The sequence below is a fragment of the Astatotilapia calliptera genome, chromosome 5 (assembly GCF_964374335.1).
Source record: "Astatotilapia calliptera chromosome 5, fAstCal68.1, whole genome shotgun sequence".
Taxonomy (NCBI): domain Eukaryota; kingdom Metazoa; phylum Chordata; class Actinopteri; order Cichliformes; family Cichlidae; genus Astatotilapia; species Astatotilapia calliptera.
Window position 1 is genome coordinate 34,275,315 of NC_137426.1, and position 72,089 is coordinate 34,347,403.

Here is a 72,089-nt window from a genome sequence, read left to right on the forward strand (position 1 = left end):
AGAGCCGAGCCCTGAACTGAATCCTAATGGATGGGAGGGAGGATGGGGGGGGATGGGGGGGTGCATATCAGGCAAGCAGGTGTCCCCTCCACATCTATTGTTTCCAGTAAATGCTCTTCTCAGTGTGTGTGTGTCTATGTACGTACAACTACAAGCACTTTTTCTTGTCGAGAAGTAGCCGAAACAACATGTGCATCTGTTTCAGCTAAGAGCTCCACGTCTATTTCGGGTTTCAAACTGCCGTCAGCCAAAACTTTTCAAGTTGAGATGAAGCAAAAAGTGTGACCAGAACTCTCTGTTTCCACCAAGAATTTCCCCTTACAGGATGTTAAGCGTCTCTGTGTTTGACAGCTCGCATCAGTTTTTCTCATATATCTAACAGGGTAGTTTTGTGAGGCTGAAATGACACAATTCAACGTGGAGTACATTATCTTGTCATACTGGATTCTTGCACTTTGGGAAGCAGTGACAAAACAATTTTGGGGAAATGTTGAACATGCTACATGTATTGTGATGCTAAATTTATAAATTGCCTAAATGTTCCAAACCAATAATTTCCACACAAGAGCGAGAGGTGACTAAAAAAGCAAAAGTGCAAAAACTGCCGTTCCTCTAATAGACATCCAACTTTATAGCATTAGCACGCAATCTTAATCAAACCATCACCAGTACTTGTTTATGATCTGCTAAAACAACTACTTATGATAATTAGTTATTTGCTCATTATCATCACTAAACTTCACCTCTCCACCAAGTTTGGTGCAATTTGAAGCATGCTAATAAAAACTGTCTCACCAAGAACATGGCTCGATGTGTGATACAAATTACACAGTGGAACTCTATAATTTTATGAGTCTGTTAGTTAGCACTATTTAGCTTACATGTATTTTATGACTTCAGCTCGCTAATCAAACTACATAATAACATAATTTAATTAAAAAACAAAAAAACATCACAGCTGCCAAAGCTTGCTGCATCCATGTGGTATATGTTATCCATTGCTTTAACATGCCCGAATTGCAGCATTTAACCACTTAAGTTGAAAGTAAATACTTACATACCATAAACCAGTAGCATGTACAGAAAATTAGCGGATGTAACCCCCTTCATGTCTCTGCACTCTATAGAACTGTAAGCAATGCTTTAGCAAAACAAACAACAGAATAGTATAAAAATACTTGACTACACATGCCATACTCTACATATACATACTTCTATACATACTTCAGAACTGTATTACTGGCAAACATTATGTAAGATAATGAAATGAAAGTACTTCTCCTGCAGAAAAACGTTCCACATTGGTGTTATATGGTTTACTGTGTTACTGTATTCCTACAGTATTACTAGCATTACTATTGCTGAGCATTGAGCTTCTTTTAAATAATTCATATTCTGTTCAGTGCACAGTAATGCATCGCATTGTGCTCATCGCTTGAGCACTGTGTGACATAGCTGTCGATATCTATAGTGGGGAAAAAACTGAATGAAAAGCGAAGGTGGTGTATTAGCAAACCAGCTGAACTTTGTAAATTTGGTAAACCAAGTGACAAGTTAATCTGAAATTCTACATAAAGTAATGAAATGCTGGGGGAACCTGCACCTATTCACCTGGTGGTTTTATTAAGCCAAACAGAGCATTAGTTCCCCTCGCCATCATCATCGTTTTCATTATAATGTTCTGAATGATTGATTCAAACTTTCTTACATGTTGGATATGTTGACCAAAGTGGTTAGTAAGAGAAAGCTCATCTTTTATCATGATAATAGAGTTTCCATCTACTTGCCAATTCCAGCTCTGTTTTGTCACTAAACACAGCTCAGATCAGTAGATGCAAAGCCAGCAGCAGTTGGCCCTGCATGCTAATCATCAGACCAGAGGTTTATCCCCAGTGCACAAGCACAAACAAAGAACTGTAAGCTGCTGGCTCTAAGCTTGAGAAATTCCAGCCATCGTCAACCAGCCATGGACACTTTCATGAGAACGCCTACTCCATACTCCTACCATGCAGAAATAATTCTGTTTCTAGTAACAATAACCATCTGTGGTCACAAGATGGCAGTAATGCATGAATGCAAACAGCCATGAGAGAAATTTAATGACAGAATGCTATGTGTAGTGAAACAAGATTGTTTAATTTGGTATGCTTTAATTAATGTCTGCTTTTGATTTCACTAGACAAGCACTGCTTGCCTTGCATGCCCTGAAAGAACGCCACTGCCATAAACTAGTGGAGTGCGGATCAATACTAAATATAGATATAATACAAAATATCAATTACTCCGATACCAGATATTTCTGTTTTAGAATCGATTCTCATAAAAATATACATTTTGGTACTTTGTGGTAAATTTGTACTTTATGAGTAACAGGAACACAGTAGCTGTATTACAGGGATTGTCTAAATGATTGGTAAGAACTACTTCTTCTTCCGCCTGTCATAGTGATCTGCGAAATACAGCTGTGTAAATGCGTCACAGGTCACTTGTGCTCGCTCACTCAGTTGATGAGTGGAGTCATGTGTGGAGCTATTTCAGCTCCACTAACAGCCGAGACGCGGTTTGTGACAAATGTAGCAAGACTGCAAACCTTGTCAAACAGAAACAAAAGTAAATTATAACACAGAATATGATGATGAGTTTATGATGAGGCAAACTGAAGAGGAGGAGAGGGACAGGTGCTGCTGGGGCGAGACAAACATAGCTCGCGGAGTCCTTTGGTGCTGCAGGCAGGCACTATCTATCCAGGTACAAATGAAATGTGGAGCTGTTGGCTGCGTGTAGCACTGGTGCTGAATTTTGGAAAGTGACTTATGTCTAGGTTTTTGTGTCTGTGTTTAAATGACGGGAATTCTTCGCATCTTTAAAAAGACAAAGTCTCATTTGTTGAAATTGTAGTGCATACTGATACAAAGTATCACTATCAGATCAGTATTGCCAATACCTGCCTGAATGTTACTTGGTATTATACATCACTACTGTTCCATAAACCATACTGAACTGAAGTAATCTGGGAAAGTACAGGAAATGATAGAATTTCATCATAATATCATGTCTAATCTCTCTCTTTAAAATGCTAAAATGTTTAGTCTGTAAAAAAAACAAACTTGTTGTTCAGTTGTCTAAACCGAATCCCTAGAAATCGAGCTGTCCTGTAACAGATCTCACCTGATTATAAAACTACTTGATGCAACAACTGCAATAATTAATGCAATAATTTTGTCGAACCTCTTCACTCTAAGCTTTACAATCCATACCTTGGCTGTTTGATTTTAAATCTGCTGTGTTTGTGTGCAGAGGCCAGATTAAGAAACGAAGAAGAAAGCAGATTATAAACAGAGCCAGCGGGAACAAAGAGAAACATGGACAAACCAGCAAGTTTAATTATGACTGAGGGTTTCTGTGTAACTGCACCGTGACATTACTAAAGGTCAGAATAAGCTAAAAATGGTGTTCAGTTGTTGAACACAGGGAAAGAGGACTAATGCTGTTTTCACACCACCAAACTGTGGTTGGTACAACTCTTCACTTATTTATGTTTGAAGCTCATGTTACATCGCTGTGAACAGTCAATTTACTGCATGGCTCTACTTTAATGACATTACATAGCTAGCAGGCAAGCACTAAATGAGTGGAATTAATTAATGTAGGTGTTAAATGTACACTAAAAGCATTTGTTAAGTGCCTATTAAATGTTGTAAGAATGATTAAGCTGCCATTAGTGACCACTTTGTGCCCAACAGCTCCAATGTCAGCCGACAAAAGCCGTGCTTTAGTTAACAGAAGAGCACGTCGGCCCAGTGCTGAAGATGTAGTCTACAGGTTTATAGGGAGTTGAAGTTTAGGGCAAGTCGTATTACGTGGGCTGTAGCAAAAGCCTATATGCCTAACCTTGAATTTACTGTTTATCAAGTAAGCTTGCTGTGTTTTTCATGTGGAGCCACACCAAATCCTGTGTGTTTGTGGTTTAATAGTCTCAGAGGGAGGCAGCTGCTGGGAACAACAAAGAAAAATGGAGTTCCTATTGAAGGTAGGCATTTTAACTTTGGTGATAAAAATTCTTTACTCTGCAGTAATCAGTAGGGGGAAAATTTGAATACTGGAGGGAATTCATCCCCAGTGCTGTCAATGGACAGCTCTACTGAAACGTTCAGTAGAAAGAACCTGAACTGCATTTTGTTCTAGCCGGCACGTTCTCATACCACATCAAGATATGACGCTGTTTTATCATATGGTGCCTTCACCTCTTCGTTTATTGACCAGCTGCAGCTATACTGGCCATCCAGAAATAATGGTCCTATTTTAGAGACAAAAAAAAAGTCTGCCTTAGGAGGCTGGATGGGATGTAATGGCAATCTGGTCTTTAAGTGATGACGTATGAACCCTGCTTCTGGGTCCAAACTACTCTGCGTTTATTAAGGCTGTTGTGTTTTTAACATGTGTTAATGCTTTTAATGTATTTTGTTCTATTTAATCTCAACAAGCCCCTAAAAAAATCAGTGATCACAGTCAGCCTCTCTCGGTTTTTATTACCACTATTCATTTCATAGCTCAGTTTTTAAAACCTTACTATGTAACTACAGCCCAGCCCATGCAGCAGTATATTAATGACTAACCTTATCTCAGTTGTTCTCCTTTCATCAAGTGGAAAAAAGTTAGCGTTCATCCTCCAGCTTCACTGTGCTAATGTGTTTATGTTATGCTAACATAGCTGTGTCACTAGCTAACACGTGGCACATCATTATATACCAGCTAGCCAAACTTCAGTAACCCTACAAACGTCACTGCTGTTTAGTTTTCTGTCTTCATTTATTTATGAAGTGATAGCAGAGCTGAATGTTTTAATTTTTTCAGAAATCCCTCAGTCAGAACATGATATATTATGTTTAGGTGGAAACTAGTGAGTTAACTTCCTGCTAACTTCTAACTCTGTTAAATTTAATAAATTCTGTTTTCATGGATGCCTGGATGTTAAACTTAATTGTTACACCTGGTGAAGCAGCAACACTGATGATTTTATTAAAGATGAAACAGTTTAGATAGTTTGTAACTCTCAGTGATGCCGCAGTGTTCGTTTGACTTTGGGACCTGAAGCGGAGTTTGGACCCGGAAATGACTAATGACGTCAGACTTAGACCGGATAGGCACAGGTTTGTCGTGGTCTGTCTTCTTGACATCTTTGTGTTTTGCACCTACTTTTGTTTGGTTAGGTTAAGTGACTGAAAACTATTTGGTACTGACAGTGGCGGTCCTAGCCTGTTCGGCGCCCCGGGCGAACACTCCCTCTGTGTGTGAGACTTTAAATCATCAAACTGTAAATTATAAATTTCAAATTGTTATTTTCTTACTCTTCTTATATTTATTGTTTGTTTACTTGCACTGCTGTAACTGGAGCCTCGTCGTCTCGTCTCTCTATATACTGGACTGTATGTAGCGGAGATGACAATAAAGTTTACTTTGACTTCAGCAGCGAGCAGGTGCACCGAGGGCTCTCGCGCTCACTGTTCGCGTATAGAATTTCAAAAAAACATCGGTGCAAATTATAAGTCTGTATCATAATGTCTGGTGTTTTCGTGTTTGTTGTTTTGTTTTTATTTTGTTTTATTTTGCGAGTTGGTTATTAGATGCTGCTCCAGCCAGCCAGAGACTCCCCCGCCGCCCCGCCCTCTCCTCCCTGTGCCGCAAGCAGCAGGCGCACCTCGCAAACGGAGGGCGCCCTTACTCCCAGCAAATGGGCGATAGAAAACCGATCGGTGCCTGTACCATTCCCAATATGCGCTGGCTGATGTCGGGGCAGCATGAGTACGAGCAATTTTTTATTTTTATTTTTTTTTTGCCGATGCCCGTGATGCCGCCCGCCACCACGATGCCGCCCCGGGCAACCACTCGTGTCGCCCGTATCAAAAACCGCTACTGGGTACTGAGCAGTAAAGGGTTGGTACTGACAAATCCATCTCACTGATGCCTTAATGTAGTGGGTTAGGATGCAGGCAACAAGCAAAAATGAACCAGACCAGAGGCTTTGACAAAACCCCACCGACTGGCACATGGCGACTGAGACTGGATTGGTTCCAGCATGCAGCACAGTGAAAACACAGAAACACAATCTTAAATCATCTTGACAGATTTGTGTCTCTCTTCTTTGTCCACGTCTGGCAAATGAAAATGAAGTAGAAGAGTAACTGTTTCTACATGCATCATTTCAAGAAGATGCATGCTATGCAGACGCACAAGTGTAGGTGCCAGAACAGGATGATCTAGAAATGGCAGCAGTGCTGAATCACACATGCTCTAAAACATGACCTTGGAAAAACCAAAGTTAAGTCACAGGAAAATTTGGTTTTGTGTTTCCGAGAATACAAAACGGTGGTGTGGTGATTAGCACTGTTGCCTCACAGCACAAAGGTCCTGAGTTTGATTCCACCACCTGGCTTGTTTGCATGTTCTCCCCATAATTGCGTGGGTTCTCTCCGGGTACTCCGGCTCCCTCCCACAGTCCAAAGACATGCAGTTAGTGGGGTTAGGTTAAGTGGTAATTCTAAATTGCCCATAGACATTACATAGGTGCAAATGTGGGCGCCAATGGTCGTTTGTCTATGTGTTCACCCTGCAACAGACTGGCGGCCTGTCCAGGGTGTACCCTGCCTCTCGCCCTATGATGGCTGGGATAGACTCCAGCCCCCTGCGACCCTGACAAGGATAAGTGGAATAGAATGGGTGGATAGTAAATGGACCCAGTTTATAAAAGCTCTACCACTTTAAATTAATAACCAACAAATAAAGTTGCTTCTACTGAGTGTAATACCCAAAGCATAAATGTTGTGATTACAATAACAAACACTGTTCTGAACAAATTGCAAATGAAGCTACCACTTTAAAATAATGGCTTTGATTAATAATGATAATAAGTGATGATAATTCACTTGTTTTAATTTTGTTAGTGGGGTGATTAATCACATTCAGTTTTATCAGCGAGTCATTACTGGACCCATTGCCATGGAATCTATTCCTTTGTTGATCACACCAGGGATTAATGAGTCAGGAAAAGACTAGTTAAAGAGCCCAGATTCCTTTGTGAAGGCTTAATGGACTGGACACCTGCTTCATACAGGCTGACCCATGTTTTGAAATCTGTCCATTGGAAAAAATGTTAAAGGAAACAAAAATCCCTTTCTCCCTCAACATCTGTGCTAGAGCTACGATTTTCTTATTAAACTGTCAGAAAGTGTGCAATGTATACACAATATATGTATTTAGCTTTTTTTGTTTTTACCATTTATCAGAGAAAAAAGTAGAAGACAAAACATTGCACTGAAATATGTATATTTTTCACAGCTTTTAGTCCATTAATGAGTGATAAGCTTGAATATGTTAAGCCACAGCCGTAGGTGTAGTCTTACATTAAAAGCTAAAGCTGAAATATCTCAACTCAGGACTAGCACACAAAAGGCTTTATATGAGCCATCTGAAAAAACAGCAACAAAAAAACCTGTTTGCACTTGTGTTCGTGGTAAGAGGTGCAATTTCATAACAAATACAAAAGTAAAACCACAGCTGCGCCACTCCAAGCAACTCAGCGCAAGCAGGATTGTTTTGAAGCCTCGAAATTACCGAACAGGTGCAAGAGTAAATAATCAGACTCCAACCAACAAATATGGCAGTACTTCTAGTGCCACACTCTCTTTACCCAAGAGGAAAAAGCACCGTGGCATATAGGAAGGGATTTAATTTGTTTGTGGGAGCAGTGGCTGTGTTTAGAATGAATATGAGATGTGCTTGGTGAGTGACAGTATCCAGTATTAACAGAAACCCAAAGACCAAACATAAAAAAAACCAATCCTGACCCCATCATACGTACACCCAATCAAATACAAGACTAACTGAAAAATCACAGGGAAATGCATATGTGGACATATAAATGGTATATGGACTGGTTTTTAAATCGCGTGTACTGTGAATTACTGGTTCAAAGCTTCCTTTGTCTTGCGACCCCTCAGCCAATAAGAGCCTAGTTACAAAAATACTGACTGAAGTGATTTCTTTGCAATAGTTGAAATGCACTTTGCATTTGTACATCTGCACTCGGAAAGGAAAAGCTCAACATTGGAACCTCTCATCCATTCCTTTCACCCGACTTATTTACTTGATTACTTTTGCCTAAATATTTCTGCCAGTTTGAAACACATCCACTGAAACTGACCAAGGCAGAGCAGCAGACAGGTGATTAGATATTTACTGAAGATTAGTGTCAAGTCCATTTCTAATCCCATTCAGCTGTTTGTTTTCAGAACCCATTTAAACCCATTTAAAATTGCTCTTAGTTACTTAAAGCAGAATATGGAGTCTTTGTAAGTCTTTTAGATGCAGTCCATAGTAGAGTCAGGTAACTGTTCTGAGGCATGTCTATCTAAGGTCTGTAATACAGCTTTTGTTTTTCAATATTTACAATAATTATTTACAATAAGGTAGAAACCATACAATAATTTACTATAATTATAAGAAGTAAAGTAAGTAGTACAGTTTTATTTGCAGCTCTTGCTGCAAATAAAACTGAATGCAATTACTTATACAGAAATGTACATTAGCAGAAATATATAGAAACAAAGTAACCAGTGCAAATCTGTAACTCTCAATTTTTAAAGGAATAATCAGAAAAGTTTTAATAGAATAAAATACATCCATCTTTCTTTTCAGCGTGAGAGCTACAATAACTGCCTTTAAACATAATAGAATCGTGTCCAACAAGCTAACCTTCTGAATGGCACATTCTCTTCTAACATTTATTGTTACAGGTGTTAGAGTGTGAAAGTGTTAACATTTAATCATTATAAAAGTATTCCCAGTATGCCTTCAACCATTTTACATGAAAATGCTAATTACTACTACCATTGTTGGAGCAGTGCACTGTGCTCTGTTCCCACTGAACAGAATACAGACCATAATTTAGCAGCTCTAAAGAGTGAAGCTAAAACCCTGCACTGTGTGAAGAGAGGCATGGGTGACAGTAGAGACAGACATCGAGTTCATCCTCTTTGGAGCATGAATCTGGTTTTACGCCATTATATTATGTAATTATTTTCACCCTCTGTCTGTTATAGGAATCGTCCACTGATGCTCTCACTGTTGGGATGGGAGAAAAGTGTGGTATGAATACCTGCCTCATTTAATATCCTAAAGCGTTGCTGTAGAAAATCATCTCATATTTGTCTCCACGGAGGCTGATCAACACTGCATCACATTCTGTGATCAAAGAACAATATGTGCCCAGTGTTTTTAAACTTGGACTCACTCTCTGTGAAATGCTGCCCTGGAAGCTTCTCTTTCTTCTTTTCTTAATAAGGCGTGGTGGGTGGCTTACTTTGTTCTCGCGCTGGGTTCAAGTCTATGGGATGCCATTTTCAGTTAGTCATTTATTACGTAGGCTTTATCAACCCCCCCTGAGATTATAGCAGTTAGTAGGAGCTTCACAAATATGCCTCAGTTTTTCATTTCTGAAGCTGGAAGGCCTTTGAAAAGCACTTTTAATAAGTTTATCGCCTGTTTACTGAAACATGACACAAGAAGCAAGGCTAGCTTTTTTTCTTCTTTATAATCATCTTCTCTGCTCACTATTTGTCTTACAGTTATCTTCTCTGCGTCTCTCCTGACACGTCGAGCTGATATTCCCCACCAGGGTCGTTTGAGCCTGAACTCGTCTGACCTAACAGAATCTGCAGCCCAGCTAAGGAAACAAGTCAGTCGCCTGCCTTAACTGCTGTCATCTTTCCTTATCTCGTGACACCTCAGTGACACCCAGAGTGGCACTCGGAGTCGCCTACACCAACATCCACCTTTCAATCACACTTTCAATTGCAATTGCCTAATTCTGTGCTGGGATTTCAGTCCACGGCGAGGATATGAGATTTGTCAAGCACGAGCCCGGGGGAGAACCTGCATCGCATAACGCGTAGATGTGCGCCATTTCCTCAGCATGTGAACTGCAATTCATTTTATAAATGTCAGATGAAGCCTGGCAAGCCATCCACCCACACACACACACACACACACACACAAATAGCATGATGGGTAATATTCTTATTAGAGATCATTTTGATTGGCTTCCGCTGCCCTTTTCATTGTGTGAGCGACAGTGAAGGGAGAGATGATGAAGCGTGTGCCTAATGTCTGTATATATATGTGTGTGTGTGCGTGTGTGTGTGTGCGTGCGCGTGTCCGTGTGTCGGATGTTGAGGGTTTGAGGGTTTATGTAAGCAGAGATTAAAAATGCAATAAACCTGCCACATGGAGAATGCTGCTGTCATGTCGTCAAAACCTGAGTTTGCTGTCATTCGTATCTACCTATTTCACACACACACACACACACACACACACACACACACACACACACACACACACACACACACACACACTTTTGATAAGAAAGGGGAGAGGATTACAGCTGGATATTGAGCATCTTAAGCCATCCTGACTCTCATGTCATTCTGTACCAGTGTGTGTGTGTGTGTGTGTGTGTTTGTGTGTGTGTGTGTGTGTGTGTGTGTGTGTGTGTGTGTGTGTGTTTGTGTGTGTGTGTGTGTGTGTGTTTGTGTGTGTGTCTGTGTGAGACAGACGAAGTAGAGTCACAGGGGCTCTTGAACAGGCAGCTTGCTTTCCCATTTCTTGCGGTGCCATAGCTTATTTCACGGCTCTTCGTCTGCTGTTTATATGAGAGCGTGTATGAGAGGCCTCCCAGTAAGAGTCATTTACCATGCTTTTGGTACCTGATTGTGTGTCTGTGTCTATATGTGTATCTCTGTGTGCATGCATGTGTTTGCACCATGGCCGAGGCCCTGATGGGTCCCTAGACACAGAGGATGAGTTAGCCTCTGCCCTGGTTTCCATGGCAGCTGCTAGCTTTATTAGACTCTCGCTTCAGCCCCCACAAACACACACCCACTTTCTCTCACACACACACACACACTTCATTGTACACTGACGGGGCTACACGGCCTCCCCGCCCTGAGGCGCTCACATTTTGGAGCAGTTAAGAAACTTGTCAGGAATGAGAGATGGGCGATGTGTGGCTAAATGAAGCGCAATGGAGAAAACGTCACGCGATTTCACACTTGAGTAGCCTCCGGCACTGCTGCTGCCCCACACACACACACACACACACACATACATACGCACACGCCCTCACACAAACACAGAGGCAGGGTGAGATGAGCCTGAAATGAGAGCCATAGTGAACATCAATACAGGCCCCCATATCTACGCTCGGCAAGAACCATTCGAGATCAATATTCTCCAAACCAAACCAGTGTCACATTCTGTATGCTGCAAGCCAGACAGCATTAGAGCCGGTCCGCCCAGCATCAATCAGCTGCGAGCGCAGCTCCGTCCAACCACTTACGTGGCTCATAACATGCTCCATAGAGGCTGTAACCATGATGACACGCACACCACACTGACATTCAGATCTGATATAGTGGTAAATACTGCAGTTATGCGGTTCATCCTAAGCCATTACTGCAACAGATATAAGCAAATGCCTTTAATGCTCCTCCTGACTTTGGCCACCTTACCTCAGAGGTGCTGCTAGACCTGCGGTCCCCATATTTTTGCAGAACATAACTGATAAGTGCACAACAAGTTATCATTGAACTGTCGGTTTACTATATTGAACATTAGTTTGTATGCACTCATAGACAGGCGAGTTTTATACCACATGAAATCCTTTAAAAATGTTTTAATGTTGCATTGTCAGGTGGTGGGGACGAATGACAGCATAAGACATCAATTACCCTCGCCAGTTTGCATCTTCCACAGGGAAACCTTTAGCTAACAACCACTGCAGATGGCCAGTGACCACATGGAGCGTTGAAAAATGAAATCAGCTCTGAAATGCCCTCTATCTAACCTCTGCTGATATCTCAGCCTCCTTTCATCTAAATGCAGTTACTTCTGCCTCCAAAAGAACAACAGAGCCAAAGTTGAGGTGCCAGTGCCTAAATCCATCTTTTACATACAGTCAATGCAGATGGCCCCCAAATAAATGGTGAATGTAGTTTTTATTATATAGCGCTTTTCTACTCAAGGACAGCCAAGTTTAAACCACCAACTTTCAGATTAGTGGATGACCTGCTCTAACTCCTGAGCCACAGGCAACCTAAAACAGGTCCAGATGGTAGGGATGGACTGTCAAAATTGCTTTCATTTGACAATACAATTAAAAGAGGTCGAGTTACATATTTTGCACAGATCTTAACAAAGTAGACATTAATTACATTCTCCTCTTTTGTACTCCAAGAAATTAGCTCCCTCAGTTCCCCAAATAAAGTCTGCTATGTGCTGCAGATATTGTAAATGTAATTTTTGCATTTACAGTAGGATTAGTAAATGGTGATATGTGGGACCAGGCAATGGCAAATAACTTCCATTAACTTTAATTTAGTCAAAGCTTACTTGCTGTGTGGAGAGCTGTCCTTTGTATGTTGAGAGATTGGAGATTTTATTATCCTAATCCACAGGGGAGTGACTTCAGAGTTCTTATAGCCAGTTGTTAGGACTGCATATTAGTATAAAGGTGCTTCCACATCTGTAGCTTGGGTCATTAATAATTAATTTGGCTTCCACAACACTGTAACACAATTAATGCAAATGTGTTTTATGTTGTAAACATTAAAACAGGAGCAAATTTCTTTGATTACGTGCACAAGATGAACTCAACCACATACTGTATGAACATTTCTCTGCATAGATATGGACTCATAAGTAGCTTGTTTATTGTCATCATATTCTAATTTTGACACCATGACACAGCAGATTAAAATTACTTATGCCTCAGTGACCAAGGCCTAGAGCCCAGTCAGTGACCTATCTGAAAAAAATGTGCGTTTATAGCTTATGTTGTGTGAATGGGGGTTTATAGATTCCCCAGCGACTGCCAGCAATCACTTGCAACTGTTTGGTGAATATACATTTGTTTGCAACATGGATTCTGACTTGTCTCTAGGCCTGTGTGAAGCTTTACTCTGCATATGTACTCACACCATGAGAATGTTTCTTTTAGTTTTGCCACCATAAATAATACGACAGTCAGCCTGGAATTGGCTGGATACACTATATTGCCAAAAGTATTCACTCATCCATCAAAGTCATTGAATTCTGGTGTTCTAATCACATCCCACAGATCTATAAAATCAAGCAGCTAGTCATGCAGACTACTTCTACAAACATGTGTGAAAGAACTGGTCGCTCTCAGGAGCTCAGTGAATTCCAGCGTGGTACTGCGATAGGATGCCACCCATGCAACTGTTGTTACATTTCCTCACTACTAAATATTCCACAAAGCTTCTACTGTTAGTGGCATTATTACAAAGTTGAAGTGAATGGGCGTGGCAGCAACTCTGCCACAAAGTGGCGTAAAATTTCACACACACCCACTGTGAAGTGACAGATCAGGCTTCTCTGTCTGGCAATCTGACAGATAAGTCTGGGTTTGGCAGTTGCCAGGAGAACGGTACTTGTCTGAATGCACTGTGCCAAGTTTAAAGTTTGGTGGATGTAGGGATTATGGTGTGTGGTTGTTTTTCAGAAGTTGGTCTTAGTTCAAATGAAAAGAACTCTTAATGCTCCAGCATACTAAAAACATGGACGAGCGAGTTTGGTGTGGAAGAACTTGACTGGCCTGCACAGAGTCCTGACATCAACTTGACAAAGCAGCCTTGGGATGAATTACAGCAAAGACTACAACCTACGCCTTCTCATCCATCATCACTGTCTGACCTCACAGATACTCTTCTGGAAGAATGAAAATTCCAATAAACACACTTCCAAACCTTGTGGAGTCTCCTCAGAGTTGAAGCTGTTATAGCTCCAAAGGGCTGAGATCATATTAAACCCTATGAATTAAGAATGGGATGTGACTCAAGTTCATATATGTGTGAATACTTTTGGCAGTATAGTGTATATAGTCAATACCAGGATTTGATTTACAGCTTCACACCAGTTCAAAGGTACCAGGTGAATGTTAACAAAGAAAGCAAATAATAACTTGTTGGTCTTGCAAAGCAAAGTTATTGAAAATAAACAATCATTTCAAATGCTTTTAACTCTTTTAACGATTTCCAACTTGTAAGACAAAAAGAGCAGACTGTAATCGACGGCTGGCTCTGACAAAGCAAAATATAAAACATGAGTTCTTTAAACTATCATGAACAAATGCCACCGATATTTGTGGTTCTTGTACAAGAATTCTTTCTGTGTGAGCAGTCTGCCTTGGAATTATGTTTGTATTGAGTGTCTCTGCAAGACATGATTTACATCCAGCAGTCCAAGATGCAGTTTACGGTTCGTGCAGTGTGGTGAAGTAAAGGTGTAAAGTCCGCTCTGGTGTTGACCTTGTTATAACAAACTATAACTGTATTTTATGCATACTGCAGTTATAATGCACAGATATTTGTGTCTTAAGAACAGACTTTCGAGTTTTAGCTGATCTCCAGAGTCTTTTTCGTCTGTCAGTTACAGATTAATTAGATCTAAAATCTCTTTTTCTAAATTCTAAATTTGCACATAGACTTAAAATGTAACTAGATGTTCCCACCTATTATTGAAACTGCCTTTATTTTCTTTTATTACTTTTTGCCCTCTCTTCCAATCCCCTCAAAATTAAGTCTGCAAAAATTATACCATAGGAATGTTTTCCCACTTGGAAATTGCAGCTGTCACTTGGCATTAGCAGTACTTCATTTCTTCTCAGCAAGCGATGTAATTGCAAAACACCTATGCAACCATATAATTATTTTTGATTCTTTGTATCTGATGGCCATTTCTCATGTTTTATTCATATTTCTATCCACTTAAACAGTTCTTAAGGTCAAGTATCCTCCATGATTGCAGAAACCTGGGCACAGGGCTTTTTTTCCTCATGCCTGTAATTTGTGCGTCTAATGAAATGTAATTTGGCACACTCAAAATTTCACACAAAAACTGTCAAATTGAATATGTGCACTGTTTGAGCTTCATAATGAAGACTGACTGACAGCCCAGTGAGGAAGATTACTTCTCTAAGCCAATTTGATGTCACAATATCTTCTGTGCTGGGTGATATCTTTGCACAGGGCTCAAGTGTTTGAATGCTGCTAAATATCGTTCCAATCCTGTCATTCTGTCTGTCAAAACTACCAGCTTCCTTTCACTATGTCAGCAATGAGATTAAACAGAATTTTTGCATATAATGCATACATATATATTTTACATAGCCATAGTGATGCCACTCATTGGTTTTGGCAATTTGACTGGTACCATGTTGGTTTTGTTTGGAGTCAGAAGTTATATCTGGATTTGCTAGCAAGTTTAGTTAGCAAGCTTTTTAGCATTAGCTCATCCATATTTGGACAAGAGAACATAGTGTAAGTTATCAGCTAATGCTATAATATAACCTATAACTATGCCAATGTACCTGTTCAGCGCTTGTGATAAGTGTTGAATCCAACAACCTCAACTGGCCAGCGTAAAGTGGAAAGGACACTTGTGGCCTCAAGTTTTGCTTCTTTTGGTACTAGCAGACATCAGCTTTAATCTACTGTATCAGAGCTGTGCTAAGTTAGAGCTGATGCAAAGCCAACCTAATTTACATTATGTTTACACTGGCATACCAGCAAATAAACACAAAAGCATGTTGTGATTCAAATTATGATTTATTTTTGTAAAAGATTCATAGTAAACTAATAGGATGTTCATTTTTTAAGCTAGTTATTGAATACAGTGTTAGATGGTTATGATGTCAAGCATTGATTCTGTATTGGTTTAGTATTATGCCTGCTTTGGAATAACTTCTGTAAAGTACTTTTAAAGTACTTCTTTGTTATTGACAGCTCAAAGTTGTATCTGTCCCCGCACCTAAAGTCACCATTCATGTGGGAGGAAACCAGAGCAACTCACCAGAAACAAGGAAAATAAAGATAAAACCTTAAAATTGACTAATAATAAGAAGAATATTTTAAATAATATCTATATAGCTAGTAAACAAATTGTCTCCTGATATTGTTCCTTAAAATTTAGACCAGACAATGCAAATATATATATTTTTGACCCTTGAAAAAGATATGCAGTTATCCTGAGATCCAAAATTAGCCTTTGCTGATCAACTTGTTTATATTTTAGTTACAGGGATAGAACATTTGCAGTATCTGTTTCTGAGAGTATAGCTGACCTGTAGTTACCACAAGCTGTTCAATTTAAAAAAAAAGAAATCTAAAAGTAAGCACACTGCGCGTTATGTTTATCACATGTTGTCAGATTATGATTGTAAATGTCTTTGTTAGCTAAAAAGTACCTGGTATGAGCAAATGATCCGTAAAATCAGTAACAATGGTGAGTCAGTTTAATCAGCCCAACTGTAGAGATTCATTGCTAACCATTGCTTTAGATATTTACTTGCCACGTCTTTCTTTGGGATGTTATTATTATGAGAACCTTAAATGAAATGTAATGAATTTAGTGTATGCTTATTCACCCAGGTGAAATCTATATTAGAATAATCAAATTAGACCTGTGTAATGCAATAGCACAAACAGATACAGCACACCTCTGTTACTTAATCAACCATATCTTGCATTGTAGTGGAAAAACACTTAAAATGTGTCAGTGTGGCTCAAGTGCTAGCAGCTATTCACAACATAGCTTGGGGCAACTAGCGTCCCTACTGTGGAAAAACCCAATGAGCATTTTCTTTCTAATAGTTTTACTGCTACTAATACCTCCTCTAGATTATGGAAATGGTCATCTTTGCCTCCCTACAACTTTGTGTAGTTCTCAAAAGTGAAAATCAAGTTGACAGATCACTGCTTTGACTTCCAAAAGACAAAAGGCTTTTTTGTTTTTGGCCTGTGATCAGAACTTCTGCAGCATTCCTTTATAAAGGAACTGCACAGGAATGCAATGCATATGTTTCGTCGGGAAACATATGCATTGCAAACTGTTTCCCAACGAGTTCCACTGAGTCCAGACCTCTAGCCGTTTTTCCCTCCACTAATTATTTCAGTCTCTACCACTTCTGGTTATCACATCTGTTGCACAATCTTCTTGACCAATTGCTGCAATAGTTTCAAGTACAGCTGTCTACAAAGTTACATGAAGGAATTTGGTCTGAACATTTTGTTTTACTAGTTTTCCTAAAACTCCTGTCTGTACTTTTTGCTTTGAGGACGTTGTAAGGCATGTCTGATCCCACCACGACACGCAAGCCTCACCATCTGGCGTGGACACATTTCGGCAGCAGCCTGAGAAGACGCCAAATTAGATTTTGTTTGGAGTAAACTGCTGTTCGTGCTACAAGCTTCCATTTTCTCTCTGTTGGGATATAGCTAATCACCTGTGATTACTAAGCACGCCGCAGGCTAAAGGCGTGTGTATGTGTGACACAAGTATGGATTATATAACTTGTCTCAATTTACTGTGATATTAGGTAGACCTGAGCATTAAAGGGGGTTATATTCAGCTGTGTCTTATTAAAGGTGGATAAACTGAGTGCAGGTGGGTGTACCTTGCACTCCATCTCTCTGTTTAACACGTTTACTGTGTATCGACACTCAGCGGATAATGTCCTGTTCAGCATTAGCAATGCTTTAACTGTCTGTTATAAAGAAAGCAAGGTATGTTTAGAATCCACAGTCACGCTGTGTAAACTTTATCCACCTGCATTTTGTTGCTCATACCTCCACCTCCATCTTCCCCCTTTCCCCCCCAACCCTCTTTCTTTCCACTCTCCATCAGCCATTGGGAGTCTCATCTGAGAGAGGAGAACAGAGACGGAAAAAATAAGAGTGGGGATGCAAGGACGCGTGGCGCAGAGAATACTAAGCACCTATGGGTGTTTAACACAAAGCCCTGTACAGACACCCGTGTGCATACACACACAGAGGTGTATATGGGCACACATTTCTCACTTAAGCATGCACACGTATACACAAACACACTGTGCTGGGTATTATCAGCCCCCTTGGTGCAGGTTGAATAGAATGTATTTGTACCTCAGGCTTAAACAGTGAGGATTATGGGGGATACGAGGGGAATGCTAAAGCCGGGAGGGAGGCCGACGACCTTGGTATGGACTTGGAAGGCAGGAGGAGGGGTTGGTTGTGGTTGGCGTATCATTCAAAACTGCGGTAAACACGAGGGCTGAAAACAATGATGGTCTTGTGTGATGTGCGCGTCCATTTAAGTAGAAATCACAGCATTAGGGCTGTGAAGAGTTTCATTAGCCCAGTGCGAAGCAACGTGTTGGTGAAGAACGAGCTTGCGCTTGTCTGATATTTCCATCAATAACGCATTCATGCTTTTGTTTTCACTACGTTTTGTGTTTGCGTGTTTACATGAGCATGTCCGTTCCCATTTTGCACGTGTTTTTGTGTGCCCAATTGTGTGGAAATGGGGGATGCATCATATACTTGTTACAAGTGGCAGGACAGAATGCATAATTCATTTTCATTTGGACTGCTGTAATAGGGTGAGTTTGTGTCTGTGTAGCGGCCGCAGGGAATGTGCTTTTTCTTTCACTAAGTGTGTGTGTGTGTGTGTGTGTTTGAGAGAGAGAGATTTGGCACATCTGTGTAATAACCTGGGATTGGATGTGTCAGGTCATTTCTACAAGTGTTAAAGAAAGCAAGGAGGAGAGACAGGCAATCTGATGAGTAGAGCTGCATCTCAGCTCATCAGTGTGGGGGGGGAAAGGGGGGGGGAATGTAGGAAAATTGGAAAGAGATGGGTGTGGAGAGGTAACATGGGTGAACAAACAGCCCGTGGACAGGGGCGGGGATGAAGAGATGGACGATGGAGGAACGAGCTGAAAAGAGGCAGAAGGAGGAGAGAAAAGTAATGTAGGAGCGATGGAGATAAATCAATAGGAGAATGGTGAGGAAAATAACAGAGAGGAACGAGTGAAGAGCTAGGTGAGGGTGGAGAGGAGAGAGAGTAAAGGAACGGGGGGATGGAGAGATGGTTGATAGAGAAAGGGTTGCAGTTAGAAAAGCTGCAAAAAGGAGAAAGAAGACAGGAATATAATATTTATGTAAATGTGTATTAGCAGTGTTTCAAGATACAAGATACACGCATACATCTGCAGCCTGTGCTTAAAGTCAGCTGGCCTTTGCTGTGCTCATGTGTATGGCCTCTCACCACAGTTTTACTAGAACTAAGTTAAACTGTTTACCCATCCATCTTCGACAACTTATCCACTTATCCAGGTCCAGGCTGCAGGGGTTGCCTACTATTGTCTAAGTGATTTCAGTTCATTACATTACAATATAATACATTTATTTAGCACCAATTCACCACAGCAGTTGTCTCAAAGACCTTTTAATTGTAAGCTAAGGTCCTACAAGCCCCAGTCATCTATGAGAAAACGTGGTGGCTGTGGGAAGGAAGAACTCACTTTAAACAGGAAAAGACCTCCCACAGAATCAGAGAGGAGCAGCCGTCTGCTGTGACGTACAAGGGCAGGATTACAAAGACAGAAACGCATAGAAAAAAGTGCTTGTATGAATGGGTGAATGAGGCATGTTGTATAAAGTGCTTTGAGTGCTGCAGGACTAGATAAGTAGATAAGTGCTATATAAGTCCAGTCCGTATAATCCAGGCAGCTGATATAGCAACACAAATAAGGGATGGTTTTGGGTCACCTGATCTAGTCCTAACTCTAAACCTTATCCAAAAGCACCAGACCTTCTCCATTTACCAGATCACCATACTGAAAAAAAGAGATTGGCCAGCTCTTGGATTTACGTAAGCATCTTGCGTGTATTTAACACAATCGCCTCATGCTTTAAAGTTAAGTGTAACTACATAGTGTAGAAACTACATGATATGCAGAGAGGCTAGATTAAATTGTTCATATCATGTTCAAGTGAAGTGAGTCAATAATATATCAATGTTAAATCCCGCGACACTGCACGGGTTTCAGACTCGCGCTCTTTAGATCGTGGTTTCAGGAAGGCATCCATCTCAGTCAAGTCGAGCAGCCACCTCTACTTTTTTTAGTATACCAAAAAAAGTAAATTGGGTGGTTGTTACATTAAAAAAGTCTAACTTGTAATTTGAACACAATAATTTCATGTTTCTATGAACGTAATTAAATCATGAAGAATCTGTGCGAAATTCAACAACTTAATTTGTTCTTGTTGAGACGACATGATACAATCTAGTAAGAGTGGTTAGTTGCTGAACTCATGAAATTCACAAGATCGCACAAGATTTCAAACTGCAGGAAAATCACTGGAGTTATAAGAGGCAGACAACTACACACGCACCACGTGCATGCTATTGCTATTGCTATTTATTGTGTATTATTACAAAAACAAAACAATTCTGCATCAAATACAGGAAATCATAGCTTTCCTACATTTCCTAGATTGTTGGCATGGTGGTTAGTGCTGTTGCTTCACAGTAAGAAGGTCCTGTGTTCAAATCCACATTCTGGCTAGTTTGCAGGTTTCTCTCTGGGTATTCTGGTTTAAAGTCATGCAGTTATTAGAGTTAGGGTTAACTGGTGATTCTAAATTACCTGTGAATGTAAGCGTAAATGGTTGTTTGTTTCTATGTGATAGACTGGTCAGCTGTCCAGGGTGTACCCTGCCTTGTAACCTATCACTTCAGGGTTATTTCCCAACCCTCCTGCAACCAGGATAAAGATAGAAGGATGGTAGTTGTTGAAGACCTGTTCAATTTTTATGGTAACCAGGATTTAGACTTTGTTGAACATTATGTAATATGAAGACAGCATGTAGTATTTAAGTGACCAAGTAGTACTGGGGTAAAAGTTATTGAATAGTGTTGACATAAAATGACAAAATTGTGAAGGATTAAAATATTCCAAGAGCTCAACTTACTTCATCTGAACATGTTTCAATCGCGTTTTATGAACACAAAATGCACAGGTTTACTGGATATGAAAAAGTTGTGTTGATTTAACTCAGTTGTTTAAGTTTCTGCCAAAGCAAAACATTTGTGTGCAACCAATGTCCACTATTGAATCAAGTAAATCCAACATGGCCTTTTTTTCAGTGCAGCAAGGGTGTAGGGCTCGAGCTGTGTTTTTGTATGGCCACATGCTAAACAGAAGATGCTACATTTCAAAGAAAGTCTCATACATTTGGCTATTTTTGACAGTTTTTCAATTGAAAGCTTATAAACACGGGTATTCCAACCTGGGAAAAGGAAAGGGGTGGACGTTAGGGGAAAAACTCTAACAGATGGGTTGCCAGTGGCATGGTGGTTGTTAAGAGGTTAAGCCCAGTCTTAAAAGTAGATGTCTGTCACATGACCCAAACTGGCAGCTGGTTCCACAAAACAGTGGCCTGACAGTTGAAAGTAAGGCTGTACTGTGAGAGCAAAGTGGTCTATTAAAATAATATATAGTGCTGTCTTTGGTGGGAAACAAAAAAGCTGAGAGTATAATCCTTCCTGCATATTCTGGGTCTGCCCTGGGGTCTTTTTCTAGTAAGACTTGTCCAGAACACCTTTCCTCAGAGGCATGTCGGAGGCATCGTGGCGAGATGCCCAGACCACTTTTCATTAAGGAGCTTCTCATCCTAAAGGCAGCATCTGGACAACCTTCAGAGAAAGCGTATTCCTACAATCTCAGAAAGCTGATGCGGTTCATCTGGACATTACGTTTTCAGTGGGAGAAAGGTTTGAAATAGGTGAAACTTTTCTCCCACTGAAAAAACTTTGGCCAGATGAACAGACAAAGCTTTCTGCGATTTCTGGGATTGAGCATGCAATAAGACCTTATTTTACAACCATATTCGTTCTGCGAAAACCAGCAGTTTGAGGCCATAGAGGGTAAGTTAAGTTGTTCACCAAACAAACCGAACTGAAAAATAACGGATCTATCATATACTTAAATAAATCAAAGCATGTTTTGTATGTGTGCCCCCTGAATAAAAGGTCTACATTTTGGTGTTAGAAATGAATAGTGTTGAAAAAAAAAAACCAACAGTCTCAAAAGAAACCTTTGTTTTTCTCTAAAAGTACTGTACTTCTAATAGAAAAAGGTCCAGGTAAAGTCACCCATGATAAAACAAACAAACAAAAAGCAACCATAAAGCTATTGACAGATCACAGGCTGTAAAAGCTGATTGAACCACACTGCATTTGAAAAACTAGTGGCTGTGCATTCATGCTAGGTAGGAGGTCCACGTAAAAATAAAGTTGAAGTGCTGCTGACAAAAATCTGAAAAGCTCTCTTTGCCATTTTGCATGCACTTTTTAGATGGTATCGAACTCCAGCTCAGCAGTCTATCACTCCCCCATCTACTTTCAAGTTGTGCACAGTGTCAGGCTTCAGTCTTGATCATGTGGGAAAAATAACATCTATGGATTTTAGTTTAGTTTTAGTTAGCTTTTATACAGCTCTGAACAAAAAACTGATAAACTTACACTTAAGGACAGTTCTGCCAAATGCCCACTTTATTAGCCAGAATTATCTATTTTCAGAATTATCTATTTTAAAGAATATTTGTTCTCAATATATAGATGGGATTATGTAAAGGTGGAGTTGTGCTGGTCAAAGTGCAGTCAGTTCATATTCTTAATGACAATCGAGGATCTTAATCTTTAAAATTCAATTCCACTTATTTATACATCACAACAACAGTCCCCTCAAGGTGCTTTACATTGTAAGGTAGAACCTACAATTAAACATACAGAGGAAAAACGCCACAATCATATAAGCAAGCACTTGGGCGACAGTGAGAAGGAAAAACTCCCTTTTAACAGGAAGAAACCTCCGGCAGAACCAGCTTCAGGGAGGGGCGGGGCCATCTGCTGCGACCAGTTGGGCAGAGAGAAGAAAGACAGGAAACAAATAGGGAGGGGATAAGAAGCATGAAAGTCAATAGATCTACACTGAACAAAAATATAAACGCAACACTTTTGTTTTTGCTCCCATTCCCCATGGGATGGACGTAGAGACCTAAAATTCATTCCAGATACACAATATAACCATCCCTCCCAAACAGTGGTCACAAATCAGTCCAAATGTGTGGTAGTGGGCACATCTGCTATATTGAGATAATCCATCCCACCTCACAGGTGTGCCACATCAGGATGCTGATCTGACATCATGAGTAGTGCACAGGTGTACCTCAGACTGCCCACAACAAAAGGCCACCCTGGAATGTGCAGTTTTTTGCGCTATTGGGGGTCTGGGGACCCAGAACCGGTCAGTATCTGGTGTGACCACCATTTGCCTCATGCAGTGCAACACATCGTCGCATGGAGTCTATCAGATTGTCAATTGTGGCCTGTGGAATGTTGGTCCACTCCACTTCAATGGCTGTGCGAGGTTGTTGGATATTCGTGGGAACTGGTACACGCTGTCGTATACGCCGGTCAAGCACATCCCGAAAATGCTCAATGGGTGACATGTCCGGTGAGTATGCTGGCCATGCAAGAACTGGGACATTCTCAGCTGCCATCTGCCCTGAACAATGTGAACCATGATTCATCCGTGAAGCGCACACCTCTCCAACGTGCCAGACGCCATCGAATGTGAGCATTTGCCCACAGAAGTCTGTTACGGCGACGAGCTGGAGTCAGGTCAAGACCCCGATGAGGACGACGGGCATGCAGTTGAGCGTCCCTGAGACGGTTTCTGACAGTTTGTGCAGAAATTGTTTGGTTGTGCAAACCAATTGTTCCAGCAGCTGTCTGGGTGGCTGGTCTCAGACGATCTTGGAGGTGAACCTGCTGGATGTGGAGGTCCTGGGCTGGTGTGGTTACACGAGGTCTGCGGTTGTGAGGCCGGTTGGATGTGCTGCCATATTCTCGGAAACGCCTGTGGAGACGGCTTATGGTTGAGAAATGAACATTCAATGCACGGGCGACAGATCTGGTTGACATTCCTGCTGTCAGCATGCCAATTGCACACTCCCTCATTGCTTGTGGCATCTGTGGCATTTTGCTGTGAGACAAAACTGCACATTCCAGGGTGGCCTTTTGTTGTGGGCAGTCTGAGGTACACCTGTGCACTACTCATGATGTCAGATCAGCATCCTGATGTGGCACACCTGTGAGGTGGGATGGATTATCTCAATATAGCAGATGTGCCCACTACCACACATTTGGACTGATTTGTGACCACTGTTTGGGAGGGATGGTTATATTGTGTATCTGGAATGAATTTTAGGTCTCTACGTCCATCCCATGGGGAATGGGAGCAAAAACAAAAGTGTTGCGTTTATATTTTTGTTCAGTGTATAAGAGCAAATCTGAGCAAGACCATGGACTTTCTTTTTTCTCAAGTCCACGTTTGTTTTTTTTCTAAAACTTAGTGCCAAATAAAAAGATGAGCTATCCTGGATGCTTGGTTTGCAAATGTAGTCAATAAAATAGCGATACACGATTGTATCCCTACGCCAAGACTGAAAGTGGTGGTTCCATGGTGTAATGGTTAGCACTCTGGACTCTGAATCCAGAAATCTGAGTTCAAATCTCGGTGCAACCTGTATTTTGGACAGGGGTAGCTCCCCACTGCTTCTTTGAGTGAACTGGTTAAATGCAGAGGACTACAACATTTCCCATGTGTGGGATTATAAGGGTTGAAAAATAAAGTTCAAATTAAAAATGTTCTCTCAACCACAATCCTGAAAGTTGTGAGAAAGCCTCAACTCCGGTAAAAAAAAAAAATTAACTTTTGAGTATTTTTTCCAAAAAACAAAAAAAAAACCCCAAAAGAGATGATTTCCTTGACAGTAGATGGAATCATCATAAATAATTTATGACCATTTAAAATCCTTTGCCAAACTCACAGGTACTCAGAACTTTTTTTTCCTGGATGTCTTAGCGACTCCTTTGGATCTCAGCAGGATGACACCATGAAAGCAAAGAGAACACAACCGCAGATGTCAGAGGTTCAAATAACACAAGTTCCACCAGTCGTTTCTACTCATTAGTGCCTAATCTGGAAACTGAGAGTCTATTTTTATCTGTTTGATGATGTGATGAACTTTTTCCCCATGACTGAACAATTAAATTGTTCAACAAGTATTTCACTTTCTTATTGGGCACTGCTTTAAACACCTTAGCACCCAACAGGTTACTGGGAAAAAAAACCCTATAACTTAGCTATAGGGTCAGGTTTTACCTGGATACTAAAAAAGCATATTTTCAATAAGCAGAAGATAACTCTTTTTTACTATGAGATATCAATTTGGGTGTGTCAATTAATTAAAGGGGTAGATGTAAAAATGAACCTAGACCTAGGCCTAAACCAGTTAACTGGACACCTGATGGATGTCAACACGGCCAAACCAAACCTGAAGCAGAGACAAGGAGGAGTTGGGGAAGGATAAAATGAGGAATAAAAACTATGACAGAGTCAAGTTTGAATAAATCTGAATGGAGTCAGATGGAGAATAAGCAAAGAGGATATGAGAACAGAAGACGGCTTTAATGAGGTGTGATAGATACCTGGAAAGGGGGCTGTTGATTATTATACCTCACTCAACAATGTGGTATATGATTGTGTGTGTGCACGTGTGTGTACGTGCGTTTGTGTGTTTATGTGGTGTATTTGATGTTAAGGTGAGCTGATCAGTCACTGGAAACTCCCCCGTATGTCCCTCGCTACGAGCTGTTTAAGGTCAGTTCGTCCCCGTGGCAACATGGAACGTCAGTGAACTCCCCTACCATCACCGCCACTGCTCCCAGAAACCACAACACGACTCTGGCCAAATGCCACTGTCTGTGCGTGTGTGTGAGTGAGCGTGGATGTACACGCATTTGTGTGTTTCCTGAACTCTGACAAATGCCACTGACCGGTGACACTATCAAGCCAAACAACAGGGTCTTGGTAGGGTTTTCAGATCGTGTTAGGAGCGCTGGCTTTACAAAGTCGAGGCCACGCTCACACACAAACATACACTAACAGCAGCCAGCTTTTTCTTTTACCCTTCTTTGCTACTGCTATTTAATTTTTTTCCAAAAGTTTATACTCGTGTGTGTGTACCTGATATTTATGTACAATATGTGTGTTGTCCTAGATAGACACACACATACACAATCTGCCAAATGCACAGGTAGTAAACTAATTGGACTTTAGGCCATGCATTTACTTCATATGCATTAATGTGACTGTGCATATAACCGTGGCCCTTCTCATTTGCCTCCAGTGACAGGCTCGCCTCTCCTCGCTAATACTAACACGATGCTGCTTAGCTTCTAATTAAGATGTATGAGTCACCATGTCCGCTTGTGTGCGTGTGTGAGAGAGAGAGAAAGAGACAGAGACTGTGTGTGTCTCATCATCATAGTCTGCCACACATGAATGGTGCTGTCCGCGTTGTGTTTGGCAGGGTTGAATGGTTTTGCGGCCAGGAACGTTGTCTAATTTAAGATGTCACACATGCTCGGTAGCTCATTTACGCAAGCCGCGCACGCACTCACTACACTGTAGTAGCAGGCGACAAGCGCCCATCCAAAGGCCATACACACACATGCACAAACTTGTGCCACGGAACATCTTGATGGACAGACAGTTGGGCGAGGGGGTGTTGATGAGACATACACACAAATGTCATCTGTTTGCGAACCCACACACATGAAAATGCACCACTTTTTAGAAACAGCAGCCACTGTGCCTTCAGTTCCCTGGCAGGGTGATTACTACTTTTATCACTATGCTCATCATCAATCATCAGCCCACAGACACATGCATGGTGACAAAAGTGCTCCAGCTCCTTAACACACATGTAACATTCTTGTTAATTGCTGTGTCTTATGAGCACAGATACACATACAAGGGGATGGAGTGAAAGTCAAAAATTCTGATAAGTTCTTTTTTTTTCGCGTGAGTAAAAATGGAAATATTTTCATTACCGAGAACTAAAAATGTTTGGGTGTACTTTTAGTTACAGTCAGTGTCAGGTGCAACTCCACAGCAATATAATATGTGTTAAATGGTCACCATCCTGCACTACTGTTCTAAATAACAACATAGCAGTTACTAATCAACCAATACTGACATTTAAACTGAGTTTATGTGGAAAGAGAAAATGTATGGTGACCTAAAACCTTTCAAGAAATAAAATTACTTCTGATTAATTCCATGAAGGATAAAGAATGAAAACTGCTCAGACCAGAAACAACAATCCATCAGCGTGAACACAGCACCAACTTGTCACTGATCAGAGGTGGGAAGTAACAACGTACAAAGCAAACATCCTGCAAACCAAACCAAGCTATGCTAACTTTGTGTTATTCAAATGCGAAGCACTGTGTTGGACTGGTACATCTGGTTGAATTGTGTAAATCCACATAGACACTAAACACTACCCTGAAAAACCCAGTGGATCTCACATTAGAAATGATTGTGATTACTGAGTTGTGATCCTTTGGTTCATTTTTAAATTGAACTTTCACTGCTTTTGTCCTACATAAAAGATTCAAACGGAGTACATTCTTCTGAAATAGAATTCAGATTGCATTGTCATGTAACAATGTTATTTTATACAAAAATAGTTAGTAGGATTGTCCTTCGAGGAGCTACTGTTTACTTTCTCAATTTCTTACTATAGCTTAATTTTTAAAAAGTATCAGTTCCTGCCGCAAGTGGAGGAGTTCAAGAATCTCGGGGTCTTGTTTGCGAGTGATGGGAGAAGGGAGCCGGAGATCGACAGACGGATTGGTGTTGCGGCCGCAGTGATGTGGACGCTGCACCGGTCCGTCGTGGTGAAGAGAGAGCTGAGTGTAAAAGCGAAGCTCTCAATTTACCGGTCGATCTACGTCCCTACCCTCACCTATGGCCACAAGCTGTGGGTAGTGACCGAAAGAACGAGATCGCGGATACATGCGGCGGAAATGAGCTTCCTCCGAAGGGTGGCTGGCCCCTCCCTTAGAGATAGGTTGAGAAGTTCAGCCATCTGGGAGGGGCTCAGAGTAGAGCTGCTGCTCCTCCACATCGAAAGGAGCCAGCTGAGGTGGTTCGGGCATCTGACAAGGATGCCTCCTGGGCGCCTCCTGGGTGAGGTGTTCCAGGCATGTCCCACCTGGAGGAGGCCCCGGGGCAGACCCAGGACACGCTGGTAAGATTATATCTCTCGGCTGGCCTGGGAACACCTTGGTGTTCCCTCGGATAAGATGGAGGAGGTGGCTGGGGAGAGGGAGGTCTGGGCTTCTCTGCTTAGGCTGCTGCCCCCGCGATCCAGCCCCGGATAAAGCGGAAGAAGATGGATGGATGGTATCAGTGTCATATATTTGGTAGAAGAACCACCTTTTTAGTGAAGTGCTCTATGTGAGTTTGGTATCAACTTTGTGGTATAACCTAATCAGTCCTATTAGGGTTTGTTAATACTGATGACTAATATTTTTCTTGTTTTATTCTCTGGACATAAGAAAGAAGACATTGATGTACTAACTCAGTGTTTCCCAAACTTTTTTTGTTAGGCCCCACTTAGTTTTACAAGAAAAATCTTCACCCCCCCCCCCGCACAAACACATCCTCCAGCCACACACACCCATATTTTATATTCAAACTCCACTGTGGTTTATTTCACACCTCAAAGATTTCGTAAACAATTAAACAAATAAAAGTAAACTGCAATAAATTACAGGTAGCAATGAAATAAACTACTGATTCTTTTACGCTACGTCCACACCTACACGGATATTTTTGAAAACGCTGCTGTTTCTATGCGTTTGGGTCTTTCGTACACATGTAAAGGCAAAAACATAGTTTTTCAGTGATTTTAAACGCCGTTTACGTGTGGACGAGTAATACAGAGTTTGTCACGCAACGTCAAAGGTATGTGCCTTTTTTCTGTGCGCATGGTGTAATTATTTTACGTGTAGTTGTTTTTTTCCTGTGTAATAATATTCAACATTGCTATCAATACATTTTTCAAAAATGGGTTTAAAAACATAAACAACTGTGGGATACTGTTTGTAAGTGGTTTGGACAGGGGGAACAAATTATGGCAGGATCAGCCTGATGTTATTTGTATCCCAATGTAACTTTACTGTATAAAGAGCTAACATCTCCAAAATGTCAGGAGTAGTTAGTCACTACAACAAGTGTTTGTGAACTAAAAATAAAAAATGTGGGATACTGTTTGTCTGTGATTTGAGAGCCCAGCGCTGCTCCCGACGCAGGGAAAACAAATTCTGTCACAGAGACCCACCTTGGCACTTGTGCAGGTGAAGCCAAAGGAAAGATATGCTTCATCATATTTTCTAGTCTTTGGTTTGGAAACATATTCAGCGATGCTTCATCTCCTGCTCTGCGTTTGTGTGGGAGCCCTGTCAACAAGCTGTCCATTATGCTAGCAGTGTCCAAGCATTCTGGGTTTTTTTTTTTCCTTTTCATCCCCCCCTCCCCCCCTTTGGGAACCTCTGTACTAACTAGTGAAGACAGTGTGTTGAGAAGATGGAAGAAGTAGATTGAGGAGCCAATGAATTTAGAAAATGAGAGTGAGAGGAGGATGGATGGAGGATAGTTAGTGGAAGTGAGAGAAGCTAAGAAGAGGATTTAGAGTGGAAAGGGTTGGTTCAGATGACATACTAGTACAGGTAGGAGATATCCTTTTTAACCAGATTGTTTAACATAATCTTGAGGAGTGACAGGATGCCTGAAAAAGGCGAAAAAGTGTATTATACCAATTTCCAACAACAAGGTTGATGTGTAGAGCTGAGTAACTACAGAGATAAAGCTGATGAGCCACAACATGAAGATAAGGGAACGAGTTGCTGAAGTAGAAGTGACACATTAGTCAAAGGTGGGGGTGGGATTACATCAGAGATCAGCTCTGATACACTTCATGTTTGCAGTGGTGAATGGATAGGTTGACTCATGACGTCTCTGTGGACTTTGACGTTTGCAGATGACACTGTGAGCTGTAGTGAGAGATCACAGGTGAAAGAGAGCCCGGACAGGTGCAGCTGGGCTCTGGAGAGAAAAGGGACAAAACTCAGTAGAAGCAAGCCAGAATACATCTGCGTGAATGTGTGGGAGACAGGTGTACCAGTAAAGCTGCAAACAGCAGAGGTATTGGAGGTAAGATGACTTTAAATACATGGGATGAACCACCCGAATCAATGTACACTCCACAAGAGAGGTGAAGAAGCGAGTGCAGGCAGGGTAGAGTGGGTGGAGAGGAGTGTCAGGGGTGATTTGTGAAAGGGAAGCTTTACAAGATGGCAGCAAGACCTGCTATGATGTATAGTTTGGAGATGGTTGCACTGACAAAAACACAGGAGGAGGAGCTGGTGGTGGCAGAGTTGAACATTTTAAGGTTTTCATTGGGAGTGAGCAGGATAAACAAGATTAGAAATTAATATTTCAGAGGGACAACACAGTTTGAGCAGCTTTGAAATGAAAAAGGAGCAGACAAAAGAAGAAGTGTTAAATATTTTTCCTGAAATCAGCCCATTTTAATTCCAGGAACTGAAGCCAGTTTTTGTAGGAATACCAGCAAATAAACATGTTTTTTTCTAATAAAAACTTCAGGTTAGCCTTAGGCTTTTAAAGCAGCACTAAATACAACAAGGAGATGTATCTAGACATGTGTTCACAACATGACATGTCAATTATTCAGGTCATGATTAAGGCCAAAAAACTCAGAATTTATGTTCAATAGTATTAGTAAAATATGAGCTACTTTCACATCCCGCCTCTCTGCAGGTGTGAGGCTGTGAACACAAAGTATTCAATCTACTGTAATAACAAAGCAATAAATTATAGCCTTTGTGTAAATGACCACGGCAGACCCGGGTGCAAGTTCATGCTTTGCAGCATACTTTATTGACTCACACGGTTGCTGTTCACAATGCTCACAGAGCTCTTCCGCTGCCCGCTCAACATTATCACAACCACCACAAACACAGCACCCATTACAATATTTAAGTCGGCGGGGCGTGATTGCAGATGCCATGCAGGTGCGTCCGCCTTCCCTGCACGGCACCGCAGGCCACGCCCCGCCATGCTATGGCCCTTTCCTCAGAAATGTTGACTCTAAATATCACACAGTCTGCTTGTTGACACTCCTGAAGATCTTCTTACCTGGTCACACAATCTGCATTTAGCACCACCGTCCTCCGTGTTGCAAGCCAAAGCTGGTAACAGACATTGTGTTAGCTTGATTGACAAAATAGGCTGCTAGCTACCTGTAACCTGTCCTAGCTACCTGTAGTCTGTACTAGCTACCTGTAGCCTGTCCTAGCTACCTGTATGAGGCTAACTGCAGTAATGATGCAGGCAGCCTGATGCGCTGAATGAGGCATTACCATATAAACATAGTTCCTCAAGATCATTCTAGGAAGTTGGAGAATGTTTCTACTAATTAGCCACAAGGATTTGTATTCATTAATAGACATTTTTGGAATGTGTTGCACCCAAGTTGGTTTTTTTCCTGTTTCCTGTCATTACATTTTCTGGGAATTGGGAAAAGGTCTTGACTGGTCCTTCTGGGAATTCCCTGGATTAAACTGTAGTACAGATATGTGTGTTGCTGGATAATACTACAAGTAATGAGTAGCGTTAAAAAATTAGTTTGAACTAGGGCTGTCAACGTTAACGCGTTAACGCCTCATCATGATTAAAATTTTTAATGCATTTAACAAATCTGAAGCGCAGAATGGACAAGCTTTGGACAAACTGCCCGAGATGTGCTGACAGAGACATTTCAGGGACTTTGAGTCATTCTGCGCTTCTGCAGAATGACTCAAATTAATTCGATTTTAATCGTGATGATGGATTAATCCACTTTAATGCATTAACGTTGACAGCCCTACTTTGAACAGATAAAGTAATAGATTACTTTTTTTAAAAGTGCTGTGCGACGTTTAATAGATTACAGTTGTAAGTAGCATTTTATAAGAAGCACCACTCAAGGAAAAGAGTTCTGAGTAAAATCTGAGAAAAGGAATGTTGCATTGCTGCTTTTAGGTTTTTCATATGCCTTGTAATCAAGATACTATAATCTACTATAAGTACAGTGTGACAGCCTTTATGCTTTTGAAGTTTATAACAATCAAAAGCAGCTATATTGTATGTGGGCATGATAACATGCTCATAATGGCAGCGTGTAGTTGTCATAGGGTCTGTATAATGTTTACTACCATTTCTATTTTAGTTTAACACCACCAGCACACTGCAGTAGGCTGATGAGAAAGTCAGAACAGTGGCATTTGACAATGAAATGTTATGTCAGGGTCTAGTACCTGGAAAATAATCCCCCCAGAGTATTCTGGATCTACTTTGGGATCTGGAGGTGGGGATGGAGGGGCATCCTTATCAGACATCTGAATCATCTGAACTGGCTCTTGCAAAGGATCAGGGGTTCTAGTGTGAAGCCCCCATGAATGGTGAGCCCAAACCACACAAAATAACTTTCAGTGAATTCTCAAAGCTTATAACCATGTGTGAGGGTTGTAACTGGTAAATCACTCAAAGCGCTTTTATACAACATGCCTCATTTGACCAAACAGTCACACTCTGATATTCGCATCAGAGAGCAACGTGGGACTTTGCTATTTTCCCAAGAATACTCTGGCATACAGCCAGGAATCAAACCACCAACCCTCTGATTCGTGGATGACCTACTCCACCTACTGAGCTACAGGTGATAATAGGAGCTACCAAAGTCAGTTATCATCCACCTGTGCTGACCTTTTCTGTCTGTCGATCCTGCTTGTGCTCCCTCTTTCTCCAGTCAGTGTGAGTAAGTTTTAATCTGTTACTTGGTTTCAGAGTTGGGTGCACCTCTGTGCCTTTCAGCCCTCCTGGCGAGCATACCTGAAAATGGTTTGCTGATTAACTCACTGGTTTTGCAAGCGGTCATCACCTGCTGCCTTCTTAAGGCTGACGAGATTTTTCAGTTGTTACCAGACCACTGAGTCTACTGTAGGGTGGAGTTCGGCTCCATGTTTGGCACAGAAACTTCTTTTCTGTGCCAAACCCACTGTCATTGTGAAGTGTGTGCGCGTGCGTACCTTTGGACTTCCTATGGATCAAGCTTCAGCTAAAACCCAGCCAGCCCTCCCACCTGCTCCCCTCTGTTGTTATTGTCTGAGTCAAACATTCTGCTGTCTGCATTAAACCTGTTCAACTTTGATACTTCTGTGCTGAGTGTGAGTTCAGGTCTGGTGATTATGGACTTGACGGACATGTACCTAATCCAGAGAGCCATTACCTTTCATGGAGCTCTGCTGGGAGAACATGAGTGAGTCCTCTGTCATCTCACCTCTACACGAGACGTCTTCTGTCGACGTTATTTATTATTCATATATTAAGGGGCAGAACACTCAAATGGACTTAGTATAAGCAAGAGCTTCATTAGCATTTCTTACTGCCTGAGTTCATTATTAAATTTCAATGTGTATTTGATAAAGGTTGAAGTTCAGATGCTGCTGCTCCCAGAATATTTAGTCTGTGACAGGAAGAAGTGTGGAGGGTTACTCCATTGATTTGTTTGGATTTTGGCTGAGGACAGTAGTTGGGAGGACAAAGCTTCCCATTGGGCTTTTTCTCATTGATTAAATAATTACACGAGGAGTGAATTAGCTGCTCAAGTATTGCCTGATTACCTTCACTCACTTGATTCTATGGGTACTGGGATGGACAACCACATTCATAAGGACTGCCTCACTTAAGCTTATAGTTCCTGTGAGGCTTCTTTGTGGATAGTTTCCACTTTCACTGAACATGGAAAGAGAGCGAGTATGATGAATTAGGTGCTGAACCGATGCAATTCTAAGGTCTCACCTATCTCTGGAGGACAGTAGCAGAAGAACTGTGACTGGGACGTGTTTATACTGTGGCGAGAAAGAACATTTCATTGAATCCTGCCCCCAGTGACCAAAAGACCTTCTTATTTCATTTAATGGTTTCAGCCAAGATTTGATGTGAAAATGATTCCGTGTCTCACCAAACTTTAAATTATTCCAGGGAGGAACAAAGTTTTTTGGACATAAAAAAACTAACTAAACAACTTGACATTCTGTTAGAAGGCCCACTCCAGGTCTCCACTCTAAGTGGCAACAATCTTGCCCATATTACCCCCCACCAGTCTCTTCTGCTCTCTGGAAATCACAGTTAAAATATCTACCTTTACATTTTTGATATGACGTGCACGCCGCTTGTTCTGGAACGCCCCTGGCTTAAGACTCACAGCCCCACTATAGTGTTCTCTAAACAAGACAACTGACTAGAGCCTCTTTTGCTATGAATGTTGTTTGCAGTCCATTCTGAAACGTAAGACCTGTTTCCCCTGTGTATCGTGACTTAGTAGAGAGTTAGCACCATTTCCCATCAGTTGACTCCCAAGCCACCATCAGGCACAATATTGAGCTATATGTCACATGCATTTTGTCTACACTAAGATCTAATAATTGTGCACATAACATTAAAAAAACGATATAAAGGTATTTAAAGCTTGCAAGTATCAATTACAAGTAAACATGTGGCATTATAAGCCTCTGAGGTTTAAGTCATCATCAGTGATGACCCTAACTCTAATGTTAGGCAATCAGAATTTATCATTTTTGTTTTTCTGGAAATGCTTACCCAACTGTAGGCAATCAGGGTACAAAGTAAAGTAGTGCTCCTAACTGGCATGCCTTGTTTTCTCCAAAATATGGGCTTAGCCTAAGGGTGCCATATATAACGATTCAGACTTCAGAGGGTTAGAAGCTTATGCAATCCAGTGACCCGGCAATTGCCAGATCCCATGAAATGAATGGGCCACCAAAGGATAAGCATCTGATGCCCCTCACCATCTTCTTATTGTGGTTCGCAAAATCTTTCTACTATAGCTGTCGAAATTAACGCGTTAATTGCGATAATTAAATTTTGGAATTAATTACGTTAGAATATTTAACTATTTAGCGCAACACGCAGATAAGTCCCATAATTCCACTTGATTTGTTTACCGCGCCACTGAAAATGGAGAAGCAGGAACAGGATGGCCTTCTGGATGGGGAATTTAAATACAAGAAGAACATAGATGGGACAATAAACAAACGCGTTGTAATTTGCACTCACTGTAGTAAAGAGTTTCAATTTCACCATTCAAATTCGACCTTAAAATACCACCTTAATGCCAAACACGCGTTTGTCGGGGCAGCAGCTTCACCCGGCCTGCGTCAGACCACTCTTAGTGAACGCAGGCCACTCGGTAAGTCTTCTTTGGACAAACTGACCGACAATATAGCCAAATGGATAGCAAAGGACTGTAGACCGCTAAGCATTGTGGAGGACAAGGGCTTTGCGGATGTTTTAAAGGTTGCATCTCAGGACGCGTCCTACAAGCCCCCAGCGAGAAGCACAATAACAATTCGAATCCACGAACTGTATGAAACGGAGAAAAAGAAAAAAGAAGAGGCTTTAGTTCACACAGAATGCGTGGCTCTGACAGGAGACCACTGGACATCATTGAGTAATGACAATTACCTGGGAGTTACTGCGCATTTAATCACTGAAGCCTGGGGTCTGACATCCTTTGCGCTGACTATAATGAAAACGGAAGAGCGGCACTTTGCGGAGGCTTGTGCAGAGCAGTTCCAGACTGTTGCTCGCAGGTGGAGAATTGAGGAGAAGGTGACAACAGTAGGCACGGACAGTGCGCAATATGATCGCCGCGGCTCGCATCATGCCATTCAATCACATGCCGTGTACCGCGCACATTCTACAGAGATGCATCACAGTGAGTCTCGCAGACAGTGGCTTTGTCACTGCGCTGGCCAAATGCCGCAAAATTGTTGGACATTTTAAGCACAGCCCAGCAAACACAGCAGAGCTGAACGCAGAGCAGGTGTCACTGGGGCGCAAGCAGGAGCCGTTGGCCCAGGACGTGCCTACGCGCTGGAACTCCACACTGGAGATGGTGAAGCGCTTGATCCGCAACCAAACTGCAGTAACCGCGACTCTGGATAAACAAAAGCATAAACTTGTCCTCCTGACGCCTCCAGAGTGGGACAAACTCCAGAGACTGGAGACACTTCTAGAGCCCTGCAGGTGAGCCTGTCATTGTGACCATAATTGTAGGTTTAGATTAAATGTATCAAACATACATCTTAAATCAGTTTTGTTATTATGAAAATGTCTTATTTAAAAAATAAATGAAATCAAATATTTTATTAATATTACCTAGTATTAAAAAGCTTTTTTTAATTTGCTGTCTTATCTGTGTGTGTGTGTGTGTGTGTGTGTGTGTGTGTGTGTGTGTGTGTGTGTGTGTGTGTGTATTCCACTGCAGATATGTGACTGAACTGCTGGGAGGAGAGGCCTACGTCTCCTGCTCTGTAGTTCTACCAGCCTTCTGCCACCTGCGCCGTGTCATGGAAGTAACTGATGAGGACCCTGCATATGTGGTGAGGTTTAAAGAGAAGTTTAAGGAAGACCTTGCTTCCCGCCAGGAACATACCAACTATGCATGGCTCCAGATTGCAACTGCACTGGACCCACGTTTTAAAGACCTACGCAGTGTGCCCAAGACTGACAGAGAAGCAGTGTGGACCACACTGGCAGGCATGCTGCATGAAGACTCTCCTAGAAGATCACACACTGCAGAAGAAGGTCCAGCCAAGAAGAGGCTGAGCCTGCTGCAGATGGACTCTGACTCTGAGTCAGAGGAGGAGGTACAGCAGGACAGAGCCATACAGCGCTACAGAGCAGAGCCCTGCACTGCCTTAGAGGACTGTCCCTTACAGTGGTGGGCAGCTCATGCAGGAGCCCACAGCCAGCTGGCCCGCCTTGCTCGCAGATACCTGGCCACTCCTGCCTCCACAGTGCCCTGTGAGAGGCTGTTCTCTGTAGCAGGGCACATTGTGAACAAGAAGAGGTCTGCTCTGCACTCAGAGAACGTGGACAAGTTGGTTTGTCTCAGCAACTGGCTGAAGGATGAGTAGACCAGAGGACCGTGTGTTTAGAGCTTGTTCTATATTTGAATGTGATTTAAACAATACTTTTCACTGTTGTTCATATTTTTTTGCACTAATCTACCTTACCCAAAAGGATGATTGGAGATTTTTTCTATTTTGCCTGTTGAATTAGGCCTATGTTCTGTGAACTTGAAGATGTATATGGTGTATATGACAAAATTATGAACATGGTAATAAATCCGGTCAATTTCTAGCAAACCAGCTAAAAATAAATAAAGAAAAAACAACTATATGTGCTGTTCAAGATTCATCTGGGAACACAATATATGATCCGATACAAATAAACAACATTTTCAGGGATTTCTATAAAACGTTGTATTCACCACAAATAAACCCATCTAAAAAAGAAATTGATCAGTTTTTGGACAACATAACTCTTAAAAATTATTGGACACTCAAGCAATGGCACTGGATTCACCACTGACACCAGGTGAACTCCAGGAAGCCCTGATAAGTATGCCCAATAATAAGGCTCCAGGTCCAGACGGCTTTCCTGCAGAATTCTACAAAGAATTCTGGTCGATTCTAGCACCAGTTTTCTACAGAACGTTGTTGGAAATTAAAGAAAAGGGCAGACTTCCATCAAATATGAATTCTGCAAACATTAATCTCCTGCTAAAACCAGGCAAAGACCCTGTATATCCCTCAAGCTATCGTCCAATATCCCTTATAAATGTAGACCTTAAAATAATCTGCAAAGCTCTCTCAAAAAGACTGGAGAAAATAACCCCCCTCTTAATTCATCCTGACCAAACTGGTTTCATAAAAGGTAGGCACTCATCAACAAATACACGTAGATTACTTAATTTGATAGACTACTCATACAGTAAAAACCTAGAAACTACAATATTCTCTTTAGACGCAGAAAAAGCATTTGACAGAGTTAACTGGAAATTTCTATTTGCAACTTTACACAAATTTGGTTTTGGATCCTCTTTCATAAACTGGTTAAAAATATTATATAATTCCCCAACAGCTTGTGTTAGAACAAATGACCAGACATCCTCCAGCTTCTGTCTCTTGAGGGGCACCAGGCAGGGATGCCCACTCTCCCCTTCACTATTTGCAATTTTTATTGAACCACTAGCAGCAGCAATTAGACAGAATTCAGTAATTAAGGGCATAAAATGCAAGAACGTGGAACATAAAATCAGCCTTTATGCGGATGATGTGTTACTCTTTCTCCAAAATTCACAAACCAATATCTCTGGGGTGATTGAATTGATAAACTCTTTTGCAAGAATATCAGATTACTCAATTAACTGGTCAAAATCTACAGTTCTACCGATTAATTGCTCCCTCCATAATTCCTCTTCTACACCACTGCAATCGGGAAATATAAAATATTTAGGTATTAATGTTTCTCCCAAGCTTGCAGATCTAACTAAATTAAACCATATCCCACTTTTAAAGAAGGTAGAAGATGATCTGGCTAGATGGAAATGTCTACCCATATCACTCATGGGAAGGGTTGCCGCTATAAAAATGATGGTCTTACCAAAAATAAATTATTTATTCTCAATGATCCCAACTAAACCGCCACAAGATTGGTTCAGATCTCTAGATTCATGTATGTCCAAATTCCTTTGGAAAAATAAACCCCCACGTATAAGCTTAAAAACACTACAAACGACCAAGGATAAAGGAGGATTAGAACTACCTAACTTTCAGCATTACTTCTTAGCCAACAGGCTTCAGTTTATCTCAGGATGGCTAAAACATACCCTCTTAGATGAACCTTGGCTAGATGTAGAACAAGCACTTCTGCAATAATCTAGAGATCTCAGACCTACCATTTATCAGCTCAAACATCCAACGACATGAATGCTTTAAAAGCATCAACATCAGCGCTTCTCTGACAGCATGGTGGGAGTTTCTAAAATTGACAGCGTCTTCATTAATCCCATGCAAACGTATACCTATCTGGAACAACCCTGACATATTACAAAACAATAATATGATAAACTTTTCAGATTGGAGTGGTAAAGGAATCAAATATTTAGAACATATACTAGAAGGAACAGAATTTATTTCATTTGACAGACTAGTTACACAATATGGGATCAACAAGAAAAGATTTTTAGAATATCAACAAATTAAATTCATAGTAAAAAAGAAATTTAAACCGGGTCAAGTTGAACTACAAACACCACCAAGTGTGGTTCAATTTCTTACTCTTAAAACCCCCAAATTACTATCTAAAATATACAGAATGCTTTCTAAAACAGATGAATCAATATCACTTCCTATTGCAAAATGGGAAGCGGATTTATCAGTTAACTTAGACCTAAACTTCTGGTCTCAGATTTGCTTAAAAACCTTTCATCTAATTAGAAATCCCAGTCTTCAATTAATTCAATACAAAATATTACATAGAGTACACTATACAGGTCATCGGATGTTCAAGATGGGCTTTACGTCTACCAACAACTGCTCACACTGCCAAACCAATTCACCGGACAATTATATCCACGCTCTTTGGTTCTGTCCACCAGTTCAGAAGTTTTGGCGCGAGATATGTGAAGACTTATCGAAGTGTCTGAAATGTAACATTCCAACCTCCCCCTTAGTGTGTTTGTTGGGCAGCTTAGATAATGTCACTTCAGAAAAGAATATCGCCCATATGGTTTTCACTGCCCTATGCATAGCCAAGAAAACAGTCCTCATGAACTGGAAAAATAAAAATAATCTTAATTATAACCAATATAGAAATTATCTATTAGATTACATTAGTCTTGATACAGCCTCTGCCACCACATCAGATCAATTGCTCTGGGCTCCTTTGATCAGCTCCATCACCTGGTGGGGGTGGGGGGTCATAGTTTGGTCCCGCCTTCACTGTTGTGATTGGTGTGGGGGTAGGGACAGGCTTAGGGCATCGGGGGGTTCCCCGGAGGCATTTTCCTTGGGGGGCTCAACCCGGGGTAGCGGTCATGTCCGGTTAGGGGCTCTGTTGGCTCTCAGGTGACTGTTTCCTCGCGGATGCGTGCAGCGGGGCTAGGGGAGGGTCTGTGCTGACGGACGTGGGTTACTGACCTGGTAGCCTGGCTGCCCCTGGGTGGGTCCGGGATGGGCGTGAGGTTCTGGGGGTTCTCCGTCTCTGGGCTGGGGCCCGGGCTGGGCCTCGGGGGCTTGGGTCCTGGTTGGTGTGTTGCCGGGGTTGTGGCCCAGCCCTGGAACAGGGTGCCGCCGGTGCATCGAGCCACCTGGGGGGCTCTTCAACTGGTGGGGAAGATTGTCACATCTTGCAGGAGCTTTCCTCTCCTCAGGGGCTCTCTCTACAGGAGGGGGAGATACAGGAGAGGTGGAGGAAGATCTCAGCCTGGATGTTTATTGTCTTATGTAGTCTGGAAGATGAGTGGATGGTGGGGTGGGTGCAGTTTTCTCTGTGGTGGGGTTGGGTGGACTGTCCTGGGCTCTGTGGGGCCGGGAGGCGCTGCTGCGCTGGGCCCCGGTCTGGATGGACCTGGGCCCCCTTTCCCTGGTGGGTCGCGGAGTATGGGGGTGCCTACTGGGGTCAGCAGGGGAGCTGGCCCCAGGGAGGGGTCACTTGCCCCTCCCTTCCTTCCCTCCCCATCTCCAGCTGCCTCCCTCTTCCCGCTCCACCACAACCACCCACACATGCAGGACCTTGGAGTGGGGGTATGTCACCAGGGTGCAGAGGAGGCTACCCCCCCCCCCCCCCCTCTGTCCCCTTCTGGCTGCCTCTGCCTCAATTTTATCCCACAACTTAGACATTCACATTACTCACACTCTCATTACACATACATATAGGATCTTGGGGGTGGGCACGATACACGGAGTCCAAAGTACCATCAGGGTGTACACCCCACCCCTGGCGTCGTTGCCCACCTCTCAATGTTAAATACACGTAGACATTGAGGGCCAGCAGGAGGGACTATGCGCTTACCTGCTGCTCTCTGGCAGGTAGCTCCAAGCCCTCCTGGATTTTAAATGCACCTTAGAACACACATGCATCAACACTACAATGAGCGGGTGGAGGGAGGTTTGGAGTCTTCTCTCACCCCCATTCTCTGCGACCTGCTGGAGCGGGGGGGCTAGGAGGAGGAGTTGGCCGTCCGACTGCGGTCTGGAGTGTGGGGCCTCCCTGCTGCTGCGGAGTCGGGGCGGTCTGCCTCCCCCCACCGCAGGGAAAAGGGTAACACCACCTGGGTCTGGGTGCAGTTCCCCCCCTCCAGGGGCAAGGGTACCTAGACCCGGGGCTTAGAGTACGCTTGGGGAGTGTGATCGTGTGTACAGCGTCTCTTTATATCTGTCTCCACGTTGGTTGAGTGTGGAGTAAGTGTATATGAGAGCATGAGGGTGGGAATGGATGTTTGTATATGTGTGTGCCTGTATTTCTGTGTCTATATGTCAGGTTGGGTGTCAGGCGCCACCTCTCTGGGGACATCTTAGGCCCTCCAAGGTATGGAGGCCTATCTCCCCCTACCACCACTTCCCCTGCCAGTGGCGGACTCCCTCAGACATCGGTGCGTTGGTGGTTCTTTGTGTCCGGGGATGGGCGTCCAGGTACACACCGGCTCACTCCTTGGCGGCCGCTTATCGGGGCCTGGAGCCTGGGGCTTGCTTGGGCCACTTCGGAGGTGGGGTGCCCTTGGCCTCTCGGCCTGGGGCTCGGTCACTCAGGCACGGCTGGCTGCCGGCGGAGCTCACGGGCGCGTCACTGCAACTCCCCCTGACTTCTGCTCCGCGGCTGCTGAGTGAGCCCTCATCTGGGACTCTCCTCAGCTCTTACTGGAACAGTGGCGCGGCTGCCCCTCTGTTGGTCTTCCTTGGTCTCTTGTATTCTGGGGGCCTCTGGATGTCTGGAGTTTTGATCAGCTCCATACCTGCTTCATGCCCTGGGTGATCACACCCACAAACTACACCCTTTTTGGCTCCTACCTCAAAGCACACTGTGTTCTGTTGATCTTATGTGCTGCACAATAATGTTTAATATTTAGTATTTACTGTCATATTCCCATATATCATTGTGATGTTGTTTATTATATTACTCTTGTTCTCTTCTGCTTGTTTTCTTTTTTCTTTCTCAGCAGGTGACCCAGGTGATTGATATATGCATTTTTTTTCTTCTTTTTTTTCTTTTTCTGCCCATTCTGTTGGTTTTTGGTTTTTGCCCTTCTCCCCCGTCCCTCTTCTCAGCTGTTTCTCTTTCCCTCTTTCTTTCTCCCCTTCTTTCCCCCAGTCAAGTCTGTCCCATATTCAGTAAGTGAAAATAAAATAAACAATAAAAGGTGAATCAAATGGACCATTATGGCAAGGCTGGGATGGTCAATTTGGTAAAGTAAATCCGTTGGGCATCTTTCTTCGCCTTTAGACAACAATTCTGATGGCAAAAGAGCCAAACGGGACAGACACAAAAAAGAAAAAGAAAAAAAAGAAAAAAAAAAAAGAAGAAGATGTATATGGATAAAACAATGTGCTAGATTTAAACGGGTGGAAAACATTCAGTAAAAATCCCTCACAATTATTTGAAGCCCTGTTCTGCTTGTACTGCTTGTACTCACAATTAATAATAAATAAAACAAACAAGTGTGTTAAAAACCACTATCTGTCCTGATTTTTACACATATATACACATATACACATATATTTCGAGTTGCGATTAATCAATTTTTAGGCTGTGATTAATTCGCTTCCAGCACAACACCCAGCCTACGTCAGACCACGCTGAGTGAACGCAGGCCACTCAGCGTAGTCTTAGCATTAAATAACACTAACAAGTGTGTAAAAATCCGCTATCTGTCCGTATGTTTGCACACATTTTGGTCATATTTCGAGTTGCGATTAATCATGATTAATTAATTTTTAGGCTGTGATTAATCTGATTAAAATTTTTAATCATTTGACAGCCCTACTTTCTACATAAAACTGCCCAACTTGGGCTTTGTCTGTCCAGTCAGATGAGTACGAGTCAAACATTTGAAAAATGGCATCGGGTGTATTATGACATGGATGTGTCTACCAAAGTTCATGGCACACAACAGTTGTTAAGTCATTTGAATGTGTGAACTTGTTGGTGCTATTAAAGAGAAAAAATGAAAGGAAATCTATTTCTGTCTTGACCGATGTGTCTGATAATTGTTGATGTGACAGACTGACAGAGTAGCATTTCCTGGAGACATGCTGTTAACAGTCAGCAGCAGGTTTGTCTATATGTAGACATGAATGAATGAATGAATGAAATGAATGAAACCTATTCTAATGAAGGCTAAAATGCTTTTGTTCACTTTGTCAAATTCATTCACTAGTCAGGCTAAATCAGATAATACAAATCAGAAATGTTTCCTCTCCCAAGCAAGACATCCAATCCACACAAAATTTTCACACAGTATGTTGACCGATTTCACTGTTGATTTGCACAATGCTTACTAGCCAGACTGTTTATCATCCACTGAGGGGCTTTTTGTTGTATTGCAGTTTCACACCACCAAGGCAGGCAGGCAGGCTGCTGCCAGGAGGCCGATTCTACCCAGCCAGTACGTCACGGCTCAGCTAGGAGACTTTAAACACGGTTCCCACACACAAACAAATACGCCTCCTCCCTGTTGTTCCATCTTCATAAATTTCTGCAGATTGTAGCCCTGCTTATCCTTGTTACAGTTTTGATTCTAAGCATCCAAAGTGATTGTGTGCAAATCAGTGTTTCAGGCTTGTTTTTCTTTCTTCACATTGTTCTCAATGAGCCATTTCACTTTGTCTGCTGAGTTACAATGTTTAATCAAAGGCCCTGCTGTTTTTCAGCAGGCTCATAAAGACAATTTATCTAGTAGAGGGAAAAGTTTAATGCGAGCAGCCAAAGCACTGGAATATTTCACTGAATGAATGTAACAGCCTTTCTTAGTGAACCTTTCAAAAGTTTTCAAGCCTTTTTATCAGATAAACTCAACTAAAAACTGAAATTCTGTCAAGAATTAAAACTGTACTTGTTCTTTGGCTACGAAGAGAAATATGCATTGGTTATACATACAGATGGTCCAACATAGAAATGTTACTTAGAAACTGATTTCTACAGCCACCCTGTAAAAATCGCAATTAAAAAACAATTTAAAAAAACAGTTTCCAAGTTCTGTTGAACAGAGCAAGAGATTTTTAATACAGCTTTTCCAAATGTCCCAATTGTATCTTGGATGCTTACATTATTTTAATTTACACACAGAAACATTATTTCACAAAAAAAGAAAAACTAGGTCAGAATTATCAGCTAATAGTCAGTTGTGTATCCCTTTTGATAGATAACAGCCTGCAGTCGTTTGCTGGAAAATCTCCCAAACTCGTCAGGATTTGATGATCTTTTGGCATGAACCTTGGTCTTCAGTTTATCCTACAAATTTTAGTGGGATTCAAGTCAGGGCTTTGTGTAGGCCTGTCATTAATGCTCCCCTTTTCTTCTGGAGGTCATTCTTCGCCAGGAGCATGTATGTTTTGGGTCGTTGTTGTGCTGGGGGACAAAGTCACAGTTTTGCTGCTGACTGCTTGAAGTTTTCTTTCACAATCTTCACACATCCTTCTTTCTTCATGATTCCTTCTACCTGGACAATATTCCCAGTTCCAGACACAAGCATTGGGTCTGGAACACAAGCATCCCCACAGCATAATACTCTCACCAGTGGGTTTCACTCTGTGGACATTGTTCTGTGGGTTGTTCGCGTATCCCTACTTTGTTTAAACAATAGCAGCATCTCTTTAAAGAGATGCAATTCTAAGATGCAGTATCTCATCATACCAAAGGATGTTCATCCAGTATAAATAATCTTTCTTCACGTCATCTTTACATACTTCAGTCTGGTTCGAATGTGGTTCTTTTGCAGAAGTGGAGTTTTTTTCTTGGTCTGAAACCTCAGTCATTCCTGTGCAGAGATCTAGTGATTGTCCTCTTTGAGACCACAATTCCCAACTTCGTCGCTCTCTTGTGTCTTAGCAGTTGTTCTTGGGTCTTTTAAATGCTGTGATAACTTTGTGTATCCATCTCCTGCTTCGATCAACAGTTCTTTTTCCAGTCTAAATGGACTCCTTTGGAAATAGAAATAATTTATGTGTATAAAGAAAACTAATATAGTTAGAAATAGGTTGGAAAATCACTTGGAATTATTTTGACAAAAATTTAAACTTAAATAATCTTGTCATCATCCTTTTTCCTTTTAAAAGGAAAAATAACCACCCTAATGTAGAGGTAATGTCAACCATATTGATAAATCACTGGATATTTTTACATTATCTCAGTTTACTCAGTAAGTACCTGGTTTTATGTATCCATTTAAAAATATAGTCAGTCTAAAGAGAGAAAAACTTTACAGTAAAATATCAAAGCTGTAACTACGTGTTACACGCAGCTAATAGGTAATGTTACTTCTCTATTAACTAGTTAGCTACTCACTGTAGTTAATGCTAGCTCCATGTTATCTTGTACTGGGACTGGTACAATGACATCCCCATTATAAACTCAGTATTACTCAATGCATGCTGGGTACTGCCACCCATCAGTGTCATGCGGCGGCTGTGTGAAGGCAAGAGGGGACCCAAATGCACGGCTCTAGACACACGGGGATGAACTCAAAGGCAGGTCTTTATTAACAGGAACATAAGAAATCATACAAAACTATACTGGGAGAAACTAAAGCTGAGGCGCTGGGAAGACATGGGAAATGCACACAACCTAGAGGGACGACGCAACACAGAACAAAGGGACACTCTGACATAAATACACAGAAGGTAATGAGGGAAGTGGGAACACACGAGGAACACAGCTGAAGACAATTACTCATGACCGAGCAGGGAGGACACGAAACTGAAAATACTGACACCAAGATGTGGACCTTAAACACAACACAGTACACAGAGATGAGCACAGAGAGAGAGAGAGAGGCAGAGAACAAGGATGAATACGAGGGGATGAGGAGAACACAGAACACAAAGGACGGGAACACGGTACCAGAACAAACACCACAATAAAAGCATGGACACAGGGGGAATCCAAATACCAAACCAAACAATCCAATGGACATAAGGAACAAAATACAAAACCACAGGAAATCTGAGAACACTGGGTCAAAATGACCCAGGACCATGACAATCAGAGGTGGCCCCTTCCTCAGCCTGGTTCTGCTGGAGGTTTCTTCCTGTTAAAAGGGAGTTTTTCCTTCCCACTGTTGCCAAAGTGCTTGCTCATAGGGACTCATATGATTGTTGGGTTTTTCTCTGTATGTATTATTGTAGGGTCTACCTTACGATATAAAGCACCTTGAGGCGACTGCTGTTGTGATTTGGTGCTGTATAAATATAATTAAAATGAAAATTGAACTGAAGTCTGTGTTGACAAGTAGTTACATTCGTGGAAAGATATACATGTCAGATTAGAGCAGTGGGTTTAGGCCGTAGATACAGCTTAGTTTTGCCCTCGTCAATCAAGCATTGTCTGCCACATATCATTCAAGGTTCTATGTTTGCCATTTGTGCATAAAACCAGCAGTTAAGGCACATCGGAATACTTTTGGAGAGCTCTCTCAGTCATAGTAAGCATGTTAGAAAAATCAACAACAATAAACAAGACAATACAATGCTAATACAAATTGTTAATTATAAATTTCCCCCCTTTACACGAGGGGTGGCACTATATACACACACACGAGTCTAATGATATTGCAGATTTTGCACAGTTAGGATATGCACATTTCTCAGTTGTCATTTATATGACAAGCGTGGAGTTATTATTGCACATTGTTCAGTGGTTTTTGCTTTGCCATCAGTCCAACTCTGGTTCAGAAGAAACTATTGAAACACCTTGTTCTGTGAGTGATGATGGTGTGTGCCCTGCTGTGTCTTAGGTTGATCGCTTTATATTTGGTACATACCTGCAGTATCAACAATTTGATGGTCACCAGTTACAGTAAAGTACCTTACTGGTGTTTGAGAGTTAACATAATCTCTGATAGAAAAAGGCTCACAACCAGTAGGTTCCAGTTCCAACTTAAGATCAGAAACAATGAAGTGGACCAAACTGCAAGAATGCATCAGATAGAGCTTGAGTTCCAAGAAAGGAGTAAATTATCTATTACCCTTTCTTCTAATTCAATTGATCTAACTAAATGTGTTGCTTGTGTACCAAATTTCTGCACACCAACTGTGGAGAGTGCTGACAAAGTGTTTAATAAAGTTTCTTATTCTTAATAAGAATAAATGATTTGAACATGCCGTTTGTTCTGACCTCTGCCCTGACATATCTTCTGTGGCACATGAAAGTCAACAATTAGAACATTTAAATGTAAGAGACTTTTTTTGGCCAGGCTTAAAAATGTTTGTTAGATGACGTTCAGGCTATCCTGTCATATGAGAGCAATATGAACATACTTACAGCATAGTATTTTTTTTCTCATACCTGCTCTTCTACAGCACATACTGGTTGTTTCCACATGCTCTTGGCCAGTTATTTTGTTTTTTTCTCTACGGTGCTCTGTTCTTTGACAAACCCCTTTTGTTCCCTAACCTGTTTTTAAACTTGCCTTTGTTTTGAAATTTTGTCTCAGCACATTCCTTTGTACTTAGTTTGCCTATTTGCATTGTTATTTCCTTGTTATTGAAGAAGATTCTGATTTTTTTAAAAAGAGTTGTCCCCTTGAATGTATTTTCTGAAAACCACAACACTTTTTAATATCTAGGAAACATATTGCCTCACAGAAACAAGGTTGTTTGTTCAAAACTGCCAAGGTGGGTGCTCCCCTCTGTGATATGTGGCGCTGTTATGGTGACCGGTCCAGGAAGTACTCTGCCTTTTGCCTGATGCTGATAAATGTTCTGGCACTTTGACCCTGATTTAAATATCTCAGAGTATATATATATATATATATATATATATATATATATATATATATATATAAGTTAGGCTTTACAGGAAATCATGTAGCCTCAGTATAAAATAAATAAACTTTTGTACTTTTGTAATCTTTTCCTCTAGTGCCATCATCAGGTTGAAATATGACCTGATCTCCATTTATTTGTTGCTTTTAACCACATAACTACAAACTCTGTGTCTAGCACTACTTAGCAAATATTAGCATGCTAACACGATAAACTAAAGAACAAGATGGCTGTGGTAAGATATAAATACCAAAACACTGGCATGTTAACATTGTAAGCATGTGGCTTATTACTTATTACTTATTACTTATTACTTGCTCCTTGTATTGCACCTTATAGCATATATAACTTGTATACAACTGTATACATCTGTGTATCTTTTATCTTTAAATTTAAAGTAATTTTAATATAAAAATCTGCATTCTGCTAGTGGAGAGATGCCAAACTGCCTTTCATTGTTCTTGTAACAGTGACGATAAAGCTCTATCTTCTCTTCTCTTATCTCATGCTTGCATGCTGACAGTATTTAGCCTCGCAGCTGTATTCAGTAGAGTGTAGCTGTAGATTGTAGTCATGATTGATCTTGGGAACCATCACCCATATGGGCATCTACCTGTGCATTACAGGTCTTTTAAGTGGCACAGACTGAAAGCAAAGTTCTTTAGTTTCTATGAGAAGCTCAGCCCAAGACAGCAAATACACTTTTGTGCAAAGTAAAATGTGGTGTACAGACCATCTGTACAGATACTCCTCTCGCATATACGGAGGTATGGCCTCGCTCCTGAAATTTAGATGAATTATCTCCAAGTAATAATTCTGCTACCCTGTGAAAAAAGTATGTCACTGTAATCCTGGTTTTAATTAAAGTCACATCCATCTATATATTTTACTTCGCTTCCTAACCTGTGTGGGGCTGGAACCTATCCAGGCTTGTACTAGTTAAAAGACAAGCCACAAGGCGTCTTAGAGCCCTTTAGAATATTAACCCCCTGAAGTGGATGTCATCATCAGTAATGACCTTAACCCTAATCACATGCCATCACAATATCCAATTTCTATTCTTTTAAACCCTGTTCTCACAAGTCTTGGCAATAAGGGTATTGCCCCAATGGTCATGCTTTAAAATCTATTAACGTTTTTTCAGAGGGTTAAAATTCAAGTTACATGTGAATGCATCAGGAATTGGTCACTTCTAATAATTATCACTCATAATACACTGCGATGCTAACTTGCTAAATGGACTATATCATCTTCTACTCTGAGGGTGCTAATTACTATAAGCTGCATTTACCCAGTCAAACCTCACTGTATTTTATATTTGAATCACTTTCTAACAAACATGCACATACTTGCACTCTCATAGACAGAGCAGGGGAAATTGCGAGGGATTGACTTGGAACTACAATTACTGTAAGTAAAGCAACACTTGCTGTTTTGGCAGCACAAGACCAGTGAGATTAGGTGAAAGCACAATTGAGACATACACCAAGCAGCCATAAGAAGAAAACTACTGGCTGGTGAAGCAAGTACCATTAATCATCTTCTTTTAGACTACATTATTCTCCTGTAAAACCTTGGGTCCTGGCAATTGTGGATTTTAAATGCAACTATGTTAAGGTGGTTGCAGCCTATTGAGCCACACTGCTCAATGGCAAAGACTGTCCGTGTCGCAGAGTTAGACTCTTGCAGATATGGCACACTGTGGCATTTTATATGATGTTTAATTGAGGCAAATAAGAGGGACTGAGTTTGTAGTATGCAACAAGACTGAAAGCGCGTCAGTCAATGTGACATAAAGAAAAACTGCTGCAAACACAGTGTCACTGCCCACTGAAACCTGTTGTTATGAATTCATTACATAAAACAGCTTTGAATGAGAGTTTCAGACCTGCTCATCCAAATAACTTCACACATTTTCCAACCACACAACCTTTGTTCCCAATACAACAAGCTCCATGTAAAGTGTACTTTTTTGGGAATAGCACTCAGGAGTCGTTGGACAATTCACCAACAGTTTTACTTTGTTGATACTGTTGGTAGATGATGAGAAATTATTGAGATGAAAAGTAGGTTTCACCCTTTTTTTTAAATTTTTTATTTTAGCGAACTGTAAAATGAAACTCAAGCCAACTGTACACATTTTTTACTTACTGAATTCCAGACTTAATGCTTGAGTATTTACATCCATGTCTTCCTTATATATATCCTTATATTTGTAATTCTTAATGTGTACTGTTGCACTTAGGCCTCTGAAAATTGGTGGTAATGATTTTTTTTTACATCTGCTGTCATTGTGATCCTTTTAATGAGAGAAATGACATAAAATCCAAATTTCTGTCATGACTCTGTCACAGTAGCCTTATCTGAATGCTAACGCGCAGCATATTTAAATCTTGACATGGTCACGAAGACAAATGGTTTAGGTTTTCAGATTAATTTTCTACCTGCAAGTCATGACCAAGAGAGATGTGCAGCATGAATAGTTTGACAGAACTGCAATTACCTCTGATTACTTTCCTAATCATAATCAGACAGGCTCCATGTTGTCCGTGACGGGGTTGAACTCAAACAGTGTCCTTGTCAGAGAGCAGTGCCTGATAATGATTGCGGTTTATGCCTCAGGTGGGAGACGATGTGTTTTATGTTTGAAGCTGTGTTTACTTCCCACAGCAAACACAGCTTATATCAGAGGAAGTGATCAGAAATTAAATCACAGACTTGTCTTTGTGTCTAACACGATAAAGCCTGAATGACACTCATTTGTGCGAATCACCTACATGTTAATTACCTCCGGCTACTTAAACCGACATAAATTTGAGTTTGTGGTTAATTTACCATTTAGCACTTGGTAACATGTTCCATCTTCATCTCATTGCAGTTAACCTGATCGATTCTTCTGGACACCAATACATCTGCCAACTCGTCATCCTTATGAGTCAACTATAGTACCCTGAGGATGAGATGGTGGTTAGAGGTGATCAGCTTGGGCACAAATGAAAGGAGAATAAAACCTAATGGCTGATGTGCATCCATTCCATTCTGCTCCAGTAGTAATGCTGTACTCTGCACAAAGGCTACCCATTCATGTGGTCCTTCATCTGTTACTCCTCATCTATGAGAAAAAGGCACTACCTCAAGCCTTGTTTTTGAAGTGTTACATTAACCTCATGATAGGCAGTGTCCCTCACACCATTATGATTTTCACCTACTGCATCATATCATCATAAAGATTTAACCCTTTGGGGTATAAGCCATCATGGGTGGCAAACCCATAACCCTGACCTCACCCTAGATTTTAGAAAAAGGTAAAGTAGACTTCTTTGGGACGGAAGTCTTAATAGGTTTTAATGTGTGTCAGAAAAATAATTTTCTTTGTTCCCTTTCTGGCTAGATCTGGGAGAATGATTTATTAAAACAAAGATAGCCCAGGATATCAGAATGTAAGGGTAATTTATAATGTACAGTTGAAGCAAGCTGTTGTTTTCAGTAATTCGAATAGATACTTAAAACCACTCTTAAGGGGGGGAAATGGGGAAGATTTATCAGAACTTCTTAATATCCAATAGTTCCCTAACATCTTGCCACAATGTATTAGACTCTATTAGAAAACAGTCTCCAAACCCTGGATGAAAGATGTTAAGAGATTTACTTAAGAGGATTCTATCAAATTATTGTGGTTGTTGCGTTACTCCCTTCTTCCAACCAGGGGTCGTAACATTTACAAAGAAGAGGCAGTGACTGATAAAGTCATACAATAAACACAGTTAGCAATCAAAAAACAAAAACTAACAGCCATTGCCTTTTCTCCTCGCACTCCATCATTACACAAGTTAACTGCTGGCCATAGCTCTGCATTTAGCAGAATGATAGGAATTCTCTGAATGTATTATTGTAGGTTCTATGTTACAATATAAAGCGCCTTGAGGCGACTGTTGTGATTTGGCGCTATATAAATACAATTGAACTGAATTGAATTGAAAAGAAAAATGTGTATATCCCAAAATATAAAACTAACCCAATCCAGAATAGAGGACCCAAATCCAGAACATGATACAATTAAAAGGGCAAATCTGGTGAAAAAAGACAAGGACAACATGTGAAAGTCTGAGTAATTCTTCCACGTAAATTGGCAAAACAATTTAGGAATAATTGGGAAGAAGGACCAGAGCTTTTTTTGTATTGAGTTATTGCCAATGTGTGCCAGGTGAGAGATGTGCAGGAACACTGTGGAACAAACAAGGCCCAGCACATATGCAAACACACAGAAGGAATAGATAAAAAGTGACAGGTCAGCACTGGAGGACAGGTTGGACCATCACAGGTTACATTTGTAAGCACCTACTTAACGTTTAGAGAGAGTGAAACAAAAAGCAAACATTTGTGTTTTGTGCCCATCCCAGTCACTTACCTTTGTGGACTTTCTTTGCTCTTTGCAAGCGAAGAGTCAATTCTTGAGTAATTCCTTTGACACTGTGTCATTTCTCTCAGGAGGACATTTCTGGTCTAATAAGTTTAAAGCCTTTTTTGCATAATTTGGTATTGATGTACCCTAACAGGTTTGTCATTGGTAGTTACTGCATTGCCTGCAGTAAATCAACTTGTGAGATATAAATCTAATAATCACTCAAACAGCTTCCAGAGTCCACATTTTTTCATACAGCGCTTTGCATTACCAGAAGTAAAAAGTAAATCATCTAGTAGATGAATATGTATCACTAAATATAATAAATAAAACCAATTACTCAGTGCCGTGAGAGATGATAATTCCTCTCCATTCCTCCCCTCAGAGAGACAGCAGGAGGTGAGGAGCCAGCTCAGCCGTCAGATGAGCTGCAAAGAAACAAACATGTTGTTGTTGTAAGCTGTTGATGGACTCTTACCATGTACATAAACGGACATATTTCTTGGTATTAGAACTGCAGTTCCTATCTCTCCGTGTGTGGGAGTTTACACAGTTAGTCAACATGTGATTGACACGGTCATATGTCATGAATGCAAAGAGAGGACATATGAACGCATCAGTCTTATCCCCTTCCCCCACCCAGCCACTACCACCCACCACCATCCCAAATGTAGCAAAAGCTTGGTTTGCATTGCCATCAGTAGGTTTAGGCGTATCCAAGGGGCTGAAGGTTTCCAGTTCAGTGCTCTCAGGATCAAGTCTTTACTTTTTGGGGATGGTGTCGCCATGCTCACCTCAATGTACAGTAACCTCCAGTTTGTGCTGGGGCGTGTGCTGGGATCAGTGTTGCCAACTTAGCGACTTTGTCGCTATATTTAGCGAGTTTTCAGACCCCTTAGCGACTTTTTAAAGAAAAAAAGTTGCTAAAAAAAGACGTGAAAGCGCTACTTTCAACAAGCAGGGGGTGCTGTAACGCAGTCCGTTCTTCTTTTACTCTTATGCTGTGTTGTGGATCACAAGGTTTAAAACTACTTATAAACACACACACACAAAGTAACTCCACCAGAGTGCCTATTTCGGGTCACTTTTGCCGGTCCAAGCCCGGGTAAAGGAGCAGGGTTGGAATTGTGACATTAAAAAAAACAATAATTGCTAAAAGAAATTTAATTTGTAGTTCTAAATAAACTCTAAATGCATTTAGGACGTTTTTTACTCACTTTATGTCTCTTCCACGATGTTATTTCTCTCTCCAACAACATAGGTTACAATTAGATTAGCATGACCAATTATGCAAATTAGGCGATGACGTCATTTAGCGACTTCTAGCGACTTTTAGGACAACCAATAGCGATTTTCCTTACTGAGGAGTTGGCAACACTGGCTGGGATTGCAAAGCAGCACTGGACAGGTGATTGGAAAGACTGGCGCAATGTCTACAGTGACTGGTGTGTTTTGGTAAAAAGAGAGAGCTGAGAATAAAGGCAAAGCTGTGAATTGACTGGTTGACCTACCTAATTACCCTCACATAGGCCACAAAGTCATATTCAAAGAAAGACAGAATCAAGCTGCCTGTGAAGGGTGTCTGGGCTCAGCCTTAGAGATGGGTTAAGGAGTTCACTCCTTCAGAAAAGGCTCCCCGAAAGGGGTTAGTTAAGGTGGTACAGACATTTAACTAGGATGCCCCTTGGTTGGCTCAAAGGCTATATGTTTCTGACACATTCTACTTGGTGAAGAGCAGCAAGGACACTGAATGCCATTTGCTGCTGTGGGGTGCTTTGCTGTTTTAGTCTGCCAGTGTGAACCAGACCCTGATAAATAGTAGAAAATGGATGGACTGATGGATAGATTAAACTTCTGCTAGCACACAATAGATTCTTCTCATTGAAACTGCACAAAAAACATCGCTAGAAAATTATTCTGTCAAATTCAAGAAATTTAATGCTAACTTTATCTTTATTTACTCTGGAATTATGCAGTAGAGAGACTCCAGCCCCCCCCCCCCCCCCCCCCCCCCCCCCCCGCTACCCTGAATTGGATAAGAAGAAAATGGATGGATGGGTAATGCAGCAGATATTTAGTTTTCTTCAGTTCCACTGTCTCACTGTGTAATCCTGTGCTTTCTTTAAACCGGGTGTTAATGTGTTTGTTCTTCTGTTAGTACAAGCTTCCATAAATAACTTTTAGCATCAACTGAAGCATTTACACAAAAGCCTGTGCAACTGGGTGGAAAGTCTGGGAGAAGATAACTATCTTACCAGACGAAATCATAAAGCCAGAGTTCTTACAATTAGTGTTGCACTTAAACTGATTTCATATGGCATGTTGGAAATGAAGTTAGATCTTATTTTTAAGGCCCTGGAAGGTAACATCGGTACATGAAGCAATTTACAGGAAATAAGCTCCCATAAACTTTAATGATTAGAAAGGTGCCTTGCCACTTATGATAACAGCTTCAGATTCCTGTAAATATTTAATGACTTTTCTTTAGTGTAAAGAAAAGAAAAAGTGCAAATTTGTGGACTGCAGGGATCCAACTTATGGCCCTTGGCAGCAAAGAGATGCGGTTGTGTTACTGATGACTTTGTGTCATGCTGTGATGCATTCTTCTATCGTTTAACATTTTTAATAGTGAGGCCAAACCAATATGTTGTACTGTATTTTACCACCCATGATAATCGAAGGTGAGGAAATTACTCTTGTATGTTTCTCGAGTCATTGTTTGCTACCTGCGGTGGATATTTGCTTACTAACTCCGTCTGCACAGGTGTTACAGCAGAGCTCTTTTTTTCCTGCAGGAATGATCTCTGGTAATATGGGTGATAAAAGATGACCTTGCTTCGTCAGAGTTTTGTTCAATATGTTTTGACATTTTGTAACCGGTGCAAAACTGATGTGCTGACAATGTATAAATCAGACTGAGAAGAAATACATTTAAGAAAGGTTAACTGTGTAACGGGGCACAAGCAGTGACATCTACTGGATCCTTATCACATGTCAACGTCAGTTCTTTAGATATAGCTAAAGCAGCAATAGTTGTACTAGTAGCTTGGAAATTGCAGTTGCTTCTTTATGATAAACATGCTAACATACTTTAAAAGCCGAATGTGTTATTTCATTCCAATCAATTACCATAAAAAAACAAAACATATTTTATCAGAATATGATATTTGCAGTATTTTTTTTAGCTTTCTGTAGATGTTCAGGTAACTAATGCAGGTTTATCTTCAAACTCACCAAACATCAGAGGTCTTCTACACCTATTATTGGACACAGTGTCCATTGTTTTCACCCAATGTCACATCATTATAGAAATGCCCATCTGAAAGGCACATTGGCTGCTGTTATGGATCACGAGGACCCAAATCTTGTGTTCTGTTTATTTGGGGCCTATGGAATATTGAAATGCCTATGTTGTGATTCAGTTGAGTGCCAATTATTCTGCCCTCCAGAAATCCACACCATCCACTTAACTGAAAACCATGAATGTATCATGCTACAGTTGCACTAGGGAAAGCCATGGTTGGAGACTGTAGCGCTACCAGAATTATTGCGACCATGTGCAAACGGCTGCTTCATTTGAACGAGGCACGTGACCCGTGTCATCTTTAAAGTGTACAGTCTTGTTCCACCAGAGTCAGTCTGCTATCAATTTGGGTCAAGTTTGTAATTACATGCAATCTGTTTGTGATAACGTGACAAAAATCTCAAATCTGTTGCTGTTGTTTGGAAATCTGTTTCCATCTACGCGCACAGAAACTCACATTAACGACTTGCATTCCAGCTGGAACCTCACGGGCTTGAAACAGAAAATAAGAAATTCCACCTCAAACAGTGATGGAGTGGCTGCAGGATGGAGATTTGACTGCAAAATGACACAAGTGCTAGATAGTCTGAACTGGGACAAAATAAAAATCAGCCCTGGCATTTTTGGTTCAGGCGGCGTAGCATGATTGGACATGTTAGTGTCACTGTAGTGCAGCATGTGACAATTAAAAGCTACACTTTAGCTTTTAGCAGTGGCTTACGCTCAAAGTAGCCATTCATTTTACTTGAATCTCTCTCTTCCTCATTATGTTCCTCCATCTACTTTCTTACCACAGTAATTATATCTAACTTGGTCTCTCCCCCAGTCTGTTGTTGGGAGTGCTGTCCCTGAACTTATCCACAGTTACACAGTTAGTGGTATCAACAGCAGCCTCCTGTGACTGTGAGAGCTAGTTTTTAAATTAGTTGTTGCTGGTGCTACTGTTGATGGTGCAGCAGCTGCACCGACAGCTAACATGTTGGTTAATTTAACACATTGCTTTTTCTATTTCTCTCTTAGCTTTCAGCTCCACTGTTTTGCTTTTGTTTACCCATCTTTAACACCAACACTAAAGTCTGCTCTGAGCACTGCAAAGGTGAGGGAGGGGTTGGTTGTGTTAAGAGGTTTGATTGGGCAATCCAGTGTCAGTAACAAAAAATAATGAATGGGCTGACTTCGGTGCTTGAAGGGCTGCTGAGCAGCGACCTTTCCAGCCGGCCCATAGCCTGCATAATAATATCAACACAGGAAAAAAATTACATTGATCCTGGTGCTTCACCCCAACAGGCAGATTGCCAGTATAGGCCTGGTGCTCGGCGACCTTACCTCCATAGAAGAATAAAGTCAGAAAACAAGCAGCTGGAAACCAGCTGAGTTGAACCCCCTGCTGCAAAGAGACACATCACAGACGAGTTGGTCTCCTCAGCACCGACTGACCCTGATTGAATGGAACGTTTTGACAATATGTTGTATGCATTTATAAACTAGACAACAATTATTTACAGTGCTTCACTAAGCTGACTCAGACTGACTGCTATCAGTGCAGAGTCAGACCATGGTGACTTAGAGACAGGTTGCTCAACCTCTGTACAAGCAGTTGGTAACAAGGAGTTTACCTATTTTTTCTCTAGTGTGACTGAGGTATTAACTGTTACCTTACCACATAATCTCCCCATTTAAAGGAACTAGCTCCAGCTTTCTGTTATTTCCATCCTGTCAGCTCACACTGCTTCCATCAGCCATGATACGCCAGCCCACTGCTATTTTTGCCAGATGCTAGCACTCAACTATAAACAGTGATACATTGCTGTTTTGCTAAAAACCTGTATGTGCTGTTCCAGTTTGTCGCAAGGGGCCAGGATCATACACCAGCTGTCACTGAGTGTGAGGCAGTATACAACATGGACAGGTCTATTAGAGGGCTCGCACAGACAGATAACCACACAGGGTCACCTCAATACCTACTGCCGATTTTGAATCGCCAGTTAACCTAATAATAATGTGTTTGGATTGGCCAGATGAAGCCAATGCAGACAAAGTGAGAAAACGTTAATTTCCTACAGGAAGGTGATGCCCCTAATAAATTTTTAAAAAAGTGCAAATTGAAATTTCAATCAGCACCGAGATTCAGAGCAGTTTCAGAAAGCATAAATATCTTCCACTGGCAGTTTATCCAACATTACACAAAAACTGAGATTTTACACTTAAAATGCCCACATTTACGGTATTTACCATTGCTAACCGGAGGTGTAATCTAAAGAAAATTTGAGGCAAAATCATTGCATTGTAAAACACGCTGTGAAATACGTACTAATATAATATTTTAGAGGATTTTCACTATTCCCTCTATCTGTTTAAATTGTGCCAATACGCTGCCAGCGGTGATAAGGGCTGAATGAAACTACATTAGGCCAGGTTCCCGTGCAGCAACACCATCTGTCTGTCTCTATCGCTCTCACACACATTTCTTTCTCCTCCTCTTTGCTGCACCGAGATGCTGTCGTCTCTTCCGTTTTCCACTAACTTCCCCTTTGCTGAAAGGCAGATGCCCAAAATCAATTGCATTCACTCAATTTATATCAGCTCAAGTAAACACGGCTGAATGAAACGGAGGGACGTTCCCCGCTCACACCAGTCTGAACAGCTGCTGCTGTTCTGCTAATCAATAACGCCACTGATAGACATCAAGTACAAAGAAAGGGCACAGAAAATAAACATTGCTGATAACAGTATACTCCATTCTCCTGAATAGCACTGAAGAAATTCAGATCAGACTATTAGACATGCAGTCACTTCGACTAGCAGCAGCTGCTGTCTCATAACTAAACCTGCCCGTGGCCATGAGCAGCGCTTTAAAATTGAAATTTATTTTTACCCAGAGAATCAAAGATTGGACAGAAAAAACACTTATCGAACACATGCACGTTTTACATTTTAATTAGACTTCTGGGAGATTCTTTACAGTATTTTCTTCTCTTTTTTGCATTAGTGTGTAACAGCACAAAGTTTTACACACACAAAAACTGTTTCAGTTTTAGCCGATTTCTGCTGATGTGGAGATTTCAGAGGCTCACGGAGAAGGAAGAAAGAGAAAAAATGTATCCATTACTTGGCTGCGCATGTAACTTTGAATTATCTGACACGAGCTGTATAATTCTGCACTGCTAAATGAAATGCATGTGAATTAATTCGGAACAGTGGTTCCTCCTCAGAGTGACTGCAGATACACAACTCCATTTTGCCTTTAAAATATTCATAGTCATAATGTATTGGCAAACACAAACAGCTGACGCAAGTGTTTGCTCAGGGATATTGGGATGGAAAGAGAGCAGCGTCTTCCCCTCACGGAAAGAAAAATTCAATTGAAGGATTTTGGAGAAAATCCTGTCGGGCAAGCTGTGTGTGCTCCAGTTACAAAAGCAGCGTTCTTCAGCATCTCATTGTTTTTGCTCTGGGCTGTTCAGTAGTGTGTGTGTGTTCATAAGACACTGTGAGGGGTGTGTTAGAAAGAAAGCTGCAGGTTCCCAAGTTGTCAGAAGTGTAAAAACTCAGTGTCACAAAATCAACAAGCGCACGTGTCCTGTTTCCTCCACTGCTGTACCAAAGTGAGAACACTGATGATCACAATGTGTTTTGTTTTTGCAATTTTAAAACAAACAACAGCAAAAATCTTGCTAAAAACACAAGAATCAGACAGTGCTGTGCAAAAATCTTGAGCCATCTGCTATTTATTTTGCTAGGAAAATGGGAAATGGAGGGAGAGACTTATTGGAATGTAAAGAGATAAATGGAAACGGTGCATAAGGCAAAGGCAGAGTACAAGTGCATATTTGATATGACCACCATTATTCTTCAAGAGAGCCTGAACTGACTGGTTCATCCCCAGGTGCCTCATATAGCTTGGATGAGTCATAGGTCAGTGCTAAGTGGTTTCTCAAAAAACAAACAAACAAAAAACCAAAAACAAAGTGCCCTCTCCGTCCCTCTGATATACTTCCATCCTGGTCCCTTCCAGTGAGAATCTCATCATCTTAAACTCTGGCACCTCCAGTTCGGTCTCCTGTTTTCATGTCAGTGCCATTGTCTCCGAACCATACATCAGAGCAGGTCTCACTACCATCTTATAAATTTCCCTTTCACTCTTACTGATATTTTACCACCCTCTTCACGCTGCATGCACTCTCTTCTTCACCTCGTGTCCACACACAGTCTACTCTACTCGCTTCTTCTTACTTCATTTCCTCTGCTCTCAGTACGTACCTCTACCTCTCCATAGAGTTATATCAAACAATCTCAGTTAAAAAAACACTGCCATCTCTCCTACATATCTCAAAATATCCACAGGTATGTCACCTAAACCAACTGCCTTCATTTTGTCATTAATCCTCTGTACTTCCTGATTCACTAACTTTCCTGTTATCCTCTGTCTCTCATTTTCTTCATACACTAGCTCCTCGGAGTGCTCCTGCCATCTTCCCAGCTCCCCGTTCCCATGTTAGCACAGGAGTTTTTTTTAAAATCACTCTAACCTGCTGCACATCCTTTCCAGCTCAATCTCTCCGCAGTGATTCAAGTTATTTTGTCCTTCCTTAGTGTCCAGCCTCACATACAACTCACCGTTTGCATTTTCTTTTGTCACCTCTCTATTTGCTCCCAGTATTCCTCTCTGGCTATCCCACTTTTCCTTCTGAATTCTTTCCTGTACTTCGTCATTCCACCACCAAGTCTTCTTATCATCTTTCTTCTGTCCAGAGGTTACACCAAACACCTTTGCAGTTTACCTCACTACTTCACCTGTAATTATTCAGTCACCCGGTAACATTCCCTACCACCCAGAGCCTGTCTCTGCACAGCATTCTTCCTTCCAAAATTTCCACCACTTAATCTTTGATGCTAGTCTGCAGAATGACTTTGGAAATCAAGAACGGTAGAGCCAGATGTTGTCTAGCTCTGTTCTCCCCTTACACTATCTTGAATTCTCCTGTCTTTCAGACACTCTTACACATCGCACTGTGGTCCTGCCTCTTCTTCTACTGTGTTCAGTGTTCACCATCAATACGCCATTCTTCCATTAAATCCACCACCACTATTCACCCCTGTTCCCTTCATCTACATGTCCATTGAAGACTGCTCCAACTGTCCCTCCCTTAAATGTCTATATTAAACACATTATGCTGACTAGGTTTTACAACAGACAGCTTTGCATGAAAGCACTCATCACTCCTGCCTTGCATCAACAGTTCAAGCTGCTGGTGGAGATGTAACGGTGTGTGTAACGGTGTGGGGGATAATTTCTTCTTCTTCAAAAAAAAAAAGAAAAATCTGGAAGGGCGTCAATACCTTTTTCCAGCACTCTACGTGTTCTCATCTGTAATATGAGGATACCTCACTCAGTCAGTGGTACTGCCATTCTGCTACTGGATTCATGTCTGAAACATTTCCAGTTGACTCCTTCTTTACACTCAATAACAAGGATGTGCATCAGTATTACTCAGATTTCCACCTGTGATATTAATATGCATCTCCTATTCCTCAGACTGACCCCTCGTAAATGTTCCTTTATATTATACTTACCAGTTTCTAGACTCATCCACTACAGAAGACTCTTCACCCTGGGCCTGATAAAATATCCTCAGCTGTAGTTACCGGCTCCTGTCACTGTTCTAATTGTAAATAAATCTGCATTTGAGTCCAGCTGTTGTGATATTTATGATATGATCCACAATAGATGATTGTATTTGCCATCGAGTATAAACTAGGTTAAAGTGTATAATCTTGTGAAGTCTGTCATTAACACACAATGCTAATTAGCACTTTAAACACTACCCAGTGCAAATAGACTGAAATGTATTACTTTGTTTAGTTGATGCTCTTTCTGCACATCAGGAGCTGTCCCGTCATTCCACTCTTATTGCTGCCATTGAGGAGCTTCTTTTATTTGTTTTGTTACCTCATACAAATGACAAATTAGTGGCAGGATTTGGAGACCCACACAGAATGCCAAGAAGTCCTCAAACCTAGTCTTCTCACCGGACATCACTAGATGCCAATAAAGATGTTTCTGTGATCCATTCTTCTCAGTTTGTCTGCTTCCAGTAAACTGCCTCACAGTAGCTCCAGACATGCCTGTAGGTAAGTCGTAGCTTCAACTAAACTGAGTAATGGGAAGCTGTGCAACTGGACTGAGTCTGAGCACACACTCTTGATAGGTGTATCTTGTCTGCCATCCAGTGGTTTAACGCCAACATTGCATTTCCATCAAGGATATCCAATTCCACATTCCTACAGCCAGCCAGCCTTGGAGAGGTGACGTGGATAATACTGATTACTTTGTTCTGCTGAGAAAACTTGGGTCTTGTAGTATGAGTGACATGAACCACCACTCCAAACAGACCAGGAACCTCCAGGGTTACAGGCAAAATATGGGGTACCTACACAACATGATTATATGGTGTAAAAGCTGAGAAGTTAACCTTATGCAAGACATTTTTCTTTATGCCGTGTCATGGTTTTCTGTTTTTCTTTTATTTAATTATAATAAATATAGTTATTGTTTGTTTTATCTGCACAGTTTCTGTACCATTTGTTCCCAATCAGCGAATCTCTTCCTCCAGTATATACATAAATTCAAAATTCAAATTCAAATTTTATTTGTCACGTACACAGTCATACACAGTACGATGCAGTGAAATGCTTAGACAACTACTTGTGACCTAAAGAAAAAAAAGAAAAGGCTATGAATAAGATAGGAAATAAATATGAAAATTAAAAAGGGTAAATTTAACTAGGAAGGAATAAAATAAAATATAAAAATTTAAGTTGAAAAATAAAATAACTGTACAACACAAATTAGAATGAAGGGTAAATTTAACTGGGAAAGAATAAGATAAAATATATAAATTAAAGTTGAAAAATAAAATAACTGTACAACAAAATACACAATACACAGTATAGAACTATATAAGAATGTATGAAGAAATATAAATATATATATACAATAACAGCAGTTGTACAAGCATTAACTGGAAATGAAGAATATAATGACCAGTGTTGTGCATATACTCCATCACTTCTCTGTTACTCTCCAGATTGCCCTGTCATTCTGGCCAGTCAAACATATTTGTGGTTTACATAAAGTGAATTACATCCTTGTTGGTACTGCCTGTGTAAAAGCTAAAATCAGTTTTTGACCACCTTATTTATACTACTGTAGCTGATGAATAGAAACAGTTTGATGTGATCTCAGAGCACTCAGTCTTATTGTGGTATACAACTCATTAAACACTTGGGCTGCAAATTATCCAGTGCCTTTAAAATGTATTACTAGTCCTTGAACTCTTAGAAGAAGATTGAATATCCAGGCAGCTGACCTGATCTTAGCTGCCTCTGTGCTGCTGGTATGGTTAGGTGACTGTCTGCTCCTCATATTCATACTATATGTTCTGTACTTTAGAACATGGACAAATGGCCCGTATATTTTATCCTTACTGTATTTATTTGTACTATTGAGAAAACTGAGTAAAATACAGTGTTAGGTTGAAATTGTTAAATGTTGTCATTCTACTTAAATTTGTAAGTTAACTGCATGGTTAGATATTCGTCTGTTTCCTTATCTTCTGAGGGATGTCCACCCCCGGCCATTTAGAGGCTCGCCTATGCTTGCATATGGTGAACCATTAAAGTTAAGCCATATACGCGTGTGGGGAGATGACCTTTGGATAACCAGGAAATGTGGTTAAACAGTTGTAAGCATATATTGTGTGGCAGGAAGTCAGGTGTGCGCACACACACACACACACACACACACACACACACACACACACACACACCTTTTAACCTTTTGAGACCATAGGGGTTTTTTTTTTTACAATGGGCGGTGCTTGTGTTGGCTAGGAAACAGGTGATGAGCGTTCAGCTCCAAGAGCCTGGTTCTGACCAGCCTCCCTTGCTAGCAAGTAAAACCCGGTTCCGTCATTGTCTTGCTTTCTTCATGAGTGATGAGTCTCTGAACTAGCAGGTCTGCTGAAGCACAGATCCAACATACAGGTTATTTCAAAAACAGTGCTGTGTACATTAAACTCCTATTTTAACTCAAACACATTACACAATTTTCATTAGTCTCTCCATTGTTCTTCGTCACATTGTGGATCCCTGTTATCCAATATTAACTAGGGCTGGGTATTGTCACTGATTTCTAGAATCGATTCAATTCCGATTCACAAGGTCCCAAATCGATTCGATCCACGATTCGATTTAATTCGATTCGATTCGATTTAAATCTGGGAAATTTTGACAGTCAGAAGTATAATTCAGATCAGAACATTTACATATTTTTGTATCTATAAAAAGGAAGCTGACACTCGCAAGACTTTATCCAAGGTGTGAGCATCACAGCAGATGGCTTTGTGTCAAAGTAGCTGAGGATAAAACACAGAAAAACATGAAGGTTTTCCTGGCCTGGGATTTTATAAAAATATTCTGCAGTACATCAAAAACGAAAGAAAACCATTAATTAATGAACATTACCTCTGACGTTACAGCGGTTTTATTAGACACACGGCTAAGCATTTTGCATTTTGAATAATATTAAAAAGTTTAAATTTGTTCAGTATTGAACAGCAGAAATTAGGTTTTCTTTTCGGAAGAATGTAAAAGGGAAAAAAACAGCGGCCGACAGCGCTGTAAACAACAGTAGACTTGTGCGTAACAAGCAAGCGAATAATGAAGAAAGCGAAACTGTTCGAGAGAGAGAGAGAGAGGGGGGAGGGGGGGGGAGGGAGAGAGGGGGAGGGAGAGAGGGAGAGAGAGAGAGCTGCGAATCGCAATGGAAGCAAAACAGTAAAAGAGTGAATTCATGGCGATGTTTATGTGAAGCGTTTGGATCTTCTTTTGCTGCTGGTTCGGTCAATATTGTTTGGAGAGAGATCAAACTAACAGCTTTAGAATCAGCGCATAAAGGGCGTGAACACAAAGCGCGGACCCGGATCAGCGAGCTGTCGGCTTTCAGCCCCGACTGTGAGAAAGGCGACATCTAACTGATTCTGATCCGCGGGTCGCGGTGTGTGTTTAAGTCTATGTGCAGAATCCCTGTACCTGCTCTCATTTACTGTTTGGTGGTTCTTGAAATTTTGTGAGATGTCACCAGAGATTCTGGCATTTCGGACAAAATAAATTTATATTAAAAAATCGATTCAGGATTTTAATGAATCGATTTTACGTTATCCAAGCCAGAATCGATTTTAATCGATGAATCGATTATAAAAACCCACCCCTAATATTAACCCTTTAAAGCCGGTCGGAGCCGGCACGCTCTGTTTTGCATAACTATTTTTAAATCCCGGTAGCTCTGCAACCAAGTAAGCTAGCGCAATAATTTTTTTTGCATATGAAACCAGAGGAGTTGTACTTACATCTTATGCCATCAGCTTGTCCTAGGTCACAGTTTCCTTCCACATATAGCTTTGCAAAAACTGCATAAAAAGCGCTTGCAGCAACAAAAACATAATATTCCAGAAACACGCTTTGCCGATCCAATCAGTTGTTCATAACACTTCCTATGTTGGAATAGACGTCAGCGCGAACTTTTGCATGTCCGCCATTACCTGCCCGAAACCGGAAGTGACGTCATTTTCGCGGAGATGTAGTTTTTTACCATCAGGGCCTCATGAGCCTATACTTTTTAAAAGTTATGTTTGACTTTATGACTTTCTGTGTCGTTTCTGGGATGCTTAGAATTCAAATTGCATTGCTGGAAATAGTTTATTTTGATGCATATGCTGCTTATTTGCAAATTTGCACTGTAATATTTATTTTCGTTTTTCCTGCAATATATAAAAATTGGTGTATTTCAAACATAAAACTATGAAGACACTCAAAATAAATTTCCTGTGGTGGGAACCTATTTTGTGCAACTTTTTTGTATTTACACTTTTGAGGGATAAGTCTCTTAAATTTCTCTAACTAGAAATATATGTTAAAAAAACAAAAACAATTTTCAATTTTTTTGTAGTTTATTGCACTTTCTTGCAATTTATGTAATTTCTATGCACTTAATGCATACATATTATTAAAATTTGGGCTATAATGGTTGTATTGATGTATAGCAACTTGAAATGCTCCCAAACCCCCCCTCCCATCCATTTATTTTCACTTAAACAAGCAGCTGTTTTTATGTACATTAAAGCTATATAAAAAATTAACAGTGCAAATGCAAATTCCTTGCTGAAAGTTTAACCAAAAAACATTTTCAGTAGAAATGGGCTGACATATCCTGAGCATAACCATGTATAATATCCACTGAAGTTAAAAAGAGGTGCTTTGCTACATTAAACTGCAGTGTGCCAAATAAAAAAGTCAAATACGTATTTTTCGGACCATAAGGTGCACGGGATTATAAGACACATTAAGCAAAACAATAGTCAGATAAATCAAACTTTATTCAACTCATTCTTTTTGCTTCCTCCACTTCCGTACCATTAATTCATTAATGTTGAATTCTCTCGCAGCTGCTCTATTCCCATGTTGTTGCAGTATATTAATGACTAACCTTGTATTGTGGATGGATTATCTCAGTTGTTCTCCTGACTTAGGTTTGGTCCGTTTACAGCATCCTGCCATTCGATTGCATTTGTCTCTAACCATCAGGAACCCTCATGCAGTGTTGCCAACTCCTCAGTAAGGAAAATCGCTATTGGTTGTCCTAAAAGTCGCTAGAAGTCGCTAAATGACGTCATCGCCTAATTTGCATAATTGGTCATGCTAATCTAATTGTAACCTATGTTGTTGGAGAGAGAAATAACATCGTGGAAGAGACATAAAGTGAGTAAAAAACGTCCTAAATGCATTTAGAGTTTATTTAGAACTACAAATTAAATTTCTTTTAGCAATTATTGTTTTTTTTAATGTCACAATTCTAACCCTGCTCCTTTACCTGGGCTTGGACCGGCAAAAGTGACCCGAAATAGGCACTCTGGTGGAGTTACTTTGTGTGTGTGTGTTTATAAGTAGTTTTAAACCTTGTGATCCACAAAACAGCATAAGAGTAAAAGAGTAAAAGAAGAACTGACTGCGTTACAGCACCCGCTGCTTGTTGAGAGTAAAAGCGATACGCGCTTTCACGTCTTTTTTTAGCGACTTTTTTTAGAGAAAAAGTCGCTAAGGGGTCTGAAAACTCGCTAAATATAGTGGCAAAGTCGCTAAGTTGGCAACACTGCCCTCCTGTTAACTTTTATCGAGTGGAAAAAAGTTAGCGTTCATCCTCCAGTTTCACTGTTTATGTTATGCTAACATAGCTGTGTCGCTAGCGATCACGTAGCACATCATGATATACCAGCTAGCCCAACTTCAGTTACAAACGTCACTGCTGTTTAGTTTTCTGTCTTCATTTATGTTGGAAGTGATAGCAGAGCTGTACGTTTGAATTTTTTCAGAAATCTCCCAGTCAGAACATGCTATATCATGTATAGGTAACTAGCGAAACTAGCGAGCTAACTTCCGCTAACTTCCTGCTAACTTCTAACTCTGTTAAATGTAATAAATTCTGTTTTCATGGATGCCTGGATGTTAAACTTCGTAGTCACACCTGGTAAAGCAGCAATGCTGATCGTTCTTAATCATTTAATGTTTGTTAAATTAATCAAATTCATGTCGCTCAGTGTCCACAGTGCCAGTGTAAGCAGGCACCCCCCCATCAACCCTCTGCATGTTCTCCTTCACTACATCCATAAACCTCCCCTGAGGTCATCCTCTTTTCCTCCTGCCTGGCAGCTCCATATTCAACATCCTTTCTCCAATATATCCACCATCCCTCTAGCATTGTCTCTACATGCTTGGTTCCCGCCGTGAAGCATGGAGGCATGATGGTGTGGGGGTGCTTCACTGGTGACACTATTGGGGATTTATTCAAAACTAAAGGCACACTGACCCAGTACTGCTACCACAGCATCCTGCAGCAGCATCCCATCCCATCCAGTTTGCGTTTAGTTGGACCATCATTTATTTTTCAAAAGGACAATGACCCCAAACACACCTCCAGGCTGTGTAAGGGCTTTGTGACCAAGGAGAGTGATGGAGTGCTGCACCAGATGGCCTGGCCTCCACAGTCATCTGACCTAAACCCAACTGAGATGGTTTGGGATGAGATGGAAGGCAAACAGGCCAACAAGTGCTCAGCATCTCTGGGAATTTCCTTCAAGACTGTTGGAAAACCATTTCAGATCACCACCTCTACCCCGGTTGCCCATCTCCGCTATTCAAGTTAGCATTTCAAAATATGTAAACGAAACTAGTGAAGTGTGACGCGTGCGAGTAGCAATGCTTTGAATTTCATTGTCTTAACGTGTATACAATCCAAAATGCTTGAAATCATCGTCCTCCTTTATCCATCAAATCTCATCTGAAATATAAACGTTCACACATGTTTACGCCAACATGGCATTTTATACGGCGTTGCTTGTTATCCGAGTTTCAGACCCAATTAAAAATTAAACCACCTGTCAGCCTGTAGCATGAGCTTTCCAATGAGTGATGACTAAATAGTGTAGGTGTTTTCAGTGATTGAGCGGCATCTGTACACTATATTTACTGGTGTAGTGCACATCAGCATGACCCAACTGAGCAAGGGTGCTCTGTGTAGCCTTGTTTGTCTCATTCCTGATATTTGTTGTCATATTCTTCATGTTTGTTGTCTGTGTTTTTCCACTGTCAAACAACCGGACAGTTAGCCTGGCATTCCGCTGCTAAAGTGGGCTTCAGAAAGTGTTTTTTTTTAATGGAAGATCAAGGCTGCCATGCAATATTTATTTGGCTATTTAGAGCAAATAAGGTAAATAGTTATACAAAGGCTTACATTTTGTGTAGTGTTTTATAACTGTGCCTTGAAACAATCTTGGCTGTGGGGTAGTTTAGTGCCAAAATTTTACTATTTATGGAAAGTGTGTTTATATGTCGTCTCTTGGCCACTGTTTTAGTGTTATAATAAGACACCTTGGAGGAAATGATAAGATCCTTTCCTGATTGTGTTTTACGTACAGAGAGTTATTAATAAAACTATGTTAAAAAGGAAATAATGTCACTCCAACAGTGTACCCACTAAGAAAACTGTTGGTGCAGTTGTACTGTATCACATCCAAGTCAATGACTGTAACTGGATTACTTAAATTTAACTAAGTAGTGACCTTGAATTTTGTCTTCGGTATTAGGTCAAGGAAGCCATGCCAGCAAGCCAAACACAGGTATGTGCCTTGTTATAAAATATTTGAACATTGTTCCACTAAGAACAATGTAGTCTTTAAAATTCCTACATACAATTCAGTAACAATTACTAATGTCTAATAGGTAAAGATGACAACAGATGCAAACTGGAATCTGCATCAAGAATCGACAGTTAAGGTGGGAATGATTCTTAGATCTGACGTGATTGTCTTCAACAACGTGATCCTTTGATGCACTTACTGTCATGGTCCTGGGCCATGTTGGCCCAGTATTCTTAGTTTCTTGTATTTTTGTATTTCGTTCCTTATTTAGGCCATGTTTCCTGAGTTGTCCTGTTGTGTTGTTCCCTAAGTGTTTTCCCTTCGTGACTCTTACCCCCTGTGTGCCCCTCTGTGTATTTATGAGCCCTCGTCTCTCTTTGTGTTTATTCCATGTTTCCCCTGCCCGTTATGTCTATGTTCTTCCTGTGCTCTCTCTCTCCCCTCCTGTCTGAACCCCCGTGTACTTCCTGTTTTACTTTGTGACTCCCGCGCCTGTATACGTCATGTTATGTTCACCCCGCCCTGTCTCGTTATGATTATCAGTGTCGCCTGTGTTCCCCATGTGCTCCCACTTCCCTCGTTAACCCTCTGTGTATTTATGTCTGCGTCTCCCTCATGCTGTGTGGATCTCCCTGTGTCTCTCTGCGAGTGCTTAGGTTGTTGTTCCCAGTTTAGTTGTGTATTTCCTGCGATCTGCCTCTCCAGCATTAAAGCTGTGATTTTTGAGTTCATCCCCTGAGTCTGTGAGTTTTGCATTTTTGGGTCCTCATCCTGCCTGCCACACAGCGATCCATGACAGAAGAACGCGACCACGACATGGACCCAGCAGCTCACAACCCCTCTGCTGAGCTCCGTGAGGATCTAATTTACACGGTGGAATATCACTGTCAGGAGTGGGTAGCGCTGCCGGGGGAAGAATACCGGGAGACCGTAGCCATCCGTCTACAGAGGATGGTGTCCGGACTCCCATGGTTATTCGGCGCGGTTAATAACCATGGTTACTCCCATGGTTATTCCCCCACATCCGGGACTTCCTCGTTTCCACCGTAGGCATCCGCCCGGAGCTGCCTCTCCAGTGGGAAGAGTCGGAGGACGTTCAGCCGGGTCCGCTGGAGGATTCGCGGCCCGGCTCGTCTCCTCCCCCTTCCCGGAGAAAACGGTGTTCACGTCGCCGGCGTTCCCAAGCAGCGGAGCAGCTTTCATCCTTCGGTGAGAGTAATCGTGTTCCTCACATACCGCTCGAGCGTTCAGGTCCCAGGCTCCCTGACATTTCATCCCCTGTGAGTAAGACTGTGCTTCCCTCCGTGGACTTTGTTAAGCCTGAATCCGTAGATTGTGACTCAGCAGAGTTGGAGTTTCAGGATTTCCAGGCAGTTAACTCAGTAGCTTCTGTTTCTGTGCTTGTTGGTCCTCTGAGTAAACCCAGTGCTAATGAGCGAGCAAGTGACTCTTCTGTTCTGCCTAAACCTGGTATTATGGAGACAATTAGCCATGTAGCTATTCAGAGTGACTGTCTTACCTGCTCATCTGCTCTGTCACCAGAAATCCATAACAGTAACCAAATGGGCTCGGTTAAATGTTGTGTTCCACGGTCTGACCATTTGAACTCTGTGCACCAGGCATCTAGCTTAGTCTCGGCTAAGAATGTTCAGAAAGCGCCTCACGAAACAACTTTTTGTGTTATTTCCTATGGGACTGCCACCCAAACCCAGGATGGTGCTGCACCTCAGCTGGTAAATGTAAAAGGCAACAGAGTTAAACCAGCTAAAAAGTTTGGACTGAGTGCTTCAGAACTTCTGACTCAGGTCGAGGTTAGTGTTCCGCAGTCGTTCATATGTAAACCAGCTCGCCAGGCCTGTGTCCCAGTCCCTGTTAGCACTGAGTTTACGCCTCTGGACTGTGCAGCCCACCAATCGGTTCATTCTGAGTTGGTCAGTGAAATTACACCTGCTTTTGTAATCACCCATTCTGAGCTGAGGGTTACTGACCCGGAGTGTGCTAAGTCTGAACCCCTCCCCATAATGACTGTTTTAAAGACTGCTACTTCTAGCATGGACAGCTTAAGAACGGCGGAGTTGCTAAGAGTGGCCAGCCACAAGTCTCTATCTGCTGACACTGTGTTTGGCTCCACTAACTCTGTCTTCCCAGTGTCCGTTACTGCTCCTGGGCTTCGCTCTCCACCTCCAGTTCCCCTACCCAGGGCAGCGTGGGCCCAGCTCTCCCTTGCACCCGTATCTGTTCCTCGGGTGGGGATGGCTGGTGTTCGGCCAGGCCTAGCACCTGTTCCTGTTCCCAGAAGGAGAGCAGCCAAGAGTCAGACACCTGCTCAACCACAAGCGCAACTACCACTACAACTGGCATTTCTGTCCATAACGCAGTCAGTAGCTCAGTTATTAGCTCAGTTAGCAGCTCCATTACCCGCTCAGTCATCCGCTCTGTTACCACCTCAGTTTCTTGCTCCGCTTTCCCCCCAACTATCACTACCACCTCTGGCTCAGTCTCCTGTGCACTCACCTCTGGTTCATTCTCCTGTAAAGTCATCAACTCCACTGCCTACTCAACTCTCACCACCACCATTACAACAGACATCAGTTCAGTCCCCTGTGCCAGTGCAGACGCCCTCGGTTCAGTCTCCCGTGCAGTTATCTACTTCACCACCATTAGTAGCTCAGCTCCCACTCTCACCCGTGTGTCCAGTAGCTCAGCTCCCACTCTCACCCATGTGTCCAGTAGCTCAGCTCCCACTCTCACCCGTGTGTCCAGTAGCTTAGCTCGCACCTGAACCATTGGCCCAGCTCCCCGTGGCAGTGCAGTTTTCTAGCCAGCTTGCCATTGAGCCAGGGGTCCCAATCTTCTCTGGCTCTACATCAGCTCCTGCTGGAAGCTCGGACGAGCCCATCCAGCACTCCGCAGCTCCCGCGCCGCCATCTACCTCGTCCGCTGGGGGTTCCAGTGAGCCCAGCCAGCACCTCCCCGTCTCCGCTGGAGAGTCCGAGGGGCCCGTTCAGCCTCCCGTCTCCGCTGGAGGGTCCGAGGGGCCCGTTCAGCCTCCCGTCTCCGCTGGAGGGTCCGAGGGACCTGTTCAGCAACCTCCCTCGTCAACTGGGGGGCCCGAGGAGCCCGTCCAGCCACCAGCTGCTCCATCAGCTGCAGCCTCGGAGTCTCCGTCCCCGGCTTCCACGCCGCCGCCAGCTGCAGCCTTTGTGTCTCCAACCACGCCGTCGCCTGGTCCAGCTCCGGCTTCAGCTTCGCCTTCAACGTTGCCTGGTCCAGCGTCGGCCTCGACTTCGCCTGGTCCGGCCCCCGCATCGCCTCCGCCTGGTCCGGCTCCGTCGCCTGC

General features: G+C 41.6%; 1 non-coding gene and 1 pseudogene across 2 annotated transcripts; both read left to right on the top strand.

The window, feature by feature from the left end:
* Nucleotides 1–24,415: 24,415 nt before the first annotated feature.
* On the top strand, nucleotides 24,416–24,487 carry trnaq-cug (transfer RNA glutamine (anticodon CUG)). The gene has a single exon. It is a non-coding gene; the product is annotated as a tRNA-Gln (tRNA).
* A 10,399-nt stretch (nucleotides 24,488–34,886) lies between these two features.
* Nucleotides 34,887–38,496, top strand: LOC113022188 (E3 SUMO-protein ligase ZBED1-like; annotated as a pseudogene). Its single transcript, XR_013909341.1, has 2 exons — nucleotides 34,887–35,989; nucleotides 36,231–38,496. The product of XR_013909341.1 is annotated as an E3 SUMO-protein ligase ZBED1-like (transcript).
* Nucleotides 38,497–72,089: the final 33,593 nt, after the last annotated feature.